The sequence below is a fragment of the Adiantum capillus-veneris genome, chromosome 5 (genome assembly GCF_014529385.1).
Source record: "Adiantum capillus-veneris isolate H3 chromosome 5, ASM1452938v2, whole genome shotgun sequence".
Taxonomy (NCBI): Eukaryota; Viridiplantae; Streptophyta; class Polypodiopsida; order Polypodiales; family Pteridaceae; genus Adiantum; species Adiantum capillus-veneris.
The window spans coordinates 99,600,803-99,672,891 of NC_140935.1; the positions used below are offsets into that span (position 1 = coordinate 99,600,803).

Below are 72,089 nucleotides of genomic sequence, written 5' to 3' on the forward strand. Positions count from 1 at the left end.
TCATGCCCATGCATTCGTTTCATCTCTGACAACCTGTCTGCGACTGCCCAATCCGGATGTGGAAACACTTCTAGCTTCAAATATCAACATCTTGCACCCTCTAGCTTTGTTTGATGAGCCGTCTAAACCTGCTCGTTCAACACCTCTAGCTCTTCGTCTCCAAGCAAAAAACCAGCACCTCAAACATCCTTCACCTATCGTCCCATCTCGATCACTCTGAAGTCCTTTTGGTATAAAAATCCACATTGTGCATACATCTCCGCTGCCACTTGCCTGCCAATGCTCTCCACATCTGCTCTAGCCCTATGCCATGCATATGTAGGCATACACATCATTGCATGTACCCTCTTCTAGGGTCGACACACTTTGGCTGCACCATCATTGCCCAATCTCCTTGTTGAACATTCATGTTTAACCAAAAAGCAACTCTATTCTTCTACCAAGGGCAAAAACTTGCAAACAATATTAGCAATCTAAAAAAAACTACCACATTTACAAGGCGCTACTCCTGCCTGCTGCTTCCAAACCTCAAGTGGATTGCCCCACCCACTGCATCACATAGTTTCCACCTGGATCAAGAACCTTGCAACGATTCCCTCCATCCATCTGTAGCACCTCTTAACAATGTTTCCCTCGAGTCCGTAGCCATCCATGCACACAATATGCCCAAATCACTTTAGCATCTCTTTGTATATTTACTTGCCTCATCAACACAGCTGGCCCTGTATGTAATGGGAATGGCCTATGAACTTTGAGAATAGCGGAATTAAGAGAATTAGAGTGAGCATTTTTGTGAGATTACTTTGAGAACATAGAGGGTGAACTTAATTGATGGTAGCAACATGAACATAGTACTTAATTAACTTGGCATGAACAATATTTTTGCAAGAAAGAGAGAGTATTAGACAACATGACAATAGTTGAGGATCGGATTTACTTGGAGCCGGTCCCCCCTCCAAAAGGCGTTTGTATTAAAGATTCTCCCATCAAGAGAGACTTTGTTACAATACAATCTTTGTGTTCCTTGTGACCTTGGTGATGCTATGAAGATGGAAAGCTTCATGCATCACGAGCTTAACATAACCTTTGCAAAAAGCATTAACTATCCCAAGCCTCAGGCCCAAGGCCTCAAACACCTTCGAAGGTGGAGAGAGCTAGTGGGGAATGAGGGTAGGGAAGAGAAAGAAGAAACATTCCATATGAGAAAGAAATAGTTTCTCACTTATCATCACTCTTCTTGCCTAGCATAGCATAATAGCATAGTAATGAAGATGAAAAAGATGACAAGCTTAAGCATTGAAGCATGGCTCTTGGTTGGATTTGCATTTTATAGCCAAGAGTGTTGGTGTAGGCTCTTCACTTCTCAACAAGCTTGGAGAAGGAGGTCCCCGCACTTTGCACTCCACACAATGAGAGAATGTGTGTGTGTGTATGTGTGGGAGAGTATACCTTCCCCCTCTCATTCTTGGTCCACACCTCTCTCTCTCTCATATTATTTTATTATTTCATTTGAACATGTGTCCCTTTTTCCCTCTTTAAGAGAAATAACTTAATTATTTATTTTTTTGTATTTAAATTCTCAATGGACCCCTTTAAAACCTAACTAATAGCATTCAAGCACATCATGAGAGACACATGTGGAGGATCATTTAAACATGTGTCTTTTATGCTTATTAAGTCCTTTGGTTGAATTGAATACTTCAAGGACTTAGTCAATCAAGCAAGCATATGTGTTTTATGCTTCTTAAGTCATTTGTTTTGAATTGAATACTTCAAGCCTTAGTCAATCAAGCATGGATGTTCATGCCTCTTGAGAATTTATCTTTGAATTTAATATTTCAAAAACCTTAGTCATCTACGCATAAAAATCACCTCAAGCTTTGGGCAAGGTTCTCGCAACCATTTTAAGCGTCTTAGCACCTCATGCTTGGGTAAGATTCCCACCTCGAAGTTAGCCATAGCTTGCATAAGGTCAAATGACTTTTTAACACTAACTTTTGAAGGTCTTTAATGAAGCTTACCCTAAGGTATTTTAAGCTCCATTAGATGCACGTTGCTCTTTGATAGACTACCTCCATTTGAACCCCTTTTGAGATGTAACCATCTCTCCTCTTGGTCCCTTGTTGAGGTAAATCTAGAAACACTTATTGCACATTGCTCTTTGGTAGACCGTCTCCTTTTAGTGCCCTATTGAAATAGGTCTAGAAGCACATATATATATACTAACTCTTGTTCCCCTTTTATCTTTCCATATTAAGTGATCAATGTAATATGAGAAAATCATTTGGTAGAGTTAGATATCATATTTTATGACATTACCTCTCTTTTGAAATCATAGTCGTCCTCGACTATGCGGTAGAGAATATAAAGCCTAGTCATTAGTGTTACCATATACATGTGGTAGTGATGTGTGTGAACACACTAGGACCGCCGGGGCATTTTTTTCCCTCTTTAGAAGGTTTTTCCCCTCGTGCCTTGTATATACGCCCATCACTCTAGGGCTATCTATCTTTCCATTGCACACTAAGTAACACACTCTCTATTGTGTGCCTTGAACTTCCTTCATCTTCTCCAAGCTGTGTGCGTTTCTCTGCAACCCTAATTCCAACAATTGGTATAAGAGCAGGTTACGTCCTCCCGGGCTTAGTCGCCAGCTGCTCCAGCACACGCCTGATCACTTTCTCCGATTACAATGAGGTTTGGCGAGAGTTCGTAGGTCGACAAATATTTTGGATGTGCTTGTAGAGCTCAGTCTGCTTAGATTTTTGATTCGAGCTCATTTCGGCCTCCGTTTCCACTATATGCAGGTCTGCACAAGCAATTTCGTCATTTTGTGCAGAATTTATGTCAGTGCCGATTTCTGCATAACAAGTGGCTTACAGTCTTCTACGGTTTGTGCTATATAGCACGTGTTGTTCCCGCTTCGTTTCTCCTCTTTTCGGGCAGTTTTCACATCAGGTGCAGCATTTACCATGGCTGACAACAACACAAATGTGTTCGAGATGTTTGTTGCTGAGGACAAGTTGGATGGGGACAATTACCCTATGTGGGCTTATATGATGCAACACGTTCTTGTGTCAAAGGGCGTCTAGAATATTGTGCAAGGCATTGATGTACGTCTTGGTTCCGAGGATGTAGGCAATGTTGAGGATGTTGCAGGTCTTGTTGCAAGGATTGTTGTTGTTAGAGTTGTTTTGCCTACGGCAGAACAAGCTCGTTGGGATGTAAAGGATGCGCAGGCTCATGCATTGATTGCGTTGTCTGTGAAGCGCACCATTGTTCCTCACATTCGTTCAACAAAATCTGCAAAATAGGCTTGGGATATTCTAGCAGGTCTTTATGCATGCCGCAATGAGGCTAAAATTGCTTTACTGAGTATAGAGCTGGAGTCGAAGATTATGCATGAGGAAGATGATATGGACACTTTCCTTGCTGGTGTCAAGGATATCAATGAGCAACTTATTTCTACAGGTGAACTCATTTCAGATGGTTCCCTTGTGCAGACTGTTCTTGATGCCTTACGAGATTCTTACAAGACTTTTGCTAGTACTTGGAGACTTATGACCCAAGGAAATCTTGAAGTTGTCAAGTTTGATGCATTATGCACATTGCTATTGCAAGAGTCACTTTCTAGAAAAATAGGACTAGGCAACGTGCAGTTGAATAAGTTTTTATTGCTTCTCAGAGGAAGGGTGGTAACAGCAATACAACCACTTCGTATGGTTGTGCTGCGAGTGGAAAAATTCTATTCCTAATGCTTCTGCTGGCAGCAATTCGTCTAAAAATTCTCGTGATAAGGGCAAAGAGAAAATGCGTTGCCATAGTTGTAAAGTTAATGATCACTTGATCAAGTCATGTCCTAAGTTGAAGGCCAAAGAGTCTAAGAAGAAAGAGGGTGGTTCCACTGCAAATGCTGGTTCCACTACAAATGCAGCCATTGTTGAGTCTTCTGTGAAAGGAGACTGTGTTGCTGATGTTGATGCAGAATGGGCTTCTAGCGTAGAGTGCACTTACAATCCTGTTGTCCATGATGCATGCTTGTTGCTGCAGATTCATATGTGTGGTATTTCGATAGTGGTGCTACAAAGCACATTACCTCACATCGTGAATTGTTCACCTCTCTCGAGTCTGTCCCTCATTGGAATTCAGTCACTTGTGCCAACAATGCCTCTTATCCGGTTCAGGGAGTTGTAGAGATTGTGCTTACTGCTGCAAATGGTAGTTCTTTCACACTTGCTGATGCACTTGATGTACCTAGGATCAAGAAGAATCTTTTGTCTGTATCTACGCTTGCTAGGCTTGGACTTGTAGTCAAATTTGTGGATGACAGATGTACAGTTCATGATCTCAATTTTGGTGATGAAATTGTTGCATCTGGGCTTTTGTGCCGTGGGTTGTATAAGCTCACTTTGTATGACAAGTGTGGAAAAATTTTTGCAAATGTAGTTGCAGATTCAAGGGCTATTTCAGATGCAAAACTTTGTCATGCACGTTTTGATCATTTGAATTTTGCCAGTTTGCTGCGTTTGCAGAAATCTGATATGGTTGCTTCTTTGCCGCCTCTTGAAGCACCTGTCAAACATGTTTGTGAAGGCTGTATTTTCGGTAAGATGCAGCATTCTAAGTTTCCAAAGGATGGTTCAGTTCGGGCCACATGCAAGTTGCAGCTTGTGCATAGTGATGTTTGTGGGCCCATGCAAACTCCATCCTTGGGCAATTACCTTTACTTCGTGACTTTCATTGATGATTACTCCAGGCATGCATGGGTATTTTCTCTTAAAGAGAATGTTAAGTATGGAGCCTGATTTACCCTTGTAATTTTCTGTGGTAAAAGCGCACATTTGTAAGGCCCCCATTATGAGGAGAAGCCATCGTGCGCGAAGAAAAATCACTCACCGGAAACCAAAATTTTCACGGACAAGAATCAGGGGCAACTTTAGAGGCGACTTTTTTTTTTCCGGAATATTCCTTTTCGCCGGAATATTATGGCCGGACGGCGGCCGGAAAACAACCGGTCGGTTGGCCGGTGGCCGGTAGTCAATGGCCGATGGCCGGTGGCCGGTGGCCGAATTCAAAAGCGGACTTGTCTTCTCAAGGGCGGCCACACATGGGCGGATTGGAGGGTCCGATTTGGACTTATTCGCACAAGGGCGGCTACACATGGCTGTCTCTCATAAGAGAGGGCAGCCCTTTTGGCCTATAAAAGGAGGACATTTCTACACACATTTCATAGTGTGAAGTTGATGCAACAAGGTGAGTGTGAGGTGGTGAGAGTGAAGCAAGGCAGGAGCTCTATCAAGGGTTTAATCGCTTTGTAAACTACTTCTTATTTTGAAGTGCTAAAGCCATTGAGTGGCTGCTTTCCTGTGGACGTAGCCCACATTGGGTGAACCACGTATATCGTGTGTACTCTCCCTCTCTCTCTACTCTATAATCTCTTGTGTGTGAAATCTATCTCTTTCCATTAAGTAATCTACTAAAAAATCTATTTAGCTACGTCTTATTTTCTAACAACTGATATCAGAGCAAGATTTGCTCGTAGCTAAATTATCTCAAGGAAAGGATTCCTTGAATTGAGTGGGAGTTATGGTGGAGGAAGGGAAGCTCAAGAATGAGAAGTTCAACGGCAAAAACTACCAACATTGGAAGATGCAGATTGAAGACTATCTCTACCAGAAGGACCTCTATTTGCCACTAGGCGGTCTTGCAAAGAAGCCCGCAACAATGGCAGATGAAGCATGGATTGTCCTTGATCGAAAGGCACTGGGAACAATCCGGTTAAGCTTGGCGTCAACGGTGTCCTTCAATGTTTCGGAGATGAAGACCACGGAGGACTTGATGAAGACACTTGACGACTTCTACGAGAAACCATCGGCATCCAATAAGGTATTTCTTATGAAGCGCTTGTTCAATCTAAATATGGCAGAGAATGGTTCAGTTGCAGAACACCTAAATGACTTTAACACAAACATAAGTCAACTTCGATCAGTGAAAATCAATTTCGATGACGAAGTGCGAGCTCTCCTTATACTATCATCTCTACCGGATAGTTGGGACAGCCTTGTGATGGCTGTAAGTAATTCTATCTCTGGCACAAATACTCTTAAGTTTGATGATGTTGTGGGTGTTCTCCTAAGCGAGGAAATGCGAAGGAGAAGCACAGGAGAATCATCAAGTGTTGCACTATCAGTGGAAACAAGAGTAAGGCCTAAGGAGAGGTTCAAAAACCAAAAGGGTCATGATCGCTCAAGGCGGAGCAAGTCACGCACAAAGTCAGTTCTTGAATGTTGGAACTGCAGCAAGAAGGGCCACGTCAAGAAGGATTGCTGGTCCAAGAAGAAGAAGGAGACAGAGTCTCAAGACAACAAGCCAACATCGGAGGCCAATGTGGCAGGTAAAGTAGAGCAAGATGCTCTAATTCTCTCATTAGACAATGTGTCTAATTCCTGGATAGTAGATTCCGGGGCTTCATTCCATGCGACACCACACAAGCAACATTTCCAAGACTACACCAAAGGTAATTTTGGGTATGTATACTTGGGAGATGATGAAGCTTATGAGATTGTCGGCAAAGGTACAGTTTCTGTCAAAACTGCTAACGGAAATGAATGGAAGCTTAAAGATGTTAGGTATGTTCCTTCTCTTCGCAAAAATTTGATCTCTACAGGACAATTGGACGATGAAGGTCACAACATTGCATTCGGAAACAAACGGTGGAAGATCTCAAAGGGATCTTTGGTGGTTGCCAAGGGTGAAAAAGTCGGTACACTTTACTTGTGTACTGTTAGCACGCAACCTTCAGCTTGTGCAGCAACTACAGAAGTTGACAGTGCGGTGTGGCACTACCGACTTGGCATATGAGTGCCAAAGGAATGCAAATCCTTCAAACAAAGAATCTTCTACCAGGTTTGAAAGAAGTGGACTTAGACTTCTGTGAAGATTGTGTTTATGGTAAACAACAGAGGGTAAAATTTCAAAAATCAGGAAATGAAAGAAAAAATAAAAAAACTTGAGTTGGTTCATTCTCATGTTTGGGGTCACGCAAGTACACCATCACTTGGTGGCTCATTGTACTATGTAACATTCATAGACGATGCGACTAGAAAAACATGGGTTTATGTCATGAAGAATAAATCCGATGTATTTTCCATATTTCAAAGGTGGAAAGCCTTTGTGGAGAATGAAACAGGTACCAAGGTTAAATGCCTCAGATCCGACAATGGAGGCGAATATTGCAGCCAAGCTTTTGAAAGCTTTTGTGCTAGCAATGGCATTCGGAGGCAAATGACAACCCCAAGGACACCTCAACAAAATGGGATTTCGGAAAGGATGAACAGGACAATCATGGAACGAGCACGAAGCATGTGGCTACATGCAGGCCTACCGCTTGAGCTTTGGGTGGAAGCTGTAAGTACGTCTGTGTACTTAATCAATCGGTCACCCTCAACGGCATTGGATGGGGGAGTTCCAGAAGAGGCATGGACAGGTAAACCGGTGAATTATGCATTTCTCAAAGTGTTTGGGTGTGAGGCTTTCATGCACATAGATAGAAGCCTAAGATCAAAGCTAGATGCAAAGTCCAAAAAGTGTTTCGTCATTGGCTATGGAGAAGGAGACTTTGGGTATCGCCTATGGAATCCTGAAGATGGTAAAATCTTAACGAGTAGGGATGTAATTTTTAACGAACAAAATATGTACAAAGATTACTTGGAAAGAAAACGAACAAAAGAAACAGGTGATGAGTACATGGAGCTTGGGGACGGTGAAGACTCAAGGACTGCAAACGGTGACAATGTGCAACAACGTCAACCAAATGAGGAGCCTCAACCTATTCCCCGAAGATCTACAAGAGCAAGTAGACCTCCAGAAAGGTTTGTTCCTTCCTTCAACCATCTCTTGATCTCAGATTCTGGAGAGCCGGAATCATACGAAGAAGCTATGCTACATGAATCCAAAGAAGAATGGACGAAGAGCATGCAAGTGGAGATGGACTCACTACATCGCAACCAAACATGGGAGTTGGTTGAGTTGCCTAAAGGTAAGCGGGCACTTCAAAACAAATGGGTGTACAAGCTAAAGGAAGAAGAAGGTGGGAAGAAAAGGTACAAGTCTAGGCTTGTGGTAAAAGTTTTTTCTCAAAAGAAAGGTATTGACTTCAATGAAATATTTTCTCCTGTTGTAAAAATGAACTCAATTAGGCTTGTCTTAAGCCTTGTGGATGCTCATGATCTAAATCTCGAGCAAATGGATGTAAATACGGCATTCCCTCACGGTGACTTAGAGGAGGAAATCTACATGCTTCAACCAAAGGGGTATGAAGTAAAAGGTAAGGAGAAAATGGTTTGCAGATTAAAGAAGAGCTTGTATGGTTTAAAGCAAGCATCAAGACAATGGTACTTGAAGTTTGATCGATGGATGTTGGATCATGGATTCCCAAGATGCAACTCGGATCACTACGTCTACACGAAGAATTTGGGAGATGGAAAATTCATCATCCTAATGTTGTATGTTGATGACATGTTGATTGCAAGTGCTAACATGCAGGACATCAAAGAACTAAAAGAGGAGCTGTCCAAATCTTTTTCAATGAAAGATTTAGGTGCTGCAAAGAGGATACTTGGATGAAAATATCAAGGGACAGGACGAAGAAGACAATAAAGCTATCTCAAGAAGATTACATCAAGAAGGTACTAGAAAGGTTTGCAATGCAAAATGCAAAACCAGTTTCTACACCTTTGGCTGGTCATTTTAAACTAACGAAGGATATGTGTCCAAAGACACAAGAGGAGATAGCCTATATGTCTAAAGTTCCATATGCTGCAGCGGTAGGTTCTCTAATGTATGCTATGGTCTGGACAAGGCCAGACATTGCACATGCAGTGAGAGTTGTGAGTAGGTTCATGGACAACCCAGGTAAAGAGCATTGGCAAGCTATGAAGTGGATACTTATGTATCTAAAAGGGACAACAACAAATGCTTTGTATTTTGGAGGAACTGATATTTTTCTAGAAGGGTATGCTGATGCAGATATGGCAGGTGACAAAGATACTCGAAGGAGCACTACTGGCTATGTGTTCACGGTTGGAGGCACAGCAGTAAGCTGGGCTTCAAAGCTGCAGAAAGTAGTTTCACTTTCTACCACGGAAGCAGAGTATGTAGCAATGACGGAGGCAAGCAAAGAAATTCTGTGGCTTCACAGATTCTTAGAAGAGCTTGGATTCAAACAAGACAATTGTGTCTTGTACAGTGATAGCCAAAGCGCTATCCATCTTGCGAAGAACTCAGCCTTTCATTCAAGGACAAAGCACATTGAGGTGAGATATCACTTCATACGCACTCTTTTGGAAGAGAGACAGCTAAAGCTAGGAAAGGTGCATACAAGTGAAAATCCTGCAGACATGTTTACAAAGGTGGTCAACAAGGAGAAGTTGAGCTTTTGCTCATCTTCAATCGGCATTCAAGGATAAGAAGCCAGAATGGAAAGCAGTCACAGGTTTGGTTTGGAGATCAGTCTCCAAGTGGGAGATTGTTAAGTATGGAGCATGATTTACCCTTGTAATTTTCTATGGTAAAAGCGCACATTTGTAAGGCCCCCATTATGAGGAGAAGCCATCGTGCGTGAAGAAAAATCACTCACCGGGAACGAAAATTTTCACGGACAAGAATCAGGGGAATATTATGGCCGGACGGCGGCCGGAAAGTGGTCGGAAAACAACCGGTTGGTTGGTCGGTGGCCGGTGGTCGGAAGTCAATGGCCGGTGGCTGGTGGTCGGAAGTTAATGGCCGGTGGCCGGTGGCCGAATTCAAAAGCGGACTTGTCTTCTCAAGGGCAGCCACACATGGGCGGATTGGAGGGTCCGATTTGGACTTATTCACACAAGGGCGGCTATACATGGCTGTCTCTCATAAGAGAGGGCAGCCCTTTTGGGCTATAAAAGGAGGCCATTTCTACACACATTTCATAGTGTGAAGTTGATGCAACAAGGTGAGTGTGAGGTGGTGAGAGTGAAGCAAGGTGGGAGCTCTATCAAGGGTTTAATCCCTTTGTAAACTACTTCTTATTTTGAAGTGCTAAAGCCATTGAGTGGCTGCTTTCCCGTGGACGTAGCCCACATTGGGTGAACCACGTATATCGTGTGTACTCTCCCTCTCTCTCTACTCTATAATCTCTTGTGTGTGAAATCTATCTCTCTCCTTTAAGTAATCTACTCAAAAATCTATTTAGCTACGCCTTATTTTCTAACAGCGAATTCCAAAGTTTTTATGTGCTTCGAACAATTTTTGGCTATGGCTGAAAATGACTCGAAATGTACTATGGGCACCCTCCATTCCGATCAAGAGGGGGAGTATATGTCTCATTAATTCAATGCATTTTTGGCCAGTCGTGGGATAAAACACCAATGTACAGTGCCTTATGTTGAGAGGAAAATAGGTCACTTACGGAAATGGCACGATGTATGGTCAAAAGTCAAGCTTTGCCGCATTCTTTTTGGCTTAAGGCCATCATGGGGTGCCACTTATGTACTAAACAGGTGTCCTACGAAAGCTTTGCAGTCTATTACTCCATATGAAGCATGGCATGATAGAAAGCCTTCTATTGAGCACATGCGTGTTTTTGGTTGTTTGGCATATGCTTTGGTGCCACAAACACATCGCAAAAAATTGGATGATAAGGCTGTCAAATGTATTTTTGTTGGTTATAGTGCTGAAAGCAAAGGTTACAGGTTGTATCATCCGCAAACAAAACGTATTCTGGTTTCACGGGATGTAGTGTTTGTGGAAGACTCTGTTCAGCCCTTGCTGTCATGTACTAGAGACAGTAATGTAAGCTCACCGGACATTTATGACACTTTCAGTGGTGGAAATACAAACGTAAGTTCCAATGAGGAAAATGTATAGCCTATGGGGGTTTCTAAAAATGTTATAGATCAGCCTATTACTGATGGAGATGTACATGATGTACTTGATGAGGAAAGGGCTGAAAATGAGCAGGCTAGAGGTATGCCAAAATGGCTAGTGCACACTTTGCGTGACAGTAAATTGGATGCACCTTTGTCTAGTCGTACTCGTTCAGGCTCTCGCCATGCATCTTATGCATCAGATTGTTATGCTTTGGCTCTGTCTAGCTTACATGATGTTGAGGAGCCTCTGTCTTTTGATGAGGCACAAAATTCAAAAAATTGGATGGCTGGCATGCAATCAGAATATGATGCACTTATAGAAAATGACACATGGACTTTATGTGATTTGCCTCCTGGCAAAAAGGCCATTGGTACGAAGTGAATTTACAAGTTGAAACGCAAGCCGGATGGTGAGATCGATCGCCGTAAGGCTCAACTTGTTGCAAAGGGTTATGCACAGCAAAAAGGCATAGATTATGAAGATACTTTTGCTCCCACTTGTCGTATGACTACTGTGCGTTTTCTATGTGCATTGGCAGCTCATTTTGGTTGGGATGTACATCAATCAAACATTGTTATTGCTTTCTTGAATGGTGACATATTTGAGGAAGTTTATGTAACCAGCCTCGCGGTTTTGTCATAAAAGGTCAAGAGGACAAAGTGTGCAGATGTAAGAAGGCTTTGTATGGGTTGAAACAATCTCCTCGTGCTTGGTATGAGAAAGCTGACACTCATATGGTCAAACAAGGTTTTCATAACAGTCCAATAGAAAGCACATTGTATGTAAAGCGTGAGGGTGATGTACTTCTCATTGTGGTTCTTTATGTTGATAATTTGTTGATCACTGGACCAAATGAGAAACATATTGCTGAATTTAAGGCTGATTTGAATGCTACTTTCAGGATGAAAGATTAGGGGCTGTTGCATCATTGCTTGGGTATACAGTTTAAGCAATGTGACGGTGGTATTGCCTTGTGTTAGAAAATTTACATAGAGACATTGCTATGTAAGTTTGGACTTGAGGATTGCAAACCTATTGCACTACCATGAAAACAGGTTTGAAGTTGATTCTACATGATGCTAGCGATCCTGCTGATGTCACTCTTTATGAAACTGTTGTTGGCTGCCTCATTTATGTATGCAACACAAGGCCGGATATTCAGTTTGCAGTCTCGCAAGTCAACAAATTTATGCATAGCCCAGGGTCTAAGCATTGGCAGGCTGTCAAGAGGATTTTTCTACCTTAGTGGCACTTTACATCTTGGCTTGTTTTATCCCAAAGGGATATCATTGCCGCCAGATTTACATGCTTTTTCGAACTCAGATTGGGCTGGTTGTTTTGACACACGAGTGTCCACAAGTGGTTTTTGTTTCATGCTGGCAGTTCATGTATATCATGGTTGAGCAAGAAGCAACCTACTGTGGCTACTTCGAGTTGTGAGGCTGAGTACAGGGCAATCTTCACAGCTACGGTTGAGTGTGTATGGCTCAGACGCCTTATGTGACTGATTTGGGTGTTGGACAGGACACTGCCAACACTATTTACACTGACAGTCAGAGCGCATTGGCAGTTGCGAGGAACCCAGTTTTTCATGCTCGCACAAAGCACATTGAGGTGCATTACCACTATGTCAGGGAGAGGCTCTCAGTAGGAGAGATCAGTTTGGCTTATGTGCCAACACAGGACAACCTTGCAGATCTTTTCACAAAGGCATTGTCTCGTGAGAATCTTGAAGCTTTCCGCAAAGCTTTGGGCTTACTCCCCTTTGTGGACTGATCATGTCCTCAGGGCATGGCACTTCCCTATACTCCATGTGCCAGCTCTCGTTCACCGCATCACTCCAGGGGGGGGATTTGTCACCATATACATGTGGTAGTGATGTGTGTGAACGCACTAGGACCGCCGGGGCATTTTTTCCCTCTTTAGGAGGTTTTTTCCCCTGTGCATTGTATATACGCCCATCACTCTAGGGCTATCTATCTTTCCATTGCACACTAAGTAACACACTCTCTATTGTGTGCCTTGAGCTTCCTTTGTCTTCTCCAAGAAGTGTGTGTTTCTTTGCAACCCTAATTCCAACAATTAGTCCATGTTTCTTAGCAGGTAGAGGATCTCTTTTTACCCTACGACATCATTCCAGAATGGATGACTATTCCATTTGGTGCTCGAGAGACTTATCTGCCGCAACATGTCTGCTCTTTAGTCCATATCATACTTCCAAAGTAGAGTAACAAGTTCTACTTGGTGTTTGGGAGACGTCGTCACCACAAACATGATCCTAAGCATGAATACTAGTGCACAATAAAAGAAAGAGAATGAGTCTCATAAGACAAAAACATTGTTCATTTAAAATGCATTTTCATTTGCTTACTCTAGTTTAGCATTGTAAGCATTGACAAGGTTCATATTATCCGTAAGCTAGGTTCCTTGCATCCATCTAGCCTCTTTAAAAGGATAATTCTTAAACTTAACAAGATATCATTGGATAATCTTACTGTTTCTTAGTACCTTGTCTTCATGTGTCGAAGAATCGATCCAGGCTGCAACACCTCTTCTTGATCTTTGATCTCTAGTGGGTCATCCATTATTGGTTCTTTATGTGGCTCTTCATTGTAAGGCATGAGTAGGTTCACATGGTTAACATTGTGAATGAGCCAATGGTTGGGCAACTTTAATTGACAAGCCATCTTATTGATTGGCTTAAGAATTTAAAAAGGACCATAGTATCTTTTTGCTAGTTTAGCATAATGCTCTTGGTGGCCTATAAGAATCTTACCCGTAGTATGCCTTAGATGAGCCTTGAGAAACTTTAGCAAGACCCAATCATTTTTCTTAAAGGCTAAGGCTCTTCTATGCTTATTAGCAGCAACCCTTTTTGCCTTTGCTATAAGATGGATATAACCCTTTTTACTCTTTGAAAAAGATTCTTGTAAGTCTTGGCTATATTCATCAGCAGTGAAGATCTTCCCATATACCTTAAGTAGTAGGGGACTTTTGGATATTCCCTCTTTAACCTTGAAAGGTGCTTTCCCCATAGAAGTATGTACAATGTCATTGTACGCATACTCTATAAGAGGTAGATACTTCTCTCATTGAGAATGTTGATCTACTTCCATGACATAGGCTTTTAGTAAATTCGAGAATCATTAGATTAGTTATTTCACTTTGGTCATCCGTTTGTGAATGATATAGGCCAAAAGAAAAATTTAATATACTTCCTAGATTTTCAAAGAGACCCTTCTAGAAATTACTGGTCATTCTAGGATCTTTGTCCGACACTATGGATGTTGGCAAGCCAATATCCTTAAAAATTTGAGATCTAGAGAGGGTTACCGTTTGATGTGCCTTGATAGTCTTTTTGATAGGCATAGAGTGTGCTTTCTTGCTAAGCCTGTTGACTGAAACAATCCAATTTGCTTCCCTCGATCAAATTTCAATTTTTGATATTCCACGCATTTTGAAACATACTCTTGTATGTTTACTTTTCATGGTAGACCAACATAAATACATTTCTACTCGTTCAAGAGTAGATTACGGAATCCCTCTTTGCCCCATATAAGGAGAAGCATGGGATTCATACATGAATTTCTTATTGTATGGGTGAGTAACACATAGCCTATTGCCGTTTGGAAGATAACCATCCTTCAAGGTGAATGGTTCTTTTTTTCTTCGCTAATGTAAAGAATGTAATTACCTACTTAAAGTCTTGGTTAGTAGCATACTCATCTATCATAAAAGATAGATCATTGTGAGTTGCTATAGAAACCACATTTACCCTTGGCCATTGTGAAAATGCATTGATCACTTGATTGTGCTTGCCAATAATGTGAGCAATATGAAATTTAAATTGCAAAAGAAAATTTGTCCACCTCATTTGTTGTCGAAAAGCTTGGTTTTTGTCATGAAGTACTTGAGACTTTGTTTCCATTCGTAGGATGAATGGAGCCTCGAAGAGATAGTACTGCCATGTGTCTAGGGCATGTAGAACAGCTAAAAGCTCTTTTTCGTATATGCCCAAGACCCGTTCATCGACATTGCACCTTCGGCTCTCATATGCTATGGCATGCCCTTCTTGAAGCAAAACTGCTCCAAGGCAATCACTACAAGCATCACATTGGACCTCAAATGGCTTTGAGAGATCCAAAAACATAAGGACTAGTTGAGAGGTAAGCTTCTCTTTGAGCTTGTCAAAAGCATTTTGTCCTTTAGTAGTCCATGAGTACTTAACGTTCTACCTTGTTAAGTCATGCAATGGTCATGCTATTAGAAAGTATTTTGCAATGAAGCGTCTATAGTATGCACACATACCAATAAATCTTCTTAGCTCATGTAGATTCCTTGGATTAGGTCATGCTTTTATTACCTCCAACTTTGATGGATTCATAAATATACCATCTTGATAGATAATGTGACCTAAATATTGAATCTCTTGTAGGAAAAATTCACTTTTCTTTTGAAAAATGAAAAGTGTATTCTCTCTCACAACTTGAAAGATTACATGGAGGTGTCACTTGTACTCCTCAAGAGAATTTGAGTGGCCTGAAGATTTTTGTCCATCGTTAGTTTGAATGCGGCTGGAGCATTTGTCAGGCCAAAACTTGCAAATAGATCTTCTACCCGCGGCACGGGAAATCTTTTCTTTTATAGTGATCCTATTTAGTGCTCTATAGTCGACACACATGTGATATGTGCCATCTTTCTTTTGCAATAAAAGTACTGGTGAACAAAATGGAGAGGAGCTAGGCCTCACCATCCCTTTTTTTTCCACCAATACATGCACTTGCCTCATCATCTCCTCTTGTTGAGCTTGTGAAACTCAATAAGGAGGTTTATTAGGCGGTGAGCTGCCTAGTAGAAGCTCTATTGCATGATCATCATCCCCTCATTTTGGAGGTAGCTCCTAGGGATGTCATCAATGAAAACATCTTGGAATCCATTTAGGAAATTAGACAACTCTAATTCCTCTTGATTCCCTTTATTGCTACTTGTGATGAGAACATTAGAATCATTTACAGATTCTCTAACAAAAATCATATACGCAAAAATAGAGCTTTTTATTGACTTATCAAAAGCAAGTGTATTTACCAGGGATATGGTGTTCCAAGAATCATTAGCATCTATGTACATGCTCTTTTCCCTGTATAGGTGAAATAGATTCTCCTTTCAATGGACTTCATGTTGGTAGCCATGCAATTGAATGATGGTGCCCCTAGGATAACATCTTCATGTTGGAGAGGAGAGATAAAAAAAAAGTCTTCTTTGTCGACATAGATTTGGACATGAAGCCTCAACTTCCCAATCAAGGGAGTAACGGAGGCTTGCTATCCCTTGAAAGTTGTGTCATCAATTACAGTATCTCCCATCTTAAAAGCTTGAATGCCCAACTTGGTGGCCAACTCGATTGATATGAAGTTGTGAGTAGAGCCAGGGTCAAACAAGATGAAGGCATCATGCTCCCTTACTTTCCACCAAGCATAGGAGAGGAATGAGCCTTTGCAATGAGTATCCTCTTTTGGAGCTTCAACCATGGAAGCTCTAGGAGTGTCATTGCAAACATTTCTTTTGGGGCAAGAACGATAACCATGTCCTTGCTACCCACACTTAAAGCATTTATGGTCTTTACGAAAGGCCTCTAATTCTTTGGGAGAGAGCTTATTTTTTTACCTTTGTAAGATCCTTTTTCCTTGGCCTTGTTGTTGTTGGTGTTGGTGCTACCTTGGAAAGAGTTTTGAGCATTGCTCTTCCCTTTAGGTTCATTTCGATCCTTGTTTTCCATAGGCTTGAAATTTCTTCTCACCCCTTGTTGGAAATTGATCCTTGAAGCAACCATAGTGTGGTGGATGGCTTCGGTCATAGTGCTAGGCCGTTGTGAGTTGACATACTCGGCCATTTCCTCAAGTAATACCACACAAAATTGTTGCTTTTCTTTGACAAAGTCTATCCTTTGAAAGACTCTAGCTTTGAGATGTAAACCCCAAAACTTGTCTACATATTTGTGGATAGACTCGTTGAAGAGTAGCTTCAAACTCCGCCATTTGGTAAGCACCTTGTCCTTTGCATCTCTTGCAAGGAATTGCTTCATGATGGAAACTCGTAGAGTTTTCCTTGTCTTTGGGGCCTCGTCGTTTCCATGAAGGCTAGCGCACCATTGGCGAGTAGATTTCTGGAAGTGCATAGCTACATGGTGTGGCTTGGAGGACTCCGTGAAGCCCTTGTTTCCAAAGGTCTCATCAAATTGTTGGATGAAGGCCAATACTTTGTTGGTGGCACCAAAGGTGCCGTCATAGGTGAGAAAAGAGATACTCTTTCCTCCCTCTTTGGTTTCATGAGCTTTTGGGACCTTCGCCATGCACGTTAAGTTTTGTGATGTCCTCCCCTCTTGTATTCTCTAGGAGAATAGCCATAGCTTTCGTCGGAAGAGGAGGAAGGTGAACAAGAAGGAGAAGAGGGTGACCTCTCTTTTGCCTTTTTCTTCCTTTGTTTCCTCTCTTCCCTTTTGGAGTGACAAGGAGAAGGACTATGGGTTGACCGTTTCCTCTTGGGAGGAGTTGGTGATAGTGTACACCGCCGTCTTCATGGAGCCACATCTTTATGGAACTTAGGGATTCACTTCTTTCTCATTCTTTGGATTCCTCCTCTCATATGGGAGAGATTCTTCTTTTGGAAGTCTCATCAAGAGGCCTCCTAAACTCTCTCTCCTCTTGGAGAGGAAGGGAAATCCCATAAGCACGAAGTTGTTGGGTAACTTCGGCTTGCAAAGTAGGGTTGCCCATTGCTTGATGCAACCTAGTAACAAGATAATTGATAAACATGGGAGCATCATCATTAGGAACTTCATGTGCAAAATCAAGTTATCAATGTTCATTCTACTCTCTTGCTTATTGTCAGCCATACTAATTATACTTATGTGTTTACTTAGTGTATTCTTTAGCAATTCAAAACCTTAGTTGCTACTCCTCTTAGCCTTTGAAAATAAGCACTTAAGTATCTACATCCACGGCTCAAATTGGTTAATTATAGAGAGTAGTGGGGTGGGTCTAACATAGCAGAATTGACAAGGGATAGCTCCTTTCGGACTTCTTATGGCTCAATAATGGTAAAGCCGTAGGCAAGTCTAAAAAGACGCCATTATTAAGACCAAGGCCCCCGAGGTGTGCACCATATCCCACATAGTGGGCTATGTGGGATATATGTGGGCTCAACAAAACCGATAATAGATCCCATGCCACCAAATGCTCTGATACCAATGTAATGGGAATGGCCTATGAACTTTGAGAATAGCAGAATTAAGAGAATTACAGTGAACATTTTTATGAGATTACTTTGAGAACATAGAGGGTGAACTTAATTGATGGTAGCAACATGAACAACTTGGCATGAAAAATACTTTTGCAAGAGAGAGAGAGAGTATTAGAGAACATGACAATAGTTGAGGGCCAAATTTACTTGGAGCCGGTCCCCCCTCCAAAAGGCGTTTGTAGTATATATTCTCCCATCAAGAGAGACTTTGTTACAATACAATCTTTGTGTTCCTTGTGACCTTGGTGATGCTATAAAGATTCAAAGTTTCATGCATCACAATCTTAACATAAACTTTGCAAAAATCATTAACTATCCCAAGTATCAGTCCCAAGGCCTCAACATTCGAAGGTGGAGAGAGCTAGCGGGGAATGAGGGTAGGGAAGAGGAAGAAGAAACATTCCGAAAGAAATAGTTCCTCACTTATCATCACTCTTCTTGTTTAGCATAGAATAAAGCATAGTAATGAAGATGAAGAAGATGTCAAGCTTAAGCATTTGAGCATGGCTCTTGGTTGGATTTGCATTCCATAGCCAAGAGTGTTGGTGTAGGCTCTCCACTTCTCAACAAGCTTGGAGAAGGAGATGGAGCTCTTGCACTTTGCACTCCACACAATGAGAGAATGTGTGTGTGTGTGTGGGGGAGAGTATACCCCCCCTCTCTTCTTGGTCCACCTCTCTCTCTCTCTCTCTCTCTCTCTCTCGTATTATTTTATTATTTTGTTTGGACATATGTCCCATTTTTTCTCTTTGAGAGAAAGAACTTAATTATTTATTTTTATGTATCAAAATTCTCATTGGACCCCTTTAAAACCTAACCAATAGCATTCAAGCACATCATGAGGGCCACATGTGGAAGATCATTTGAACATGTGTCTTTTATGCTTATTAAGTCATTTGGTTGAATTGAATACTTCAAGAACTTAGTCAATCAAGCAAGCATGTGTCTTTTATACTTCTTAAGTCATTTGTTTTGAATTGAATACTTCAAGCCTTAGTCAATCAAGCATGGATGTTCATGCCTCTTGAGAATTTAGCTTTGAATTTAATATCTCAAAAACCTTAGTCATTTAAGCATAAAAATCACCTCAAGCTTTGGGCAAGGTTTCCACAACCACTTTAAGTTCCTCATTAGGAAAAGTTTGGACTCAAAAATGAGCCTTGTAAGAATTATTGATGTGGCATAGCTTTCAAAAAGTGGGGATCGGTAAATTTTTTGCAAATAATATCCAAACTTGTCGGAGGTTGGATATTTAGAATCTACTCTTCAAATGCTATCTATTGATATATAGCATGCATGTATCGGACATTGCCTTCATGTAGATATAGAAAAAGGTGATTTTAGATTACCATAACGGTAACAAAACTTGGCTGATTGAAAAAAAATGGCATAACTTTCATAGAAGTCATCCAAACTTTTCGGACCTTGGCTCTTTAGAATCCATTTTTCAAGAACTTTCCAATGATAGGTCATATCATGGGGTTCTAAGCAATATTTAGAGGGGTCTACCGGGTTGCTTTCTTTTGTACAATTTTGATGATGTGGCACTCTTAAAAGGCCCAAAAATGAGTTCAAAATTTTTCTAATGTAACACCTCATGCTTGGGTACGATTCCCACCTCAAGGTTAGCCCTATGTGTAAGGTCAAATGACTTTTTAACACTAACTTTTGGAGGTCTTTAATGAAGCTAACCCTAAGGTCTTTTAAGCTCCATTAGATGCACGTTGCTCTTTGATAGACTACCTCCATTTGGACCCCTTTTGAGATGTAACCATCTCTCCTCTTGGTCCCTTGCCGAGGTAAATCTAGAAGCACTTATTGCACATTGCTCTTTGGTAGACCGTCTCCTTTTGGACCCCTATTGAGATGCAACCAGTTCTCCTTTTGGTGCCGTGTTGAGATAGGTTTGAAGCACATATATACATACTAACTCTTGTTCCCCTTTTATCTTCCCATATTAAGTGACCAGTTTAATATGAGAAAATCATTTAGTAAAGTTAGATATTATATTTTATGACACTGTAAGCATATTATCTGAACCATCCAATGTAGCTGGTTCCACAACCGCATCATCTGTACCAACCAGCACTTTTGACTCTCCCTCCCAACCATGTAAGGTAGAGCTCCTCTCTAGGGAACTCCGTACCTGGCAAATAACAAACTGTTTTGCTTCACTTACAAGCATATATATCAACCATGAATTGCATACCTTTATAGACAGCTTAGAGAGAAGTTAGGAATCTCCTTCATCTGCCGTATGACATGCCTATTGCACTGGACTCACCGCCATCTTTGAATCTGCACTCTCCTCTTTGCCAGGAATGCCCTCTATACCAGCATAATCAAGCTCTTCTTCTTCAACCACTGGCCCCTTATGTCAATCTGCTATCATCTTCAACTACTTGTTCTTTGATAATCTCTTCTACCGTTGCATCATGCTCTGCCAAAGTAGAGAGAAAATCTCCCCACACTGCATACCTTGGTCCTCATCCATAGGCAAGGCCACCTTATCCCTTTTGGCAAAATCCTGCACCACTTCTACCTGCATATCCTCATAGGTGGACATAGACTCCTCCACTTGATCCTCACTAGGCATATCAGCATGCACTACTCCCTGCTCTTCATACATATCCACTGTATCTGCATGCATATGCAAAATATCAAATTCTTCGTACCTGGACTGGGTTGACTTTGTTTTCCAGCTTGTATCTACATCCGTGGAGCTGCACTCGCTCAGCTCAACCTCGTCTTCTATCTCAAGTTTGAGAATCTCCTGTACCTTTATTTCCTTGACTTCATCCGCAAATCGTACCCTCTCATCTTTACCACTCTTCAAAGAAGATTGAACTTCCATACCTTGATTTTGCACTACTTCTCTTGCCCGATCTGGAATTGCCTCCACCTCTTGCACAATTAAAGCCACCCTAATTGGCAACCTCGCCATGGGAACTACTCCATTTCTTTGCATCCACAAAACCCTGGGTTCTTCCCGCATTGGTACATTCATTTGCACCACCTTTTGGCTCGATCCTCACCGCTTCAATTGGCCTAGGCACCACAACATTTGACAACCTTTGCCTGGCCTATCGCTTCCTCAATATCTTTCTGGTCCGGCCTCTTGCCAATGCCACCACCTCAGCATACGTCACAGGCCCATCCGTCTCCACTTTATCCCTGACCTCCTCATGCAAGCAATCAAAAAACTTGCTCAATTTTTTAAAAATCAATACTTTGGGTATCAGTTACCTCCATTAGCTCTTGCTAAAGGGCTTTGAATTCCCATATGAACGCCCAAAAATCTCTGTTGAGACTCTGCTTTAGACCATCCAGCTTTCTCTTTACCTCATGCATCTGCACCGCTGGCATGCACTTGCATCGAAAATCCCCTTTCCAGAGCTTCACAATTCATCTTTTCCTCTGCAGGTAGCCCATCGAACCACCGTTTTGCACTCCCACGGACCAACAGTGGGAAAATTTATACCGCACCTTCTTCTTTTGTCAACCTATTTTCAAGCACAAATAGACCGTAGTCTTGTAGCGAGGTTTTCGCATCCTTCACCCCAGTGAAAGTAGGAAAATCAGTCCAAGCCATCTTGTACAGCTCCTGCTCTTCAAAATTTTCACTTCATCGGCTGTGAAACCACAACTTCGTCTTCAGATGGGAGCAATCAAATGCTCCTTAGTCGGGGCACCAGAAGATGGAAGGGGGGAAAGGGGAACACACCCGACACACAAACAATCTGCCTGTCTATAGCACAGGATAATCACGACACCCCAATCCACTAGAGTTCACCTTCAAGACTCATACAACTGACAACACGCATCTCAAACATCAGCACCATATGATTGAAATAGAGCAAAGAGAAGAAGGGGGGAAAGGGAGAAGAAACGACACAAAAATTGGCTTTGGTTTGCTTCAGTTATGACAAAAAACACTGCTACAAACAACCTCCAACGCGGCTACAACCAGCTCCGTCGATAGGACCTCGACGAGCCAAAAAAAGAAATCACACCTTGACAACCCTCGGCTTCTCCTCTACAAAACTCTCCTCATTGAGAGCCGCTTCACGACCAAGGATTCACTATCGTGTGTGTCAGCTTCAACCACCAAGCGCACAAAACTCTCCTTTTCTTCTTCCTTCACAATTGTCCTCTTTCAACCCCCAAAAAGAAAAGCCTACTTTGGATAACCCTGTCGTCACTGACCCTCCTTCTTCTTTCTTTTTCCTCCCCCTAAAAAAATGGCTTCTTCTTTTTTTGGCTTTCTAAAAGAAGCCTTAGAGGAAAGTTGAGTTAGGCGTTTTCAGTGATGATTGAAACTTACCTTAAATGTTATTTTGATTTTAAAATATTAAATGGATCTTTTGTTTTCACCTTTCATTTTGCATCCTCACATGGCTTGACTTCTCTTGCAATCTATTCTTTTAGAATGCTAAAGTGAAGCTCCACCTTGCATAATTCTAGTTTTTTTTTTTTCAAAACTCACAATGGTGAGTGGAATCTGTAATTTGTTGGTTAATTCTAGTAAATTCTATCTGTATGTATGTATACACACACGACACACACACACATATATATTTGGGTTTACTTTATTACAGATAGCACAAGCAACTTTTAAGAAAAAGTACAAGGACAAAAAAAGAACCAGTTAAAGCCAGTAGACAAATCATTATTCAAGTATCAGAACAATAATACATCCCAAGGGAGGAGGAGTTAGTAATACACTTCCTCCAAATAGATACAAAAGTTAGGAGAGCTCCAAAAGTCCAAGTCATCAGCAGCATATCCCCAATCACCACAAAGACAAGATAGACCTTCAGATACCTGCATCGACAACCACTCGGTTAGTGCCTGAACAACATTGCAGGTAAATGGGCCTACCAATTGTTATCCATGTACATCATGTACATCCCTCAATGAAAGAAGACATAACTGCTGAAAATAAACCACATAATTTTTGCTGATAGACACCAGCATACTATTTTCAGAATCCCAAAAGAGCACACTTGTATCCTCTTCCAATAGTAATAGTATGTATTAGGCCATTCATGCCCGACAATTACCTTCCGGATTCACCAAGACCCAGCATACTTACCTTCTGAGAACATTTCATGCTAACCATTGTAATGCCTTCTCGACAACCCATCTTCAGAAGATCATTGATAGCAGTAAAGGAAAGTTTCTCGAGCCAAATAGTATCTCTATGTAGGCTGCTCATGTTCAAATCTTTATATAAATTACATTAAGTACATTTACCACAAAGCCGAGTTATAAAAACTGTTCAGAACCCTATTGTCTATAGCCATTCAGCCCATGAAGTCCAAAAAAAACAGCATATTTTTGAATGAAATTAGTATCATTATTCTCACCAGTAGCATGATGTAACATGTTCCCAGCTTGTTTTCATACTTGATGCATATATTAGTGAAAATGTACCAATAGATAATGCAAAACTACACATGCATGTGCATGGTTTATTAGGAAAACCAGATTTTTTTTAGTACAGTCAGCAACATAACTACTACTGCCAGTAACATGGTCCAACACGTTCCACGCTTGTGTTCGATACTGATGCATATTATAGAAGAAATGCCCCAATTTATGCAATCCTACATATGTTAGTGCATGAGTATAGAGAACCATCCAATATATTAAAAAAAACGAGGTAAATTTTCATCTTAATTGTTGTCCAGCACCTATTGTTTATCACAATTATTAACACGAAGTCTCATAGTATTTACCAACCCAGATTTTCTGAGTATAAGCAGTATACCATATTTTTTGCCAATATTTAAACCATCTTGATGCTACACGTTTCCTAGTTCGTGTACAAACCAATGCATACAACAGAGGAAAAAAGCCCCAATATATTATGCCAACATACATATCCCTATAACCGAGAATAGCAAGACTCCATCACCGGATCTGGGTTCATCACCAATGTACACATTTCCGGAGTAAAATGACAGAAGCGAGGCTATGAGATACTGAATCTTAGTGTGGGATAATTTCCCTTTATTATTTTTGATGTTCATGCAGGTATTTTCACATCGGCCCAACCACACAAGTACAACCTCAATTCTTTTCAACGTTTTTCCAAGGTCAATAAGGCATAACAACATGCTATCAAACGCAGTGTAGTAGATGTTAACCCTTAAGAATCAAATTAAAATAAACACCAACCATAGCAGAGCCGAACTCGACAATGGCATTGCTTTTCTCCATGATGCACAGTGAATCGCTACCCTCACTCCATAGAAAATGCTCTCTCTCACAATACCCAAGGCACTAAGTGAGTACAACAATCGTACTCACCTCCTCCTTAAGTATTCGGCATCAGGAAGCAAGTGCGCACAGCTACACACTTTTATTTTCTGCAATTCGGGTCCCACGCGCCATGTGGCGCCATTCATTCTAGAAAAAATTGCCCGCAAAAAAATTCGTCTGTACATGCAGGTTTGGTGAATGCGCATCCTATCATGCTAAAAATGGTATTGCAATAAAGACGGCCACATTTTTATTGAAGATAGCCTTTCTCCCGAAGTAGGGTATCACACCCAAGCCGACCACTGAAAGAGGAGAAAAGGTTGTGCCGAGCAGAAACCCATTTTTGGAAAATCTTTCCCACAAGTAGTCTTCATAATGTATTGATTGAGTTGGCTCTAAGTATTCCTCAGGTTTATTTTTGTTCGGGGATTCTGAACCTAAGTTTAATTAGTTTAGAGAACCCCACCTGTTGAGGGAGGCAATAGGCAGTATGTCCAGCTAGAAACCTCCCCTAGGTGAGGAGAAATTAGAGGTGTAGTGAAAAGGAAATATATGTATACACACACACACACACATGTGTGTGTGTGTATGTATGCCCGCCCAAACCCAGGCTTCATCCTCTACGAGACAGTAGGCTCAAAGAGAATGAGCCTATTGCCTCATCAGTGTGATGAGAATATCAATATCTGCCTTTATTCTAGGCCAAAGTCTATTTTTCAAAAACTTACAAATGGTGTAAATGAGATCTTTCCTATCAAACCCATTGGACCTAAACTTGGAAATAAGTTTCAGTATGTCTCAAAAAGCTATAAAGGTATTGCTTGAAGAATACATTATGAGATATACCATCCTAAACATGTTTTAATAGAGTTATTATAAGGTCGATTACTTTTCCTTTTTACAAACTCTATAGACGTAAGCATCGGTTTGTCTCTCTTCCAAGAATATTTAGTAGTGAATTCGCCCGTATACGGCAGTATCAGTGTTATTTCTAAATTAAGAAATGATGTTTTTGTGACCTTTCTATATTCCGCTATGGAAATCTCTTCTAAGAGAGTTGAGTCAATCTTAAGTATATTTGGGTAGATATCTTTGACACAAGTCTCAAATCCTGGATTATTTATGCTAAAGATGTCATCCATGTATCAAAATGTACTGTCAAAGTTTTGGAACAGTTCTGAGGTTATAGGTTGTTCCATCATTTTGGAAATCCATTTAAATTCAAAAGGCGAGGTACAGATTACACATGATAGGTGAACAAGAAAAACCCATAGGGATTCCATGTACTTGTCGGTAACAGGAGTTTCCTAACCTGACATAACTATTTAAGAGTAGCCAGTCAATGATGTCAACCAACTCTACCAATCCATAGTGGGCTGGTATTCTCTTAGTTGATTGTTTTATCCAAGGAGGTAATCTAACCATAGAGATCCAAGAAAAGCCTTCCTTCTATCATCAAAAACCATTTTTATAATTTTGTTTAGTATATCAATAAGTCCAACCAAATCGGTAAGGAGAATGTTTTCATAGCATTTTGTGATGTTAGCAGTAAAGAGATGCGTAATCTTGTTAGGTAGATTGAGAAAGACCTCCGTTGAATTTTTGGCAAGCCAAAATGGAGAAACCTCTTTACCAAGGAAGTTTCTATATGTTTGTTTCTTAATTGCACAAATCCTTTCAAAGTCTTGCACAATTAAATTAAGACACCCTGTAATGGTATCTATGACCGGCGTAAATATACAGTTTGAAGCATCAAATATCCACCTAAATTTGTGTTTATGGCATTTGTATGTGGGGAAGAGAATGGGTATTTTATTTGTAGTTGCTAAATAGCCAAATGTATTCAGGCATTCCTTAATAAAGCTAAAGGTTTCAAAGATAGACATATTGTTAGGCTCGAATTCATTACCATCAAACCTACGTTCAGCTGCAATTTTAGCCAAACGCTTACAAATCAATGTGGCTATGTTGGGTGCTTTGTCTAACCCCACTACAGACCAGTGGTCTTTTATCTCATTAAATCGTGCCAGTATCTCTAGACTAATCCAGGTGGTATCCTCACTAAGCCATGAGGTTGGTAAAAGAGAGAGTTTATATTTAAATATTCCCAGTAATGTATCAAGAAGTTTAGATCGAACGTTACTATCGAGTTTAAGTAAATTGGCTATGTCAGCCAAACAGTGTAATAGCGCAGCAAAAGCCAAATGAGGGTTCATTGGATGAAGTGGAACATGATTCAATCCCTTACCAAGTAGTCCTCGAGTAGAGTTATCTGTTATAATTCCAAGATTAGTAGTACAAACATGTAACCCATATTCACCAAAATCTTTACAATATTGAGAATACTTATGGCATTCACATTCACTTCCAAAAGGTTTTGATAGAAACTTTGTTGAGTATAAAAAAGATTTTAAACAATTCTCATATTTCCAGCCGATCCTAACATCTTCAAGACGAGAGTGACTGCCAATCACTCTATCAAAGCATTCTAAAACAATATGGATAGGTGAGAAGTACTCAAAAATTCTACTTGTAAATAGACAATGAACAAATAGTTTTGCCTCTGAAGGCTCTTTCCGGACACATATTCTGCCCTCTAGAGTCCTGGTAAATTGTCATAGAAAAATTTAAGAATCAAGGAGTTGTCATACAGGATAACCCTTACCTCTCCCTCTGATAAAGCTTTTAGCTTTTCCTATCCCCAAGTTTGAATCCACAGAAGACGAAGGTGTGAGGAGGAAGTAATAGGGTGAGAAGGGGTGGATATGGCAAGAGGGCATTTGAGGGATGGTGTGCCCTCCTCATCTAATCTTGGTTTGAGGAGGCTAATAATATGCTTCACCCCTTTGAAGTTACCAAATGAGGTGATAGTGCTGCCATGGGTATCTTCCTTCAGATCCTTCAATACCTCATACATGAGTGAATAGAATTGCATGAAGGCAATCTAAGCTTTAACAACTTCTTTAGCTTGTCCACAAAGCCAAGAACAGATAAGAGGAAGATGGTAGACATGGGGGTAGTTAGGAAAGAGAAGGGCAAGATGGTTAAGCAAAAACCAAATTGCATGGTCAAACCAGAGAATGTTTCACTCGCAAGGAGCTTTAGGATCTTGAAATTTACACCCGCATTTGATGTACGGTCTGTAAACATTCCAGACAGATTAAGTGTAAAATTCACTATTGCTTCTAGAGAAACTCATCGTGCCTTTTGTTCTGACGTAAATGCCCACCATTGCAGTACATTTTTTGTCATCCAGAAAGTTCATGCTGAAGGGTGCCTTTATGAGTTCGCCTTTATCCAGGTACTGTACGCCTTTGAGGATCTGAATCCAACAATCTTCCAAAGTTGAAGCAGCCAAATTTGTAAGGTAGACCCAAGACTCCTTGGAAATCGGAGCCAAGATAGCTTTATTCTCTATAATGTCCAAAGTTGGAAATTTTCCCTTCCGCCTTCAACTTCAATCTGTCGATTAGGTAGTAGAGGAAAAAATTTAGAAACCATTGAAACAAGTTCTACAAGTGATGAGTCACTTATAGCGCATAAACCAGTCTGAAAACCCTTTATAGCTTCTAGAATAGCAACATCATTGCAAAAAATCCCACCCATGGGAGGAACAATGGGAATAGATTGAGAGGAAGCAAAGACTGGGTTGCTTCATTTGTAAGATGGCTAATTCAGATCCTTCTGAAGAGAAACTTACCAAGTCCTGATGATGGGACTTAGAAGTTAGACTAAGACCATTGATAAGGTCTGACAAAAATTTCATGCGTTCCTTACCATCTTTTGCTAACAAAACATGAATGATGACCCAATCATTGAAGGTCAAGAGATGCATGACTGATTCTTGATGCGCAGTTTGTTGTGTTGCAAGCCGGATAAGAGTGATAGTAGCCTCATTTTTTATGCAACTAAGTACAAGAAGAGAGGCAAGCGATAGTGGTGACATGTTAAATTTGAGCTCATTATCCAAGGTAGAGAGCTGAAAGTAAAAAAGAAAAACAGGTGAGAGTGAAAACTGGTAGTAATATCCATCCTTCAACCAGCAAGATTTCCATCATAATTGCTGTGTAGAATTACCCCATAGCCAGATTGGCAATGCATAAGATTAGAACCAGCTAATCTTAGCAAGACCAATCTATACTATACAAATATTGGCACTATGGTCCTGAGAATGGGATTTCTCTCGCCCTCCAAAGTGATTATTATATATATAGTTGGATTTACTTTATTACAGATAGCACAAGCGACTTTTATGAAAAAGTACAAGGACCAAAAAAGAACCAGTTAAAGCAAGTAGACATATCATTATTCAAGTATCAGAACAATAATACACTCCCAAGTGAGGAGGAGTTAGTAATACACTTCCTCCCAATAGATACAAAAGTTAGGAGAAATCCAAAAGTCCAAGTCATTAGCAGCATATCCCCAATCACCGAAAAGACAAGATAGACCTTTACATACCTGCATCCACAGTAAAGACAAACAACCGCTCGGTTAGTGCCTGAATAGCATTGCAGGTAAATGGGCCTACTAGTTTTTATCCATGTACATCCCTCAATAAAAGAAGACATAACTGTTGAAAGTAAACCACATAATTTTTGTTGATAGACACTAGCATACTATTTTCAGAAATCCCAAAAGAGCACACTCGTATCCTCTTCCAATAGTAACAATATGTATTAGGCCAGTCATGCCCGACAATTACCTTTCGGATTCACCAAGACCCAACATACTTACCTTTTGAGAACATTTCAAGCTAACCATTGTAATGCCTTCTCAACAATTCATTTTCAGAAGATCATCGATAGCAGTAAAGGACACTTTCTCGAGCCAATAAGTATCTCTATGTAGGCTGCTCATGTTTAAATCTTTATATAAATTACATTCAATACATTTACCAAAAACCCGAGTTATAAAAACTGTTTAGAACCCTATTGTCTATACCCATTCAGCCCATGAAGTCTAAAAAAAGCACCAGATTTTTGAGTGAAATTAGTATCATTATTCTCACTAGTAGCATGATGTAACATGTTCCCAGCTTGTTCTCATACCTGATGCATATATTAGTGAAAATGTACCAATAGATAATGCAAGACTACACATGCCTGTGCATGGTTTATTAGGAAAACCAGATTTTTTTTCAGTACAGTCAGCAACATAACTTCTACTGCTAGTAACATGCTGCAACACGTTCCACGCTTGTGTTCAATACTGATGCATATTATAGAAGAAACGCCCCAATTTATGCAATCCTACATATGTCAGTGCACGAGTATAGAGAACCATCCAATATAAAAAAAACGAGGTAAACTTTCATCTTAATTTTTGTCTAGCACCTACTGTTTATCGCAATTATTAACACGAAGTCCCATAGTATTTACCAACCCAAATTTTTTGAGTATAAGCAGTATACCATATTTTCTGCCAGTATTTAAACCATCCTGATGCTACAGGTTTCCTAGTTCGTGTACAAACCAATGCATACAACAGAGGAAAAAAGCCCCAATATATTATGCCAACATACATATGCCTATAACCGAGAATAGCAAGACTCCACCACTGAATCTGGGTTTCATCACCAATGTACACATTCCCGAGTAAAATGACAGAAGCGAGGCTATGAGATAGTGCATCTTAGTGTGGGATAATATCCCTTTATTATTTTTGATGTTCATGTAGGTATTTCCACATCGGCCCAACCACACCAATACAACATCAATTCTTTTCAACGTTTTTCCAAGGTCAATAAAGCATAACAACATGCTGTCAAACACAGCATAGTAGATGTTCACCCTTAAGAATCAAATTAAAATAAACACCAACCTCAGGAGAGCCAAACTCGACAATGGCATTGCTTTTCTCCATGATGCACAGTGAACCGCTACCCGCACTCAATAGAAAGTGCTCTCTCTCACAATACCCAAGGCACTAAGTGAGTACAACAACCGTACTCACCTCCTCCTTAAGAAGTCGGCGTCAAGCAGCAAGTGCGCATAGCTACACACTTGTATTTGTTGCATTCCGGGCCCCACACGCCATGTGTTGCCATTCATTCCAGAAAAAATTGTCCGCAAAAAAAAACGTCTCTTCATGCAAGTTTGGTGAATGCACATCCTACCACGCTAAAATTGGTATTGCAATAAAGATGGCCACATTTTTATTGAAGATAGCCTTTCTCCCACAAGTAGGGTATCACACCCAAGCCGACCATTGAAAGAGGAGAAAAGGTTGTGCCGAGCAGAAATCCATTTTTGCAAAATCTTTCCCACAAGTAGTCTTCATATTGTAATGATTGAGTCAGCTCTAAGTATTCCTCAAGTTTATTTTTGTTTGGGGGTTCTGAACCTAAGTTTAGTTAGTTTAGAGAACCCCACCTGTTGAGGGATATATATATATATATAAATATTAATGAGCAAACCATGGTAAAGGGAAGAAAAATTGGTGTAATATGTGAGAACTTAGTTCAAAAATCCAACAAATTGAAAAATTTATGCTACTGTTTCTGGTTTGCTTCTTTGCAAGGAGGAAACCTGATCACTTAATAAAAGAAACATTGCCAAACAATGCTTCACCTTATATAATTTTAGTTAAACTCAACCTAATGATTTTATCACTTTCTTATTGTTTTAGAAAGCCATCGTGACCCTTTCACTTGTTTTTTCTCGAGAACGACACTAATCCCTTCTTTTCTTTCCCATTGAATTTGTAAAAAAATCCCTTATGGCAACACCGCCGATGCTATTGGCTTCCCTTTTAACTTCACACACTTCTTTCTTTTTTCCCAATTCCCACTGAAGTGTTACTAGTGTGTGACCCGCGTGTTGCTGCGGCCAAGAAAGCATGGCCATTGGGTCACACACATACACATATCTCTAGATGTGTGTGCATGTGTGCACAAGCTAGCAAGGCGTACTTTAGTCCCTATAATCACTCCAAGAAGATAGCAATTCCCTCTCTCTTTCTTATTAGGTCTTGAGATCAAGACTCATTGAGCAGATCTTTGATATCTCTTTGTATTGTTCTTATGGTTATAAAAATTCTCTTATTCTTCCTCCCTCCCTCCCTCTCTCTCTCTCTCTCTCTCTCTCTCTCCCTCTCCCCTTCACACACACACACACACACACACACACACACACACACACACACACACACACAATTTTTGCTCATACATAGTAATAAACCTCCAATCCCTCTGTTGTATAGGAAATAAAACGTACACAAGATTCTTATTATGAGGAAGGTTAGTAGATAGGTATATGGAGCAAGCCTATTTGACTATCTTGAACACATGAATGCTCTCCCTCGGTTTCTCTATCCCCAACTCCAAGTATCCAGATGCATGTGTAATTTGGGAATATATACATATACACGTTGTATGGCCTTTCATGAGATAGAACTCACAATGGCCTCACCTACACGGGCCTATTTTCACATTGGGTTAAAAAAACCCGTCATACAACCTACATTCAATACTTAGCATATGGCATTACCTACACAAAAAATGCCAGCCTATTACACACATACACACATGGCGCACATGCGACAGAGTAACTGCTCGTCAGCACATACGAGTCCACACACACACACACACATATACACGGGCTTGCAAGATAGCGTGTTCACAATTCTTCGCACAGGAGTTTCTCGCTCTCGCCATCTTGCTTCATGTCACAAGCTCTCGTTTTCTCTCATTGCTTGCGTGCCACTGCTGAAGTGTTTGGGTCTGTGCTGGACAGTGGACAAAACCCTACCTAGCAATAATCTTTGTATCATGCTACTCATAATCCCTTGGGAAGATGGTTAGTTTGTACACAAGGTACCGTATTCAACACACACACACACACACACACACACACACACACACACACACACACACACACACACACACACACACACACACACACACACACACACACACACCCACACTCATGCATACATACATGTTTGTCGTAACCCTAGTGGATGTCACAAAAGCATGCATTACTTTTGTTGCTAAAGGTTAACTATAATGGCCCGCATCTGGAGTACCATGCCCTTGAGGTTCTATATTTGACCATGCTCGAAATGATTCCCAATGTGCTGACAAATTCTGTGCTTCCATCTGGCCCTTGATTACCTAAATCCGGTGTTCATTAATGCTTTCATGTGAAGACGATGCTGCTTTGTTGGTTGTATAACCGCTTGATTGTTGTTCTCTACACACACACACACACACACAAGCACCCGTATGTGATGCACACACGCACGCACACACACACACACACACACACACACACACACACACACACACACAAGCACCCGTATGTGATGCCACACCTTTGCTGCTGTGCCTCTTGGCATGGTATCGATTTGCTTGCAAGATAAACCTATCTTGGCATTGCACAGCTTTGTTGGTGTGCCTCTTGGCATGGTCTCGATGTGCCTACAAGCAAAACTTATCTAATAGCTTTTTGGCTTCATAGTGCATGTTCTACAATCCACAAGCTGGAGGGATCAATGACAAGAAAACCGAGCAACAAGACCACTTTGGAGCTGAGAAATATGGGGAGCAGGAAGCGACACACACATACACACACACACACACACACACACATCACGATATTGCCCACATTTAGCATGCATTTTGCTGGACAACTCTCAAACTTGCAAATTCATCCTCGGATGGCAACCACTTCAAACGATCAGGTAGTCTCTAATGCCTATTGGGATATTTGGCTAATTTTGATTCAATTGATTTGAAAAAACTAGTGTAAAATGGAATTATTAGGCATGCACTTTGTCTTTCAATAGAAATGTTGAATTCTTATGGCTATAAAAATTCTCTTATTCTTCCTCCCTCCCTCCCTCCCTCCCTCTCTCTCTCTCTCTCCCCCCCCCCCCCCCCCCCCCCCTTCACACACACACACACACACACACACACACACACACACACACACACACTCACACCACCCACCAAGTTTTGAGATCAATACTTGTCGGGTAGATCTTTTGGATCTCTCTCAGTGAATAAGAAAAGGAAGCTATAGTAACCTTTGAGTGTGGTGGATTGGTTATCATAGTTCCCTCTTAAATACCAAGTTTTTATGACATGAAAGCTCTTGATGTGTTTTTTCTCTCTCTCTCTCTCTCTCTCTCTCTCTCTCTCTCTCACACACACACACACACACACACACACACACACACACACACACACACACACACACACACACAGTGGTACTATGGTATTCTTTCTGTTTTCAAAAACAAACCCCCCCCCCCACTTTGATCTAGCCCGGAAACAGTTGGGTCACTTTAGGGTTACTACTCCAAAAATGCCATTACTTTTTTGAGACCATGGGGCTTAGCCCTTGATTATTAAAATAAGGATCTAAAGAAAAGATCTCTCTGGTGTGCCGAGCATGATTACGTTCTCCTTCTTCATTACACCGTGAAGGTGGCCTCTCCTGCTTTGCTGTGGATCTGCCCACTCATGGGTATCTGCGTGTCGATTAGAGCTACCACACACACACACACACACACTCTCCAGAAAGGCGGCCCGGCTCACTCATGGCTCCCGCTCAGAGGACTGGCAGTCCCTCCTCCTTCCACTATTTAATCAGGTGAGGGCGCATCTCTGCCCCTCACTTAGCCAGTGTTGTTCTGTCGTGTTTTTTCTGAGAAGACTGACTGCTTGCTTCACAAAGGGAGCTATGGAGCTCACTACTCAGGTGTCTCAATTTTTTTCTACCCTTGCTTGCCTCGCTATTGGTTGTGTTGGAAATTTTTATAGTTCTACATTGAGCATTCATCTGTTATTAGTTGGCACAATAAGGTAAGTATTAAATGTTTGTCGGACAATAGCATGGTGGCGGTTTATACCTTGCTCAAAATACCTTGCCGAGGCGTATACTGCTTGATCATATTGTGCTAGGATGGGTTTTTTTTCGACTGTCGTTAACTGTCTTGTCTGTCACACTATGCGCAGCAGGTGTATATACTACTCATATGAATGATAGGTGGTCTTGGTATTACTTTGGTACCTTGGAATTTTTGCAAGTTTTTTTCGTTTTCAAAATGTGTCGGTTCATGTTGTCACACTGTGCGCAGCAGGTGTAAATACTACTCCTATGATTGATAGGTGGTCTTGGTATTACTATGGTACCTTGGAAATTCTTAGCTTCTACAGGTTTTTTTCGTTTACAGACTCTGTTGGTTCATACCGTCTTACTGGTTTACAAAAAAAAAGATAAAATGAGCGTGATCTTGGCAGTTTTGACACCGGAAGCATCGGAGAATATGGGATACTGGGCATCTGAGTTGGTTCTATGGTTTTTTATGAATGCTATTGTTGCCGTGTGATTGAAAAATCCCACCGCTCTGTGTTACTAATGTTTAAGAAAAAGGCTTTTTTGGTGCACTAAATTGGAAGGTAAGTATACTGCCGCTTGGCTTGACATCTGTATGGTACACTCCCCAACGCTGTTCAAGTCGTTAATAGGTTTTGTTAAATTCAGTAGTCAGCTTTGCCACTCAATGGGTATTCACTAGCCCATGTCTTCCATACTCACTAATGCTTCACACACAGTTATAATTTTGCTCTGCTGCAAAATGAGGACGATGGTCTGGCGCTATTGTTTAGCGCCGGCGTGTACGAGAAGGGTCCTTCGTTGTGATCTTTTGAGGAACACTGCTATCTTTTCTACTCCGCAGCGAATCCGTCTCTCGCAGCACTCCCCCTCTTTCTCAACCTTTCCCTTGTCAACCCCCTCATCGCCTTCCTTTACTTGCTTTGAAGTAGAAGAGCAGCAAAAGACTGGCCTGAGTATTGCTCACGGTGAGGGCGCTAGTGGGTTTCTCAACACCCACAAAACGGAGGACATTCTGGTTAGAAGCATTGACCCAGAAAATTCTGGAGATGAAGACGAGCATGGACACGATTATGTTGACGTTGGCAGCAAACACGTTCCAGTGCTACTTTCTGAGGTCCTTGCGGCTTTTCAAAGCGTTCAGCTTCATACTTTTGTCGACTGCACCCTCGGGGCTGCTGGACATGCCTCCTCTGTAAGCAGTCTTGCTGATTTGTCTCTGTCAAATTTAATAGTCTCTTGGTAGTGTCGGCTTCTGTCCTGGTTTGAGAGAAAAAGAAGCACAAGAGTAAAAACCAGTCTCTATGCACACATGGAAGCATTTAACTTGTTGTTGTTAGGCTGTGGCATTCCATTTACAAAAATATCTTGTGAGTGTGCCGCAAGTGGGTTTACAAGGTCTAGTGTTGCGGTGACAATCAATTTCAGTATATGCACAACTTGCATAAACTGTCAAATTCAATATGCACAACTTGCATAAACTCAAATTCAATGAAAGGGTTGGACAAATCCATGCTAAGTTTCGATAGCATTGTAGGACAAATGAGCGAAAATTTGAGTTTCAAGTGGAATTTGACACATGTTGCAGTACCCTCTAGGAGGTGGATTAAGAGAATTGCTTGCTAGGGGCTTGTTATTCGACAAGCCAATCATGAAGGTTTTTTCTTCTTCGAGACTTTTAGGTTTCTCATTATCTGTAGAAAACAAGCAATGAGCATAATCATCTAAAAAACAACGTGAATTTTAGATCTTGTTACTTCAAATTAGGTATATGCAAATTTGTGTGGCTAGTTGATTATGGTCAATGTACACCATTTTCTGTGTTTTTTGGTTGATGTTGTTTCACGGAGATCCGATTCTTGAAGAGGATGAACCCGAGATTGTAGACGAGTTTAAGACAAGGAGATGAAGCAGTTTTTCCTGCCTTACTTTCGGTGCGGCCCAAAGAAGCAAGCACGGTAGTCCTTTTTGAAGTTCAAGTATTGCGGCATCCACAAGTAGAGTAGTTTTTTTACAGATGCACTAGAGTTGTTGGCGGACTACACGGAAGCCATGCAGCTCGGTACAAGTACCTCACCTTGCAAAGGGGGAGATGCCACATGTACATAGGGTCATGCACATTTTACCCTATGTACATGTGGACAAGCTAACTCCTATTTCTAGGGTTTAGGATAACCGAGGAAGTGTTCTGGCAGCTTTGTGAGCCTGTACTTAGGACGTGTGTCACCAGGAGGTGTATTTTTCCTGTTGCCTTCTCTAAATATGTACTACATATTTTTATTTATTTTTATTTTTACTTCTTTTCCTCGGAACCTTGAAAAGGTGCAAGTGGACATTGCATGGCCAGTGTGAAACGGCTACGGCCGAACAGGTTTCTCACATTGAGAGTCTAGGTCGGTCAGTCTGGGACTGGTCGGGCCAGTTAGCATTGAAGTTTGATGAGTATGGAAGCCTGTATGGTCACTTACAACTTTATAAGTGAGTGGGAACTAGGGAATTAACTCAAACAGGCAAACTGGACACTTGGTAGAAGGCGAGCAACCTGCAAGACACCTCAGCAAGAGGAGGCGCCCAAATGAGGCTGGGGACTGATTTGACCTTCACAAGTGCAATTACAATGTGTGTGTGAGTAGTGGGTGTAGGTCACTTTAATGCTTCTCCTCTGTCTTATGTAGCGTGATGATTTGCTCTCGTGCATCTCTCTCTCCCCTTTGGCACATATGGTAATGCCCCACTAGTTGGGCTACTCAGATGAATATGTACAATTCTGGGGGTTTATGTGCGTTTGCCAAGGCAAGAGCCTTTTGAACAAGAACCGGATTAACTAACTGCTAATCCCCCACGGGTATGCAGAGTTCCATCGCGGAAGATTGCGAGTTTGGAGAGTTTTCTTGTGTGAAAAGTCGTCCAATTCACAAGGGAACTGTCCCATTGCATGCGGGAGTCCTTGGGACACGTGTAGGCGTGTTCCCTTTGCTAAAAACTATCCGAAACAGAGAATTACAGCCTGTTGTGTTTTTCTGCAGGTTTAGGGTTTTGTTTTTTTGCAGGAAGGGAACACCAAGGGAGCTCCGTGAGAGCCTTGGGATGCGTGTACAGTGTTTTGGACACCAGACAACAGAAAAACAGAGAGCTGAAATTCTGTTACAGCTCACCAGAAAGCTTTTAAATTGCGAGATCTGTCCTAGAGAGGTGATTTTGATCTATAGGGGTTCTGGCGTCGTTATTCTGCTAAAATCAGGTCGGAAACCTGCATTTTCAGCCCTCACCAGGTTTGGACAGCTTTGTGACCTAAGTGTATAGATCATCAACTTCTAATTGAGTAAAGAAATATACCGAAAGGGGTGCTCTCACAAACGGGAGCGCACACGAATAATCAACAAGATGAAAATAAATAATCTTTCAACTAAACAGAGTTGAGGGAAAAGTTAGACACAGTATTTGGGACCAAAAGATGGGCTGGTCCCCCCCCTTAAAGAGAATCCTTTATTAGGGAGAATCTTTTTACAAGCACAAGAACCGGAGAAAACCCCTCCGTATTAATTCTCTGACTCGATGGTCGTTCCTTCCCGTAAGGGAAATTTGAGAGACGAGCTCTCAATCCTTTTTCCGTTTGTACTCGGAGTCGAGACTCTGCAGACAATCTCCGAATTCTGTTCCCAGAACTCCCTAGCGTAGGCCGAAGCCTTCCCGCTTCTCCTTCGTGATGAAGTACCTGCAAAAACACACAAACACGGGACAACAATTCATATGGCGAATCCACAATAGATACCTGCCGCTTTTGCGCGGGAAAAGTGACTTCTGTGCTTCGCAGTCTCGGATCTCTTGCGTCTTCTGGCGATAGAGTCTTTTCTTGCTGGCACTGACAACTCTTCCTTTGTGTGAGGGCATGTGGTGCTTTTATAGCTCCTTGGCCACTGCAGGAATAGTTGAGCAGAGGCTGGCCGCGTAGAGATCGCGGCGTTTTTTTTTGGTCTTTTGTTGCTGTTCTACCCGAAATAGGGAGAGAGAATTCGTTGGCTGGTTTTATTACTTTATTTTCTAAGTGGCTGGCCGACATATTATAATATTGGTCTGAACCTATCCAAAAACTCAATAAAACCTTATAAGTTAAAAACAATGCCTTTCACAACACTTCCTAGGTGTCCCTGGATGCAACCATATGCACAAATGCAATGCAGACATAAATTCCTCGCGGGAAAGCGTCTACTCTTCCCGGAAAACTAGTTAAAATATTTCGTTTTTTAAGAAAAGCTTCTTAGAACCAATCTTTATTCTTGTGCTTGCATCTTTACGCGTATTCCCCTTCCCAGTTTGGGTTTCCTTCCAGACCAACGAGATATTCCCTTTCTGATGCTCCCGTCACCCCATCATGTGACGCAGCAGGAATTTCGTTTCCCGGTCTTTCCTACCGTACTAACGGTAAAACCCCTTCGCGATGCTTAATGTCACCCATCATATGACGCATCAGAGTTTTCCGTCCCTGATGGCTTTTAATAATTCTAGTAGATCTACAGTTCCTAACCTTACTGTAAGGACATGCAGGGCGGTGGCCTTGCCCATAGGATCCATGCCCTTACATTAGTGAAAGGGCGGTGGTAATGCGTGTGCTAGTCTCCACCCAACCGTGCTATCTTATAGCCTCCCCCTAGCGTACACACTGTCCGGCAGTGCCGGTGGCCTTGCCCATAGGACCCATGTCCTTACATTACCCCCTCCTTGGAGAATCGTTTTCGTCCTCGAAAACGAACGTAGGAAAACGTTTCTTAAGTGCGGAGATATTCTCCCATGTAGAACCTTCTTCAGGTCTATCTAGCCATTTTACCAACACCTGTCGTCTGACATTATGTCTGGTGCGAAGCTCATGAGAATCCAAAATCTTTTCAGGCTCATGAGGAATGCTTGGCGGTGCGATAAGGTAAACCAACACACCTGTGTCAATGACATTATCATTCTGTCCTAGCTGTTTTTGTAAACGGCTAACATGAAAAACAGGATGAACTCGTGAGTGCTCTGGAAGAGCTAACTTTTAGGCCACTTGACCTATACGTGGTAAACGGTCCACAATAGCGTGGTGAAAGTTTAGCAACTTTTCCCCTCTTCAGACTTTCTGAATGCTCCGGAACTTTGAGGAAAACCTTGTCTCCTTCTTCGAAAGTAGCAAGACGTCGATGCTCATCTGCGTACTTCTTATATCGATCTTGAGCTTGCTTAACATTCTGTCGAGCAACTCGAAGCATGCCAAAATGGTCTTGGAGAAAATCCTTCGCTTGTTGTATCTTCTCCTTAGCCAACCCCACCGTAACGGGTGATTTAGGTTGAAATCCATACAAAAGCATAAATGGACTAAACCCTGTAGTCACATGCTTTGAACTATTATAAGCAAATTCCAATATAGGTAAGTAGTCTTCCCAATTGGTTTGCTTCTTGCTAACGTACTCTCGTAGCATATCCTCTAGCACTTGATTAATTCTTTCTGTTTGACCATCCGTTTCTGGATGATCAGCCGTACTTAGATTACGTTTAGTTTCCAACTTTTGGAACACAATTCTCCAGAAGTGATTATCGAACTTTCGATGTCTGTCACTAATGATACTAGCTGGAAGACCGTAGAGTTTATATATATGCTCTACAAATAGCCGTGCTAATTCCGGTGTCTTAACCGTTGTCTTAGTGGGAATGAATCGACCCATCTTTGTAAGACGGTCTACAATTACCCAAATGGCATCATGGCCACGAACTACCTACTACAAAATCCATAGAGATACTCTCCCACTTACCTTGTGGAATCTCTAAAGGATGTAAAAGGCCACCTACCTTGAGGCGCTTTGCCTTATTAACTTGGCACTGTTGGCAGTTTAGTACGTACTCTTGAACATCATGATGTAAGCCCGACCAATAAAATTGCCGTCGAACTAAGGCATACGTCTTACGGATACCTGGATGACCAGCACTTGGACTATCGTGACACTCAAATAAGATTTGGCGCCTAGTGTCTGAGTCCTTCGGCACACATACTCTACCTTCGTGGAGTAAGTAGCCATCATCAATGGAAAAATTCTTCCATCGCTTAAGCTCTTCCTGAGTAGGGGTGGAGCTCCGTGTGTTGGAGTTTCTATCTGCGCGTGCATAGACATGTTGATCTGGCTGTTCAGAGACATGTGAGTGTGAGGGATCCCTTTTTAAAACTGCACTCCACACATTAGCATATGATTGATCTTGTGCACACTTGCCACGTAATGACTCCAAAAATCCACTCTTTAGTTTCGTGAAAGCAAGTGAATTAATCTGAGGCATCCGACTTAGTGTATCCGCTACTACATTATATCGCCCCTTGCGATATCGTAGCTTACAATCATAATCTTGAAGGATTTCTGCCCATCTAGCTTTACGGCCCTTCAAGTCTGTTTGAGTAGTAAGCCATTTGATACTCTCATGGTCAAAAACTACTTCAAACTCGGCACCATATAAATTGTGTCGCCACTTTCGTAAAGCGTGAATTATAGCATAGAGCTCTCTCTCATAGACATAATAATTCTGTTGAGCTCTATCTAACTTTTTACTTTCAAAGGCTATAGGTCTTCCCTCCTGGAGAAGTGTCGCACCAATGGCTTTATCACTAGCATCAGTCTCTACCACAAACGGCTTAAGTGGGTCTACGATTGCTAGGATGGGAGCAGTGGCTATAGCTACCTTGAGCTGTTCGAGACTGCGTTTTTGGGCTTCTTCCCAAGAAAAGGTCTTACCTTTTGCTTTAAGTTGATCCGTCATAGGAACAATGATTTTGGCATAGTCACGGATATACTGTCGATAAAATCCAGCCATGCCTAAAAATATTTGAAGCTCCTCAACCTTGTTGGGATGTGTCCATCAAAGAATTATAGCGACATTGTCAGTGTCCATCTTGATGCCAGAATAAGAGATCACATGACCGAGGTAATGTATCTCTGTTTTAAAGAAATCGCACTTGCTTTGCTTAGCATACAGCGCGTGAGCTCGTAGCTGTTCAAACACTAATCGTAAGTGTTCTATATGTTCATCTTCAGTCTTACTGTAAATGAGAATGTCATCAGGAAAAACTACAACAAATTTTCCAAGATAGGGACGTAAGACACTATCCATGAGTGTCATAAATGTAGCTGGAGCATTGGTTAGACCAAAAGGCATAACCAAAAATTCAAAATGCCCGAACCGTGTTCTAAAGGTAGTTTTGGAGATATCTTGCAGTAGGATACGTACTTGGTGGTATCCTAAACGAAGATCTATCTTTGTATAGTATCTTGCCCCGTGGAGCTGATCAAACAACTCATCCACTCGAGGCAGAGGATACTTGTTCTTGATGGTTATCGCATTTAATCCGCGATAATCTACGCACATGCGCATAGTACCATCTTTCTTTTTTACCAATAGAATTGGTGATGCCCAAGGCGAAGTGCAAGGTCTAATGAAACCACGAGCGAGGTAGTCAGGCAACTGACTCTCAACCTCCTTGGCTTCTTTAGCACTCATACGATAAGGTGGTTTACTCACCGGTTTAGTGCCTGGCAAGACGTCTATGCCATGCTGCACATCACGTGTATGGGGTAAACCCGGTGGTAAATCACTTGAGAACACATCACTATACTCCGTGAGTAAGTGAGTCAGCTTTTGCCGTGCAAAAGGAGAAAGTAAACTAGAGTTATGTTGGGAATCGGGATGGAGAATCTTGTAATTCCTGTAATGTTTGTTTTACAACAGTTGCACGTTGCTCTATAGAATTGAGAGCACTTTGCTCGTTAGATTTGTTAACACTTTGTTTATCAGTAGAATTCATTGCACTTTGCATACCATTACTAGAATTCATCGCACTTTGCTCTTGAGAATTCACAGGACTTGGAGACAAGTAGTAACACAAAAAGACTTGCTTTCTGCAAAATAGAAAGCTCGGCTGTATATACAAGAGGTGCAGATGGTATATTTTTCTCACCAAGCAAAAACACATGTTTACCATTGGCCAAAAAGGATAAGGAGTTGTGTTCATAACTAGTGTGCAATGTGTTTCCTAAACCATGCAACCACTCCCGTCTTAAAACTACATCAGCACGGTCCATGTTTATAACTTGGAAGTCAAGGGTCATCGTATGATCTTGAACAATAAGCTCACCCCCTTGAACTACCGTGTCCCATACTTCTTTATCATTCCCAGACATCTTCTCCACCACATACTTGTGAGAGCAGGGAGTCCGTGTAAGCTTCAATTTCTTGATTAGCTTATAGTTCAAGAAGTTATGAGTTGCACCATCATCCACTAAAATACGAACACGTTGTCCGTTAATAGTGCCATGCATGCGAATCAAATCATGGGGACCAAAGGTGGGCTGCCACATTGAAGCAGGCACACAACACTTGTGCTTTTCTTCCATATGAAGAACCTCTACAACACAATATTTATGAGATGAATCTAATGTGAGGCGTTGCACCGTGTGCATGGCCTTTTCTTTGCCTTGCAAAAGAGGACAATCTTTCTTGTTATGTTGGTCCGAAAGACATCTAAAACACAAATTGTGTTTCTTTGCACGCTCAAAATCAGCAGTGCTGAGAGACCCACGCGGAGTATCTCGTGATTGCTTAGGCTTCTTAGCCTCTTGTGGGCGTGGAGAGGTAGATTGTCTCTTATTCCTCCTGGAACGTGTGGGAGATTTACCTCGCCATTGGCTCTTAGCCACATTGCTCTTAGCAAAAGTATTCTTAGAGTAGGGAACATTTCCTTTCCTCTCTTGGTCATCATCATATCTTTGCGCATGACTAATGGCTTCTTCCAAAGTTTTTGGATGTTGGGTCTTGATATGAAGACGGTAGTCTTTGTCAAGACCCCTATTAAAACCCCGTATCTTTTGGAATTCATCTAGACCTTCTAGTTTTAATATGATTTCCCAATACTTCGAAAGGTACTGTGTGAGAGAGAGGCCAGACATGCGGCATGCATCCCATGCTAACCAATTCTTATCTTCTTCATTGGAGTTCAAAAACTCTTTGGAGAAAGAAGCTTGAAACGCAACCCAAGATGGAGGACGAGCATCTATTGGAAATGTCATCCACCACTCATAGGCCTTGCCTTTAAGAGATAGACTTGTTTCCACAGCCGTCTTTATATCCGGGGTGTGTCTCAATCTATGAATATCACTCCATTTGTGTAAGAACGTATTGACCGCATCCTTGTTGCGATCACGCTCTTCCCCGTGAAACTCAAGAATGGTGATATTCTTAAGTAATGCATTGCTACCTTCTGCATCTTTTGCAACACTTGTCTCTTGGACTCCTTGAGTCGTGCGAGCTTGGTTTCCTTGAACCGTGCCACTTGTGGCTCCTTGAGTTGTCTGTGAATTTATAAATTTCACAAGTAACTCTGTAAGATTGGTAACATTTGCATTGAGTGCAGAGAGGTTTCTTTCAAGTACGCTTTGGCGATGTTCCAAAGTCTTGAAAGAAGCCATATCTACAAGCCCATGATCTCCTAGATCATCATCATCATGCATATTAGTGTCAGCAGCACCCGTGGTGCCTTGATTTTGATCTACGTGCTCAAAATCAAACGTGTGTGTAGGTGGGATATCCTCACTGGCCATGGTAAACACACACTAATGCAAAGAGAGGAAAAGAAAACGACAACTTGTACCTTGAGAAATTGAAGTCTTTGTGTTTTTTATGCTCCGCGATTTGCGTTGCATGCGAACCTCGCCTTGCGGGAATTTGAGGGCTTCACTTGTCGTTCGTTGTAAGAACACCTTTGATGATTCTTCACAAAAACTCGTATTTTTGTGAAGGCTTTTCTTTACTTTGAAGCTACCTCCTTGAGGAAAAAAGAATTTTTGGAGGAAAACTTGCCTTCCTCTAAGAAGTGAAAAGGAAGGGTGAAGCTACTTCCTTGAAGTTTGAAGCTTTCCCTTTCCTTTTAGTTTTCCTTTCAACACAAGTAGACTATCTTTCCTTGTTATACACAACAAGGGCCAATAGCTTGATGGTAAAGTGTTGGCCTCTTGCCCTCATGGGGTGGGTTCAACCCTCCTCCATGCAAGCGTTAAACAGGCCTTCCTACGCGCGCAACCAACGAAAGCCTTCGGAGCCTCGGTGCCGTCGAGTTGCCGGTCGAGTTTGCCTTGGTCGCCCGCCTCAGTCGTGCGCTGTGGAGGGCGTGGATGGTCGGCTGTCGTTGTCTGTCCAGCGTTGCTTACACAGAAAACTGTTCCTGCCTTCTTTTTGCTGCACAGCGGAGAGGTCGTTGTCTGCGAAATGTGGGAGAGAAGCAGGGCGTCGCACGCACATGCAAGCCGCTTTTAGCCTCCTCCCAAAAATAGATCTGATAACAGTGAAAGGGCGGTGGTAATGCGTGTACTAGTCTCTACCCAACCGTGCTATCTTATAGCCTCCCCCTAGCGTACACAGTGTCCGGCCGTGCCGGTGGCCTTGCCCATAGGACCCATGTCCTTACAGAGTGTCCCATACCACCCGGCCTCACCTCCTCGAGGTGACCTCACGCACTCCTAGCCTCGCGGGCTAACCACTGGCACTCTGCCAGTGGAGGTCGATAACTGCAAATGAGGCCTTGGTCTCCTTTTTATAATAATGGCCGGCCACACTGGCTGGGTTCACACTACGTCCACCCGGACACTGGACGCCCATCCCGACGGCGTCTGGGCTAGATCCCCTCTCCTATGAGCGGGACATAACACCTTGTAACCTTTAAATAAGTGGGCAGGCCTCCCACTTCTCAGAGCATCTGGACGCAGAGTCTGAGAGTGAGAGCCTCCCACTCACTTGTACTTTGAGTTGCAGATTAATACAAAAAGAAATACCGAAAGGGGGGTCAGTCTTTGGGGCCAATATCTCTAGGCACGGAACTCCGCCGGGCCAATGTCAAATCAATTGTGAACTGAGAAGTGTTTTGAAGTGAATTCTTGTGGTGTCGCGGTAGAATCTCGACTTGGAGTGTCCAAGTTTGTTACAGAAAGAGCTGATTCAACCCAGTTCATCCTTGTTCGTGTGTACTCCTAGTGCAAAAGAAGGATGGTTCATGGCACATGTGCATTGACTATTGCGCCTTGAATAAAAATACCATCAAGAACAGGTTCCCCATATCGAGGATAGATGACATTCTTGATCGGCTTGAGGGAGTGTCATTGTTTACAAGGATAGACCTAAAGAGTGGGTACCATTAGATACGCATTAGGCCAGAAGATGTCCATAAGACTGGGTTCATGACAACAAGTGGTCTCTATGAGTTTCTTGTCATGCCATTTGGTCTCACAAATGCTCCTGCCGCATTTAATAGAATGATGGACATAATTTTAAGACCACATAGAAACTTCGTGGGTACCTTCTTTGATGACATGATTGTCTACTCAAAGTCCGAAGAGGAGCATAGGGATCACTTGACCGCAATTTTCAATGAGCTACGTAAGAACAGGCTACTCATTAATGCGAAGAAGAGTGAACTTTTTTTGGAAGAGATTCACTTCCTTGGGCACATTGTTTCAAAGGATGGGGTACGCATGGATCCCGCTAAAGTGGAAGCAATTAGGTCATGGCCAGACTTGAAGTCTGTACATGACATTCGAAGCTTTCTAGGCTTATGTTCCTACTACAGGGGGTTCATCAGAAATTTTTCTGAGATTGCTTCTCCACTCCATGCACTACAAGGAAAAGAAGTTACTTTTGAGAGGACTACCAAGGAAATTTTAGCCTTCAAACACTTGAAAAAGAAGCTGACTTTAGATCCGGTAATCATTTTGCCAGATCTTTCAAAATCTTTTGTGGTTCAGTGTGATGCATGTGGCCACAGCTTTGGTGCAGTTCTAATGCAGAATGGTTGAGTAGTCGCATATGAGAGAAGAATACTTTTGAAGATTGGAAGGAACTTGCAAGTCTATGAGAAAGAATTGCTGGCAGTAATTCATGCTCTCACTAGGTTGAAACACTATCTGCTAGGGGCTGATTTTGTTGTCCAAACAGACCATCAAACCTTGCGATATTTTCTCACATAAACGAAGTTGTTTGAGAAACACATGCGATGGGCAAACATCTTGTCAATGTTCCATTTTCAGATTATGCATGTGCAAGGGAAAAAGAACGTGGTGGCTGACGTTGACTTACACCACTCTGCTGCTTCACACGTCTAGGCCCCCCACTTTGTTCGGGCGCCCACATATATTTCCATATATCATTTTTCTATTGGGTCGTGGGGATTTTTATCAGGCCTTGCCCTACCTCCCCTTGGGCACTGTAACAGACTTGGACACTCCAAGTCAAGAATCAATTGCGACAGCACCAAATAACCACTTCAAAACAATTCACAGATCACAATAGATTTGCATTGGCCCGGCGGAGTTCCGTGCCTAGAGATATTGGCCTCAAAGACTGGCACCCCTTTCTGTATTTCTTTTTGTATTAATCAGTTCAAAGTACAAGAGAGTGGCTCGGGTTTCACTCTCAGACTCTGCGTCCAGATGCTCTGAGAAGTGAGACCCTCACCACCAATTTAAAGGTTACAAGGGATGCCCCAAAGCAGAGCCCCAAAAGCTTAAAAGCAAAAGCAGATTCTCTCTCTCTCTCTCTCTATCTCAAGAGAGGGCAAACTAAAGCAATTCAACTCTCTATCTCCAAATCCTTGCGTAGCAAAAAGCCAGCAGATTTGCGTCGCTTAAAAAAAACACCAATTTCCTCCCTCCCCCCCCCCCCCCCCCCCCCACCTTCGCGATATTCGGAAATTAGGGTTTCTGGCAGAAAATGGGTTTCTGTCGGTAGCCACGTCATCACTTTGTGACATACCCCCCTCTTGAAAGCATTGTAATCGACCGCGATTATGCCTGCAAAACCGACAAAAGCCATAAACCGTCTTAGCAGACACTGACTGTTAGTACCTACGTACTAGGGACACACATCTAGCCCAAATCGACAGTCACATCACACGACATCACAGGACATCACTAGACATTACAGGACATCCAACATTCATTCGGATCTTAGACCATGATTTATCGGCAATGTAGCTAGCAATCACATCTAGGTCCAATCGGGACCTCATCGATGTCCGATTGACTAACCCCTATTGCAACCATGTCTATTCGAGATCAATCAGACCACAATGCTGCAGTCATTTCGTCTATCAGTTCCTGCACTCAAAAGAAGTCAAGAACAAATTAGTATAATTATCAGGAATTCCATTTCATAAAGTCATCCAACAGAATAGTGTCAGCTCTCAGTATCCATGAAGCTCAAAGAGACATCAGTGACTTTAGTATCAAAATCAAGGCATCTGTTGACAAAGGAGCAGAGTAACTCCCCTCTTGTGCATCCCACTGCACCAGATCTTCGGCCAAGCTGAATTTCGGGTTCCGTTTGGAGTAGACTATGCTAAACCAAAACATCGAGGTAAAGTTTCACAATCCGAGGAGTATCTGCTAGGTCCTCCTCCTCCATCCACTTCGCATCAAATGCAGGATAGTTCTTGAACTTAGCCAAGAACCGCCTTCGGACTTTACCTTTAGTCTTCGTATCCTTATGTGCCAAATCTGTTCAGGAACAAGGATCTCCTCGTTTTCTTCCACTTCGGGTTGCTCATCAGGCTCCCCATCATCAGGCACATCACCCTTAATAGGTTTCAAGAGACTCACATGCAATGCATTGTGAATCCTCCAAGTATATGGCAGTTTCAATCGGAAGGAAACATCATTTATCTTTTCAGTTATCTGGAAAGGTCCGTAGTATCGCATACTAAGCTTTGGAAAAAGCCTCTCCTTTCCCTTTTTCTTTCGTAGGCGTGCCTTCTCAAAACGTAAGAGCATCCAATCATCCTCCTTCAGTTTCAAGTCACGACGATGGCGATCCGCTACCTTTTTCTGTCGTTCTTGAGACTTCTGCAAAGTCTCGCGAACCTTGGCAAAAGTCGTATCCAAATCTTGCGAATATTCATCCGCTTCAAATATCTAATCTTTCGTGCTCAGGAAGGATGGAACCTTCGCAGCACTTTCAACAATCTCAAATGGCGTCTTCCCCGGCGAAGAGTGTATCTTGTTATTGTAGGCAAATTCCACCAAAGGTGTTCTTTTCCCATTGAGTCTTTTGATTCGAGATACAAGACTTCAATAAATCTAAACCACTGAATTGGCAATCTCAGATTGCCCGTCAGTCTGCAAGTGGAACGATGACGAGAACTGCAACCGCGTGCCAATGTTCTCCCAAATTGCCTTCCAAAACAAACTTATAAATCTGGGGTCTCTGTCTGAGACAATCGTCTCAGAGGTGCCATGTAATCGGAAAATCATCGTGATCATTCTGTGTTCTTGGGAGATAAAAAATGGAATCCATTTCAATATTTTCCCAGGGGCGGGTGGGTATGGGTAAAGGCTGTAACAATTCCTGTGCCTTACGCCTGTCAAACTTGACCTTCTGGCATACTGTGCACAAACTCTTCCACATCCTTTTTGAGTCTTGGCCAAAAGAAGTATCTCTCTACCCCCTTCATGATGGTAGCAATGCCGCGGTGACCCGTAAAAGGTGGACAGTGGCATTCAGTCATAACCTTTTCCCTCAACGGCTGTGTAACGCACAACATAGTCTTTCTCATCAAGTAGCCTTCCCGAAGGGAGTATCCAGCTACTGTCTCCCCATCCCGTATCCGTGTGAAAATATCTGCAAAATCTGTATCTGTGGCATATTGATCGACTATATCCTCGAAGCTCCTATGATGTATCGCGGAAATAGCTAGAACCAACGGCTTCCGAGACAAAGCATCTGCCACCACATTCTTCTGTCCCTGCACATGGACAATCTGGAAGTGAAACTGTGACAAGATGTTCGCCCACCGCATCTGCTTTTCCAAAAGCTGCTTCTATGGCAAGAAGTAGCGCAAACTCTGATGATCTGTAAAGACAGTAAAATCCTCTCCGAGTAGGTAATGCTGCCACTGACTAAGAGCATGGATAACCACCAAAAGCTCTTTCTCATAAATCTGTGCTGTCATCTCCGGCCTAGAGAACAATCGGCTCTCGTAAGCAATGACATGGCCTTCTTGCATCAAGACCGCACCCAGACTACGACCATAAGCATCACAAAATACTTCAAATGACTTCTGCAAGTCCGACAAAGTCAAATCTGGTCCTGGAGTCAATTTCTCTTTTAATGTCTGAAAGGGAGTCACCTCTGTGGATCCCCACGAGAAAGGGACTCCTTTCTGTATTAAGATATGCAAAGGGGAAGCAACCTCTGCAAACTTTTGAATGAACTGTCTGTAGTACAAACACAATCCCAAGAAGCTTTCAACTTCATGGACATTCTTCAAATCGGGCCAATCACGGATAGTGTCTATCTTGGCCGGATCCATTTGCACTCCTGTTGAGACAGTGTCCCAAAAAAAATGTATCTCTGAAGCATATGGTCTCTGTGTTCTGCTTCATTCTTGGAGAAAACAATGATATCATCAAAGAAAGTGCCAACAAATAGCCTGTACTCTTGAAAAATCCTATCCATCATCCGGTTAAATGTCGCAGGAGCATTGGTTAAGCCAAAAGGCATCACCAAAAACTCAAATAACCCAAAAGTCGTCCGAAAGGCTGTCTTGTAGACGTCTCCCGGCGCGATTCGGATATGATGATATCCACTCTTCAAGTCAATCTTGCTAAAGCATGAGGATCCCTATAACCTGTCGAGTATATCATCGATCCTAGGAATCGGAAATCTGTTCTTGATGGTAATTTTGTTGAGAGTGCTATAATCGATGCACATTCTTCAAGATCCGTCTTTCTTCAAAATCCAACAACAGTGGAGAGCAATACAGTGAAGTACTATGCTGGACAAGACCCTTTTCCAAGAGGTCTTTCACTGGGTTCATAATCTTTTCATTCTGTACTCGGCTCACACGGTAAGGTGGCCGGTTCGGTGGCGTGCTTCCAGGTATCAGATCAATGGTTTGATCTTCAGGCCCTTTGAAAAGCAATCGGCATGAGTGTGGAGAAAAATCTTGGCGTTCTTTTGATCAGGTCAAAACATATTCAACCTTTATCCATCGTTCAGTTCTCTCCCAAAAGAATGAGTAAGAAGTTGAAGTTCATCAAGTACAATCTCTAAGCCCTTCATTTATCAAAGTCGCTTTCTCGGCTCGGTAGTCAACCACGGCGTAGTTCTTGTGGTACCAAGGGACCCTGAGTAGAACGTCACTCGCGTGCCCTGAACATCCCTGTCATTGCAAACGAAGTTTGCCAATGCTCGGTGTAATGGCAACAGCCCATCCGGGTGCCAATCGAACTACCTCCGCCTGTGGCGTCAGTCTGTCGGGCGTAATGTCCAAATCGAGCCGCCAATTCCAAGTGAAAAGAAGTTGGCCTTGCTCCTTCAAAAGATCTTCCTGATCCTTCACTTTGCCCCAAAAACGGCAAAGTTTGTACTTTCATTCATTAGATTCGGTGCAGGTCCCACGCCATGTGGTACCAGTTCTGCTTTTCTATCTGCCTTTTCTGCCACGTTCCTCAGCTACTCTCGAACTCTCAGGCCTGTGGTCGTCTTTATCATTCAGTTCTTTCTGTGCCTTTTTAGGGTACTTCGCGGAGATATGTCCCTGTTCCCCGCATTTAAAGCACTTCCCCTCTCTGATGAAGCGAGCTCTCTCCTCAGGGTCATGGCCTCATCTGTGGGGTAGGTCAGACTGCCAGAGTGAATGGCAAAGCCCCGCTTCGCATGACTCATCAACTCCTGAATAAAAGCTGACTTCTGTTCCAAGCAGTGATCTCGGATCTCTGTAGGTAGACCCAAGGTGAACCGCTCAATCTGTTCTCTGAACGTGATCATCTTGAATGAAGAGGCGGGTAGAAAAGAGCTCCAGAATCTTTCACAATAAGCATTGATTGTATCTTTCTTGGTCATCCCAAGATGGTTCCAAGCAGCTCGTTGGTTCCAAGCAGCTCGTATATCTCGTTCATATTCTTGCGTCAACCAAGAAGAAATAAAAAGCTTTTTTAAATTTCAGCCATTTAACTAGCGTAGTCTTCTTTAAAAGAAGCGTGGACCACCAAGTACGAGCATTCCCCTTAAGGTAAGAGGTAGCTCTCTGAATCTTGGAGTGCTCTGAATAGCGTCCTTCCGCGAAAGCAATGTCAAACTGCTGTATAAAAGACAAAGCCTTCGAAGCATCTGAGTATCCTGAAAAAGTATCAAACTTGATGGAGTGGCGACCTTCCTTAAACTCTCGGACTTTCTCGCTTTTATCTTCGAGAAAGTCATACTGGTTGGCTTTGTAAAAATTCTTCTTGTTTGCATAAAAGTTTCTGTCATCGGAATCTGAGCTGTCTGTAGACGAGTCCTCAGCAGAACTGTCAGACTCTGGGCGAGATTTAGCTTTCTTTGCCTTTTTCTTGCCCTTTCCGAAGCTTTGTTTCTTGCTTCGCTTTTTACCTTTTCTGTCTTCTTCGCTCGAATCTGAAGAGCTAGAAGAACTGTCAGAAGAAGAAGAAGAAGAACAAGAACTGGGTACTCCTTCAAATTGAACACGCTTCTTCTGTTTCTTTGCCTTGTCGAATGTCGACTGACGACCCAAATATCCCGGGAAGTCAGTGCTTTTCTTCTGCTTTTTGCCGTGCTTTTTGGCTTTCTTTTGCGTGTCAAAAAGCTGAGCAATCTGTGCATCAACCACCTCTTGTAATTCCTTCTCTGAATACTGTTTGTGATCAGAAAGTTTCTTGAGAGCGGGTTTCAGTGGTGGTGTAGTGGTTTTCTGCCACTGTTCATGCACTTCCTGAAAAGAAGTCTCGCTCATATATTTTGCCAATTTCGGATCCTTCGCAAAACTGAGCATCATCTTTGTTGTATCGCCGATCAATTGACGACGCTTCATCTCTCTTTGCTCCGCCTGAGTAGGCCGAGGCGGGCCATACTCTCTGTTAGAATCTTTGTTGTGATCCTTGCCCGCATCTCCAGATGCAGAGGGAGTCGACTGATCCTTCCGTGAAGCCATAGGTGCCGCGGAAAAAAAATTGGGGATCGGATTTCCCGTAGAAGAGAAATCGGCCGTGCTCTGATACCACTGTAACAGACTTGGACACTCCAAGTCAAGAATCAATCGCGACAGCACCAAATAACCACTTCAAAACAATTCACAGATCATAATAGATTTGCACTAGCCTGGCGGAGTTACGTGCCTAGAGATATTGGCCCCAAAGACTAGCGCCCCTTTCGGTATTTCTTTTTGTATTAATCAGTTCAAAGTACAAGAGAGTGGCTTGGGTTTCACTCTCAGACTCTGCGTCCAGATGCTCTAAGAAGTGAGGCCCTCACCACCAATTTAAAGGTTACAAGGGATGCCCAAAAGCAGAGCCTCAAAAGCTTAAACGCAAAAGCAGATTCTATCTCTCTATCTCAAGAGAGGGCAAAATAAAGCAATTCAACTCTCTCTCTATCTCCAAATCCTTGCGTAGCAAAAAGCCAGCAGATTTGCGTCGCTAAAAAAAATCACCAATTTTTTTTTCCACCTCCGCGATTTTTGAAAATTAGGGTTTCTTGCAGAAATTAGGGTTTCTGTTGGTAGCCACGTCATCACTTTGTGACAGGCACCTATTTATGGGGGCAAGGGAGGATAGCCACTTCCACATCTCACATCTCATAGAGAACACACATCTGATTGTATTGGGTCTTCTGCTCATGGTAGTCATGGGGGGCTGATCGCCCCCTCTTCACAATCTTTGGCGTTTGTGTCTTATGTCTCTCTCTCTCTCTCCTCTCTCACGCTTCCGCACAGGCGCACTCTCACATGGAATCAGAGCTCATGCATCACATGGTATAAGTAGCTTAGGCTTTCCATGGCCTGGGACAATGCATCTCTGCATCAGGTTCTCCTCTTAAGATCAACAAAACTAGCGTTTTTATGCAAATTTTGCCAGCATTTTGCAAACAACTAGACGCACAATGAGATCTGCGTTTTTCATCGCGGAGGATTGTACCAGGAGGTGTATTTTTCCTGTTGCCTTCAATAAATAAGCACTAGATATCTTTATTTATTTTTATTTTTACTTGTTTCCCCGGGACCCTTGAAAAGGTGCAAGTGGACATTGCATGGCCAGTGTGAAACGGCTGCGGCGGCTGAATAGGTTTCTCACATCGGGAGTCTGGGTCGGTCAGTTTGGGACTGGTCGGGCCAGTTAGCACTGAATTCTGATGAGTATGGAAGCCTGTGCCCGCTAAACGAAGTCTGGGCCACTCGGAAAGTCACTTACAACTTTATAAGTCAGTGGGAACTAGAGAATTATCTCAAAGGGGCAAACTGGATACTTGGCAGGAGGAGAGCTGCCTGCAGGACACCTCAGCTAGAGGAGGCGCCCAAGAGAGAGAGGGGGCTGATTTTTTTACTCACAAGTGACCTACAGTGTGTGTGTGAGTAGTGGGTGTAGGTCTACAGCTTAAATGGAAAGCTTGCCTTCTCCTTTGTCTCATGTAGCGCGATGACTTGCTCTCGTGCATCTCTCTCCCCTTTGGCACATATGGTAATGCCCCACTAGTTGGGCTACTCAAATGAACATGTACAGTTCTGGGGGTTTATGCGCGTTTGCCAAGGCAAGTGCCTTCTGAACAGGAACCGGATTAGCTAATTGCTAATCCCCCACAGGTACGCACAGTTCCATCGTGAAAGATTGCGAGTTCGGAGAGTTTTCTCGCGTGAAGACTCGTCCAATCCACGGGGGAACTGTCCCATTGCGTGCGGGAGCCCTTGGGACATGCGTAGGCGTGTTCGCTCTAAAAACGATCCGAAAGAGCGAATTACAGCCTGCTGTGTTTTTCTGTAGGTTTAGGGTTTCGCACCTAAACTGCAAGGGAACCCTGGGGGAGCCTCGTGAGAGCCTTGGTATGCGTGTACAGGCTTTTGGGCACCCGGCAGTGAAAAACAGGGAATTACAGCCCGCTGAATTTCTGTGACAGCTCACCAAAAAGCTTTTAGATAGCGAGGGAATCCGTCCTAGATAGGCGTTTTTGACCTACAGGGGTTTTTGTGACATTATGTTGCCAAAATCAGGTCGAAAACCTGCGTTTTCAGCCCTCGCCAGGTTTGGACAGCTTTGTGAAAGCTTCTGCTAAGTGGTCGGATCGTCTACCTTAATTTGAATAAAGAAATACCAAAAGGGCCGCCAGTCTTTGGGGCCTACAGGGTGTCGCTCTCGTGTGCGTAGTGACATTCTAGTCGCTGGACGCAACTGTGTTCTCTTCCCTTCTCAGTGCTCTGTGTAAAGTTAACAGGTAATTGAAATAGTAACCGCCCTCTACGTTGTACAAGCCGGTTACACGGCACTTTTTGGTCAATTTACCAAGTTTGGGAGAACAGAACTCGTAACTGATTCTTTGGAGCAGTTTTGGAGGTTGATAACTCTGATTTTCAGCCATTTCTCTCCATTTTTGAGCTTCCCATGACTTTACCTAGGTCCGAGGGGCTCATTTTCAGCATTGGAAGCATCAGATGCGTGTTTACAGGGCTGTTTTGCTGCGTTTTCAGCGATATGCAGGTTTTGGCAGCCATGGAAATCTTCCCCTTTTTGCATCGATTTGTTCACAGATGCATTACAGGTCAAGGGCAGCAGAGGGGGCGATTTATGCTGGGGGATTCTTCATTGAGAATCTGCCACAAGTTAAGAGCTATGGAGTGCTCCCTTTCCCCCTTATGTACAGTACGGTGCCAGGAGTGATGCCCTGCACGCTACGCACTGCTCTTTCTCTCCCCTACGAGCAGTATGTTATGCCCCACTAGTGGGCTTTTCATTTGACCAATGTACAGTTATGTGGGTTCATGCACGATTGCCGAGGCAAGAGCCACTTGCACAGGTACTGGATTAGCTAGCGGCTAATCCCCCGTAGGTACAAGTGAATTCGGAGAGGTTTCACGTCAGAAATCTCATCCGATTCAAAGGGCAAGTAGCCCTACAGGTGCGGGAGCTCGAGGTCTTGCTACAGATGTGACCGGCACGCGAAACGGAGCCCAAAACAGGGAATTACAGCCTGCTGTGTATTTTTACAGGTTTAGGGTTTCGGCCCTGAACGGACCCTAATACCCCCAAGAGGTTCGGGGACGCGAGGGGACCGTTGTAAAGGTGAACTGACGCATTTTCGGGGCAGAAAACAGAGAATTCAGCGTGTTGCAGATTCTCGCCAAGTTTTGCAAAGTGTCCGGATGCGTCGGGAAAGTCACCTATTGTGTGGGGATAGTGACTGTGAAGCGTCTCAGTATAGTTATGCTGCCGAAATCGGGCCAGAATAGGTGTTTCTTAGCCTAGATTGTGCGGGGCAGCTTGTAGGAGATCACAGGTTTTATTCCCTCTGTTAAAGAATAAAGAAATACCGAAAGGGGCACCAATTTTGGGGCCTACAGGTTGTCGGCGTCTGCTCGGAGCATTCTAGCTTTCGAGCCGTGTGTATACTTAGGTGTTAATCCCCGTTACAGGTTACCTTTGCAAAGTACTCTGTGTGTGTCTAAAGTAAAGAATTTCGGGTGAAAGCCAACGCCTACCGCCCCACGGGCCGGTTTCAAGGATCCCCCTCCACCTGTGTTTTTGCAGATCAGGTCAGTGTTTTTGCATCAAGCTGCTAGCGCTTCACTTCTGGGATCATTTCATCGCCGGAAACCTCCTCTGCTCCATTTGCATTTTTTCAGCCAGATCTGAATTTTTGGGTTTTCAGCCCGAGGGGCAAACAGTGCTCCGAATAATGAATTTGGACCCTTTTGTTGGAGTTCAAGTTATCGGTGTTGGAACCTGTGGACCAGAGTTCAAGGCACATGCATATGGCAAATCAGACGTATCTAAAACGCTATGGATGAGTGCACCAATCCACTGTTGTTGGTTGGATTATGGACAGGATGTGTTCCAAAGCTCATTGTCTGGAAAGTATTTTGAACGTGATGTGTTCACAGTTCACGAATGGGGATTCTTGGACGTAGTGTGGTCTACAATTCAATTTTCTATAAGGCAATCGATGCTCAAGATGACATTCTTCTAAGGTACAAAGTTGAGGATTAGCAAATCCGAGGTGTATCTAGTAGTTTGCATGGTTTAGGGAGAATTTTTCATAAGAAAAGTGTGTGTACCACTTATAAAAGGCATAAGAAGGATCGGTCATAGATATCTACTCGCATCTTGGTAGGTTTGTAAGGTTTTGAGGTGCAATGCTTATAGATTGATACATCATGAACGGCAACATTGTTTGCAAATGCTTTATGCAATTAACAATGAAAGAAAACTCTCAAAATTCATCAGAGTCAATATGTGCTATCGTGTACGTGCTTCTGCCTAATGGATTGCTTCTTGTAACATGGATCTTAAGGGATGGTTTTGGGGAGATTTTTTAAAAAGATGTAAGAGTCATAGCGGTAATTTTATTGGAACAAGCAACAACCAATTGAGTATAGTGTTGTGTGAAGTGTCAGTGTAATGTGTAGCGGAAGTGATTGATGGTGAATGCTTAGGATGAGTGCTCAGTGCATACACAAGGTTCCTTTTACTTCATGAGAGATGTGCAAAGACTAGAGAGAGGAGAGAGAATGATACTATGAGTGAAGGTTCTGTGAGTGATAGAGAGTCCCAAACCCCTCTGCAAGGGCCCCCCTCTCTATTCGCTAGAGAGGTATTGCTTTAGATTTCACAAATGCTGATACAATGGTCCTAGATGTTGAGATGTTGATGGGATCTTGCTGTAGATGCTTGGATCTGCAAGGGTAAGGGCTGAAAACTGAAAACGCTAGGGTAACTGACGGGATCTGCAACTGCGACGAGTCAATGGGCTGATTTGCAGTCGCCGATGGGCTGAAAACTGAAAATGCTGGCTGATCTGAGGGCTGAATCGAAAACGCTGGCAGATCTGCTGTCTTGGGCTGAAAACTGAAAATACTGGTACTCATGGCTGGATCTGCAACGGAACGGCGAGGTTATGGCCGAAAACTGAAAACGCTGGTGTTGATGGGGTATTGTAGGCTGATCTGGTGCAAAAACGTTGAGGGTACTGACTTATGCTTGAGCAAGTGACCCATGAGGTCACTTATATATGGAATTAAACTACAAACCCACGATTTCTTAAAATGTCACTTATTAATATCTAGGCTTGGCACTAATGCAACTATATGGGAACACTCCCCAGTGCCTACACCTAGCAGACAATGGTTGTGACTTATTAATATCTAGGCTTGGTACTAATGCAACTATATGGGAACACTCCCCAGTGCCTACACCTAGCAGACAATGGTTGTGCTCATGTGCAATCAAGGGTATGCAACCACTCAGTGTTTGGGCATGTAGGTCCTACGTAAAAGCTCACAAGGGTGCGAGACACACCTAGGCTGTCCTAAACCCTAGAGATAGGAGTTAGCTTCTCATGCACATAGGGTTAGATGTGCCTGTGATAGTCAGCGTGCCGCTTATTACTTTTGTTCACATGGGTAGGACCATAGGCTCATGTCGGAACCATTTTTCACTTTTTTGTGATGTTTTCACATGTTAGTGAGAGGTGTTTGGAGTTTACACAACCTTTACAGGATTTCACAGCGTGCCAATTAGCTTTTATTTCATCGCCCATGTATTGTATGTCCGCTGTGATATCTTGCACTACATTTTGACTCACAATCACTGTATGCATAGATTTGAAGTTGTAGCCAAGTATATTTACTCTCATACGGTTATATGCAGATAATAGTGACTCATCCAGAGTTGAAAAGTTTCATTGGATTGGATGTTGATCCAGTTGCACAGGCTGAAGCCTCATCCAGACTTCAAGAGGCAATTGAACAGAGAACGAAAGCCTGCACAAATCTGTCTGACCTAAAAGTTAATGTGCTAAAGGCAAACTTCAAAAGTGTGAAGCATGCTTTGCGCCAACTGGGCCTAGAGCATGGAGAAGTGGATGGAGTTCTGATGGATCTTGGCATGTCCTCTATGCAGGTCTTCATCCATTTTTAGATTTGAGGCATGCAATGATCTACAAAGTTTTTGTAAAGGTTAGGTGCCTCCTTGATAAAATAAATAATGAGATGACCTCTTGTGAAAGACACATTGCTGGGTTTTCAGAGTTTGAAGTTTGGTACTAATGGGAATCTGATGTGCAGTTGAATGTCGCCGACAGAGGTTTCAGCTTGCAGCTTGATGGGCCGCTAGATATGCGCATGGACCCAGTGGTAATTTTGCATGATTGCAACTTCTAAATTTGCAAGGACATGGAAGCCAATTGATGACATTCTCTTTCAGGCAAGTACAACAGCAAGCGATATTGTAAATAGCTGGCCCGAGGCTGAGATAGGGAGAATTATAAGGGAATATGGAGAGGAAAGACAATGGAAACGACTAGCAAAGAAAATAAGCGAGGCTCAACATTCAGGAGGCATCCATTCCACCTCTGCCCTCTTGCAACTCATTCAAAAATCATTGCCTACAAGATTTTCTCCAGGTTTTTGATGAATACTAAGCATAAAAAATATTCCGGTGGAATATGTTCTATTCTTCTCTTTTGAACATGTGCAATTGCGACAGGACGGCCTGGCTGGAAGAAAACTGCTGTACGTGTATTCCAAGCTTTGAGGATTGCGGTTAATGATGAATTGTCGTCCCTGGAAGCTGCTTTACCAGATGCATTTGAATGCTTAAAACCAGGAGGGCGTTTAGCAGTCATATCTTTTCATAGCCTTGAAGACAGAATCGTGAAGCAATTTTTCTTGAAGGTTATGGGAGAAACTGTTGTGAGCAAGTCCAACAAGTATAAAGAGTCAAAGTACAACCCATCTATGAATTCAAGCATGGAAAGAGAGGGAGGTGAATTGAGAACGAGGGGGATGAAGGTGCTAGAGGGCACGCACGCTTCAATTTTGACGAAGCGGCCGTTGACAGCAGGTTTAGATGAGGTGAAATCAAACCCCAGGGCCAGAAGTGCCAAGCTAAGGATTCTGGTAAAGAATTGACCTCTGTACTCTGTTATTACCTGAAAGGGGCCTAAAGGCTTAAGTTTTGGGTTCCTGAGCAGATATTTTTATGTTAGTTCTCTTGGTGTGTGTTCCGTCTTTTGTTAACCAGCAGTGCCTTGAGACAGGTAATGAATAACATCACTTTTGATTGTCTGGAGACTGGCATTAAACATGCATTAAAAGTTGATGACTGAAGGCTGGCATTTGTCGTCTTCTGCGGGGATGTGTGCATGAGAGAGAGAGAGAGAGAGAGAGAGAGAGAGAGAGAGAGAATCTTTGGAAGTTTGTGAGAAATTTACCATTGAAAGCATCCATGTCTTGATGTGCCATGACCAAAAGAACTAGTCTGGGTAGTGGCCTTGTAAACAAGAAGAGGTGGCTTGTTGTTTGAGACAAGAAGTGTGTAGTTGTGAGAGAGTGCTTCCATGCCATCTCCCAAACTTCTAGAGAAAGACACGAACATACCATTGCAAGTTTCAAAGGTTACTCTATAGATCATAGTTTGGATGCTACCGTGCAGTGTGCATTTGATGGATGTTGTAGGCGATTGAAGCGTTGGAGCCATCGAGAGGTGATTGTAGCATCTTCACATGTGATTGTTTAAACATATCATCTACATCCAAAAGGACATAGCTCAACCCATGGAACATCTATACACATGGTGCGTTTTTTTCTTGTATGGGTATTTTGAACGTCAGTGCAGTGCCATCGTTATAATCGGATGTGTCATAATCACGAGGGTGGAGTATTGAGCATATCTATGAACTACTACCTTCTTGTAGCTTTTGACAATTGTGCAACTTTTATTGTTGTTTTTTTGCACTCCCTTAGAAAGGGATTTCCTCCTTGCACTCCTCAAACGTTTCTTCACTATATCATACATAATGTTTTGCAAATGTCTAGTCCATTTTCTGAAGTCATCATATATGTCAAGTGTTTTTTTAATTTTAAAATAAAAGGTCTGATTTTTTGGTAAAATTTGATACTTTTTTCAAAATACCTTTAGTCAATCCCTTTACTTTTATACATAGGTGCTTAGTACCGCCCATAATATTACCACAAACTCGATCTTACCAACGGGCCAACCCTTATAGTCTATCAAGCCATTTCCCTCTTGAATAACAGGTCTTGAGTTCAACTCCTTCTCAGCTAGATCTTTAAGGTCTCTTGGGATAGTTTCCTACACGTTAAAACTCTCTCCTTCTCTCTCTCTCTCTCTCTCTCTCTCTCTCTCTCTCTCTCTCTCTCTCTCTCTCTACAAAAAGGAGATCTAAAGATGAATATGTATAGAAGAGTTAATGTCTCTCTCAACTCTTGCAGCATGATCCTTACAGTGATGTTAATAGAAATTTGCAGCACGAATAAACTCATGTCACATTAATTGAGGCAAATACCATAGCCAAAACCTCAACGATGCCATGTTACTAAAATTGATTAAATCCACATCCCCATTCAAGAAAGAAGCCTCCTAGGAATAAGGAATATGACCACTATGATGAGGATGTCACTATTAACCAAAGGGCTAGACTTCTCCATCTATAATTAAGATCTGCCAGATACTACAAAGAATGGTCACTTGCATTACAAATGCCTCTTTGTAACCAAAGAGCCAAACATCATTTGTTTGCAAAAGATGCTTGCTAAGGATTGAGATAGCGCCATTAACCCAAAATAGTAAAAAATCCTGAAACATATGCAAGTCTTGTAAAGGACGTACACAAAACATAATATAAAGTGGTAAATGATCCACTTATGTGGAAATTTGGAGACAAAACTTGTCCATGGGGACTTCAATGGATTAAAGCACCTAGAACTATCTCTAACTACGTTGTCACTTCCTTTCCGCAAGCCATTGAATAGCTGGAGTTCTTGTGGTTGATGCCCTTTTGAAGAGCTAGGGTTTCTATCATATCGATCCCTCTTGCTCCGATCTCTGCATTCATCATTGTCATTACTACATGTCCATTGTATCAATTTGTGCAATCATCGTGCTCTTTGTCAGTCCTTCAAACACCATCTCTGTGGCTACGATCCCTTCATATTCATCCTCTCTTCTATGACTTCTACCATCTGTTGATTATCGCGTTCACTTTTGCTATCAAGTTTGCCATCACCACTACATTTGTGTTTTTTTTTAATGTTAGCCTCATGTTCAAGATCCTTTTGTAGATCTAGATAGGCTAACTTTGTTGTCTTGTCCACGGGCTTTATTTATAAAGCCTATCCATTGCATGAAAGAATTGAGAGGGGGAAAGAGCAGGATTGGCTGGAGAGAGAGAGAGAGAGAGAGAGAGAGAGAGAGAGAGAGAGAGAGAGAGACGATTGCTTAAACTGCCATGGCTAGGCCCCTGCTATGAGGCAACAACAACATATGTCACATCTACAACCACATGCTAATGCTTAAACTAGAGAACTACCAGCCGCTGTTTAGCTCCTCTTGTCGTCGGCTATTCAACCTCCCGTTCACCAACTCCTCGTTGTCGTCTGTTTTGGTCCCCTGATTTGTGCTGGTTGATGCGAGATGATTGTGTCTCCCCTCCAAGCTCCCCCGCTCATTGGCTCGTGCATACAGGATGGCAGTTCTGCCATCTTCCTGGGCCACATGGATAGCTTGGAAAACCTTCACCTTGAGAGGATAATAAATAAGTTGCACCATCTGCAAAGGGTTGGTTACAACATGATGCGGCTTATAGCAACCGCAAACCATCATGCTATGCCCACATGTTGCCATTACATTGCTCAGGTATTGGCTTTTGAGTCATAGCAAAGACTCCACTTGTTGGGCTTCCAACACCATCAACATAGCCACCTTCTTGTGCTTGCCACAACTTGATGTAGACTTCCCTTCACAAATCTACTTGAGAGAGAGAGAGAGGATCTCAAACGCAAGAAGTTTTGGACAAATTCTCACAATAATTCCCACACTGTGACTTACCTCAACATCATGAGCTTCTGTGAGGGAGGCATCGCATACCTAGCTAGGTACGATTGAGGGCAGGGGACCGCCGGCCCTGGTGGGGGGACCGATGGTCCCTTGCTCCCAATTGTACCTAGCTAGGTATGCGGTGCCTCTTGAGCAGGAGCTCATGATGTTATGCATTGTATGAAAAACACTGAAAAAGATTTCCTACATGAGAAAATTTCTAAATCTTCTTGTGAAAACCAAGACAGGTGATAGTGTGCAATTTATTCCAATGCATGCGAGTTGTGAAAACGCCTCGGGAAGTAGTCTGACCATAACTATTTGCTTTGCCTCCACTCCTTGCCTACTCGTCATCTCCTTCGGACTCCCCATCATCCCTCTCAGAGTTCCCGACTCCCGACCATTCCTTGCACAACAAGGGGTTATAGAGCACGTCTCCGCACTTTGCTGTGAGTCTCCTTCCTGTGCCATGTGGTGGGCCTGAAAAGGGATCTCCCTTATAAAGTAGAATACATAGGAGGAGTCCGTCCTTCACATAACCTCCAATATGGCCTTTGTTCATAAGCTTGCTCTCATAACCTCGTTCTTTGAGCTAACCTCGTTCCCTTATTAAGCTACTGCAAGGCAGCTGCTCCCCGTCCCTCCTAGCACCTCTAGGGGTTACAGCGCCTCAGATCCTCCAAGAGTAGTTGTCACGCCAATCCACTTGCAGGGCTTACAGGACATCAGTTTGCGCTGCAAGTGCTATTAAAGCTCCCCGTCCCTTCTACCACCTCTAGGGGTTACAGCGCCTAAGATCTTCCAAGAGTAGTTGTCACGCCAATCCACTTGCAGAGCTTACGGGACATCAGTTTGCCTTGCAAGTGCTATTAAAATTCTGAAATTAGGCAGAACTTAGAGAGCATCCAGCGCTTGCTGAAAAGTAGGAGGTAGTTGAACCAAAATTGGGAGAAATCATGGCTTCTCACCAGAACTGTCGAGAAGGATGATAGAATTTACAGAGCATAGGCTGCTCGTGCTGCAAGTCCTGTAACCCCTTGGCGAGACGGGGATCTTAGCACACCAGCTCGGATTGTGGGCAACAAGGTGGTGTGCACTTTGAATGGCTGCTCGAAGTGCGTCTCCTTTCATTGGTCCAGCTCACAGAAAACCTTGCACGCATGGACAGTCTGAACGGGGCCTAGCTCCCAATTTGGCCTTTGTTCATAAGCTCACTCTCGGGCCTCAAAAGGGCTCGCCCTCCCTTCCTGTGCCATGTGGTGGGCCTATAAAGGGTTCTGACTTGTGCCACGTGGCGGGCTTGAAAAGGGCTCTTCCTAGTACGTTTAAGAGTGTCGTTAGCGCTTTTTGGGTAGGGAACTCTCTCTTTCTCGCTTGTGTGCATGCAAGCTCATGCTCCTAATTGTACAAGGAACGTCCGGGAGTCGAGAACTTGGAAAACAATGGCAAGGAGTCGGGAGAGGAAGGCGAACGAGTAGGCAGTGGAGGCAAGGCAAACACGTATGGTCAAAGTGCTAGCCAAAGAGGCAATTGAGAAAGAGAGGGAGAGGTGTCATCACTGTAGATAGAGAGAGACTCGTTATTGCTAGAGAGAGAGAGAGAGAGAGAGAGAGAGAGAGAGAGAGAGAGAGACTAGCTATGGCATACTATAGCTATACTTGAAGGAGAAGACCTCAGCTAATCCCCCTCGAGCCTCTCTATCTCTCTCTCTCACTCTCTCATGCCTGTTATCTGACGACTAGCTGGTATGGTGTAGTAATCCCCCCTCGGGCCTCTCTCTCTCTCTCTCTCTCTCTCTCTCTCTCTGTCTGTTGTGGTGGGTCCGGAGAGAATTGAGGAAACTGTAATCCAATCGGCACGCGCCAGGTAGGAAGCATGCACCTTTCTTCCATTTTGCCGCACCTTCCTTCCATTTTGCCGCCGGCCGTCTGAACCCAACCTGAGACTTCTTTCCATGCCACATGGGGGGCCTAAAAGGGGCCCTCCAAGTGAGGAAACTGTAATCCAATCGGCACGCGCCAGGTAGGAAGCATGCACCTTCCTTCCATTTTGCCGCCGGCCGTCTGAACCCAACCTGAGACTTCTTTCCATGCCACATGGGGGGCCTAAAAGGGGCCCTCCAGGCTCCCTTATATAGAATAGTATAGATAGATGAGCGTAAGGCCAAAAGGGAAACTATTTGAATGCAACATTAACATTTGAACGAATTTTTAAAACTGGTCTAAATTAAGTGGTATCACATGTGATTCCCTTTGACTTTAAAGAAAGTGAGGTTGAAGCGAAAATAATTGAGGCTGTGTTGAGATGAGGTGGCGATGAAGAGAGGGAAATAATGGGTGTGAGGGCAAATGTGACAAGTGGTGCGTGAGGACTACAGGGGATATCAATGATACTGCACAACGGTAGCAAATGCACAACTCCCAGCATAGCGAAGGCAACCGCTGCCAGGGCTTCGATCTTGCATTTTGGCTATTGCTTGCAGCCGATGGGGGACAGAGGATGAGCTACAGCTGCACTGTGTAATGGAGCTCACAAGGCACTGCATGGAGAAGGGCCACTTGACACGCACGTGTAGGGCATTCTCTATGTGTGTGTGTGTGTGTGTGTGAAGAAGGGGTGCATCAGTGGGTGGAATACATTTGGTATGCAGATTGACACAGTTATAGGCCCGCCCTCTCTGTCTATCTTGTACGCGACCCTATAGCTGCGGCCTTTTCTTCTTGCAGGGTGGGGCCGGGTAGTGGCTTCGCACGCTAGACAAGTCAGGGTGGTATAGGCAGGGCGAGATGCAGGAGGCCATGTTCAGCTCAGCAGAACAGCAAACGGCACATGGATTGCGAGATCTGGTGGGTTGACGGCAAATGTGCGAGTGCAACCCCCTTTGGCAGTACCCTGCGTTCACGAGCCCTAATGGGCATGTGAGGGAGGTGTGGGTTGCCCGTGTGGTAGCATTGCTGGGCAGCAATGAAAAGAGGGATATCCCGTTGACCCTGAAAAGCAACGGCAACCCCTAGCATTCTGCAGTTGTTGGCTGGGTCAGGAGGACGCATCTTGCTGATAGGTCCTACACCTATCCATGATCCACCTCTTCCTACCAACTTCTGAGTGATTTTCAACAAGCAGCTTGACGGCAAAGGTATGATCGCGACGAGGGCAAAAGGTGAGGAGCACACGTAGAATTAGAGGCAGGGCAGGAGGTGAGGGAGGCAAAGATAGCAATGTGTTTCCCTGGTTGGCAATGATAGGGTGAGGTGGAGATGGACAACAGAGCCGCTACGTGCAGGTTGGAATGAGCTAGGCAGTGACGCTTGCAATGTTGACGGAGGAGGGGTGTGTAGAGGTCGAGATGGTTGCCACAAGAGAATGCACTGCAACGACTTTTCCTTCAAATTCAAGATTCGTTTTGGAATCGGAATCGAATCATCAAAATTAATTAATGAATTGAATGTAGACCATTCAACCAATGCTAGTTAATCACAATTTTAATTCCATGAGGAATAAAGTGGCATTCCTAAGAGCAGATTTGCATAGGCAGGGTTGAATCCCCGCTCGCTTGCGTAAGCTAACGCTGCTGGGTGGTCTCAACTCAGCCGATTTCGGCAGAGTTGGAATCCAGGCTTCTACCCCCGCCCTTTGAAAGAGTGCTCGATTTCACTCATGCTGCAGTTACTGCATACAGACGAAACTGCTGACGCGAGGTGGAGTTCCATCCCCGCCCGTGCGGATGCGTCCTAAGCCCACCCCATAAGGTGTTTGTGCTGAGAGTGGGCCACTCCCAATAGTGCCAAAGTATACACCACAAATAACTTTTAGTTAGGCTATGGTCACACGATGCTTACTTATCACCTATTTGAAAAAATAATCAAGCCCCTTTTTGTTTTTTTAACCATCAGCGCGGGGAAGGTAGTAGGGAGAAACTATACACATATCATGTGTATAGTTTCTCCATACTCTCGAGGGGAAACCGTGGGAACCACCCCCTCAATAGTGGAGGAGAATACACCCAAGAGAACGCAACCCGTGAGCCTCGAACCCTCAACCTTGGGGTTACATCACAAAGGTCTCACCAAGTGAGCTACGCTTCTTGGGTAACTAAGCCCCTTTCTTGGTCACACACGAAAAGGAGCTTTAAATGAATAACTATGCCCACCCTTTGTAACTATGCGTATCATGTATTTACAATTGTACATTGCTGTACATTACACCCTCGAGGGGAAACCGTGGGAACCACCCCCCCAATAGTGGAGGAGAATACACCCAAGAGAACGCAACCTGTGAGCCTCGAACCCTCAACCTTGGGGTTACATCACAAAGGTCTCATCAAGTGAGCTACGCTTCTTGGGTAACTAAGCCCCTTTCTTGGTCACACACGAAAAGGAGCTTTAAATGAATAACTATGCCCACCCTTTGTAACTATGCCAATTTCTGCATAGTTGTGAGGTTCAAGGCTTAGTTGGGAGGATCAATGAATAATAACTCGCTTGACCATGCAAGAGGCTTAGTTATTCATTTGATGGTCTGTTTGGGCATAGTTGGCTTAGTTATCTATAACTGATAACTAAGCCTCGCGTGACCATGCCCTTAGCATGGGAATTGTGCAGAAATGCTTTAGTAGCACGCAATGACTACCCTCGTGACTATATGGCACGGCTCTGGCTCAGAGAGGATATAGGGCCCAAATTTGGGGGGGCGAGGCGGTTTTAATCTCAACCGTCGGATCATGCAGTGAACTGCGGGTGAACTAGGGGTGGGTGAACTGGGGTGAACTAAGGGTGAACTAGGGGCGGGTAAACTAGGGTGTGATCATGTGCCATGCCAACATGGGCAGCGACGCGCGGTAGCGTAGTGGTAGGACATTCGTGTGGCAACTGAAACGTCCTGGGTTCGACCCACACCCCGCGAGGCGGGTGAATTAGGGGTGAACTAGGAGTGAACTCGGGGTGCCATTTTTGCCCCGAGTTCACCCCTAGTCAACAAACGGCTGAGATTGCATTGCGATTTCCGCTTTTCTTTCCCATCATAGATCCCCCCTGGCTGGAGCACTGCCATATAGTGACGAGGAATGACTACACCATAATGTGGTCAAGCACAAAGCTAAGAGGATGTATCATAAAGACATGAAAAAGGTTGTGTACTACTCATGAACAAGAGGTGGCTAATGTTTTGTGCCAGGGATATAAAGCGCATAGAGATCAACTTTTTTGAATCTCAGACACCAACATCTGACCTTGAGCTTGGAATATTCTCTCTTTCTCTCTCTCGCTCTCTCAAACACCCACCCAGTGACCCACACAAACAAAACACCAGGCCCTAAACACATCCCTAAACACCAGGCCCTCCCTGGCAACTAGGAGGACCAAGAGGCTGGCTTTGGATATTTTGTGTCTGTAGGCTTTGAGTGACCCACTGTCTATAAATCCTTAATTGGTTGACAGATGTTAGGTGGTCTCTCCTTAACTATAGACTGGATTCCTACTCACGACTATTGTAGTCTTTTGGCTCAGTCGGTTTTAAGTAGCAGGTTAATCCAATTCTACTCACCCATGCTTAAGTAAATTATATTTTGACAATTACAGGAACATGCGACCTACTGCACATATGAAGACTGTCTGGAACAAGAAGAAAAGCTTGGCGTATATCATCTAAAGACTACTCAATGACAACCATACATTTTTCAAAACTGGCTGACAAAGCCTTAAAACTCCTACAGGAGTAATGTCTTCCTTGAAGATGATATTGGATACCATATTAGTACAAACAAATCCACCCTCTGGCACTTTAGAGAAATACGTGGGATTGTGTCTGCACACATGAACATGCGACCTACTGTAGATACAAAGTCTTTCTATAAAGGAAAGCTTGGCGTATATCAATGACGACCATACTTCTTTCAAAACTGGTTGAAAAAGCCTTGAAACTCCTACAGGAGTAATGTCTTCCTTGAAGACGATATCTGATACTATATTAGTACAATCAACCATCCTCAAGGACACTCCGAATTGGCACTTCTATGCTAAAATCCTTTTTAACTCATCTCTCTGATGAGGCAGTAGGCCCATACACAATGGGCCTGCTACCGAATCCCATTGTGTATGGCGGCTGGGATAGGGCGAGTACACACACACACACACACACACACACACACACACACACACACACACACACACACACACACACACACACACACACACACACACACACACTTGATCACAGCTTCTAACCTTGTTAGCATCTATGGGGCCCGGATTATGTCCTGAATCACTATTTATGGCTACAAAATATGACATCCAACCTGTTCTTGAGATGCTTGGGTTAGTATAAACCTTTTTTGAAGCATGGGCTCAGTGGGTACCATATGGGTATCACCCCCTACCCTAGATCCTACCAAGTTCACTTAAAACCCCCCCCTTTTTTGGCCCCTTACCTGGGCGAGTGTGGAGATTTCTTTTTTAATCGATGCATCTCTTAATCACTCTGTCGTGGACCGCATAGCACGTCACGATCCCGCTCTGTTAACTACGCTGGAGGTTAGGGTTACTTGGCACGGGTTCTCTTCCTACCTCACTTGGAGTGTTGTGTAGCTGTTATACCTCCTACACACTTATTAACAAAAATCGATGCTTGGCTACTGCAGCACCCTTACAAATGAGTACTTTGGGCGAACTTCCCCGCCTCCTCTACCATATAAGGTGAGGGGCTCTTCCCTTCACTTAGACTTGGTCTTGGTGTAAACTTTCTTGGTGTAGAGGATAGTCTGCAAGAAAAGTTGAAGCTTGGATCTGTAGTAACACTTTTTTCCGCTCCTATTGTGCTGATTGTTGGAGGGCTTCTACTTCAAAGGTTTTCTATGCACTATCTTTAGTGTATAATTTGCATTTTTACCACATTGGATTTTTACCACTATTCCATGGTAGGAGCTTTTACTGTTAATGTATAAAAGATGGTTGATTTTGAATGGTTGTTATTTTGATATAAGAAGACTAGGGTAACTCACTCAAATGGAAAAATTACATGTTTTGGTTAAAAATACATATATGGCACAGATGATACCATTATTATTTTTTGGCTTATACTTCTACTGAGATGGATTAGCTGCTGAATGCTGGTTTTTGTGAGGGCTTCTGTCCTGCTCATTTTTACTCTCTGAAGTAGTGGCTTACCATGGAAACTTATGAAAAACTGGGGCTTTTTGCATTTACCTGATACTTATGGTAAGTATGGTGTTGAAAGCCTGTTACATAGTGCCCCGAGCAAACAACTTGACATGGGCAACATTGGTTGTACTAATAATGGGAGAACAAGCTGTCATTGGATTTATACCCGTCTTTCCCTTGGCTCCTGGGAGATTATTGTGAGTGTACTTCTGCTCACAAGTTCCATATTTCCTTCAATATTTCAGGTGATCTAAAAAAATTTATTGCTCTGTTGAGGACGATGACATGTTTTTCTTACTTTGGCATAGTGAATGAGAATGATGATTTTTTTGCTGGCTTCCAGTCCTGCTCACTGAATTTAGAAATTTGTTAAAATTCTATGCAATCTACTGCCAACTATCTTGTAAAACATACTGCCTGTTTACTAGCCACCAACTGTTTTTTTTTTTTGGTCTAGGATTTCTGGCATAATCCTGGTCTTTCTCTAACTAGATCTTACTCTCTTGATCTTGGGTTTGGTTGGAATTAGCCGGATCTGGCTCTAGTGCTGACTTACAGAATATCTAACCTTGCTTGGATATCTAGCTTAAAACTGGTTTTTTACAATACATATCCCACTACATCTAGTGATGATACTACCATAAAATATATTCTGGTTTTACACTATTTTCCCTGACTTACAATAGATAAAAACCTTCTACTTATTGCCTGGATGCCTAGCTTAGTTCTGGTCTTTTTCATATATACACCATCTAGTTCTTGGTGATGATACTGCCATAAAAACCTCACTTGAGTTTTGGCATAAACTATGATTCTGACCAGTATGGGTATAGTGTTACTGTGGCTCTGTCTGATACTTCTCTGGCTTTGGCGGATGCTTCTCTAAGCTGATGGTTCATATTTTACTATAGTTTCAAAGGAAACTCATTTCAGGAATGTAGTGTCAGAAGTTCAAGCCTTAATACAAGCTAATGCTCACACTTTTATGACAGTTTGTACACTGATGCTTGATTTATGGTTAACCGGATATAATTTATTTATGCTTTGGAATATATTGTAATTTAATGAGTTCATTGCTACACTTTTTTCCAAATAACATAATATTTTATTGTGATACCACATTTAAAAAAATACTAGTGTCACTTTCTATTTTTCTCTCACAAAAAGAAGCCTCTTATTATGGAATACCCATCAATAGCCGTACTAGACCATAGCTAATTTTCACCTTGTTTTTTGTGGGGTGAAGTTTGGAGATGATCGCTTAATGAGCTTGAGCTAAGCTTGAGACCACCATCTCCATTTAAGAGGTCATTGCCATCATGTTACGCATTAGGTAGGTCTTTTTCAGAGAGAGTTCACACACAATTCACACTTAGTCTACAAACACCACATAGTTGACACATTATGTCTTAGAATACACACATGGTTAAGACAATTAAGAAAATCAGTTCTCCTATCATAGTTGACACATTATATCTTACAATACACACATGGTTAAGACAATTAAGACAATTAAGACAATACCCCTATCTTACATATATAATTCAGTTCTCACATGATTTAACTGAGTAAAACTAGTCAAAGAGTGTGTAGCACAATGACTCGCAACATACTAAGGAACCACTTCGGTTGATAACCAGATGTACCCTCAATGTGTCTTAGTTTGAATTTCAAACTATAAGCCCAATCAGCTTGCACTTTGTCTACTCGTCCAATTATGACCCATCCAAAGTTGGTGTAAATCAACCCTTGACCTGCTCCGAATCAGCCCTTATCTATGATCGGCTTGATGCAAAATCTGATGTGTGACCTGATAAATTTTTTTCCCAAAGTTCATCCGAGCTCTAGTACACACTGATGAACAATCGTTATAAGTAATCAGCCCGGGTTAGTCCCCCCCCCCGCCGCCAATGAATATGATACCCCCCTCCCTTATTTTTAAGCTTGGGAGGTAAATTATTGGGGGCCAGCCCCTAACTTATACGCTTATGTATTTTTTTAAAAAACCCCTTCCCTGCACTTACGTGGTGCGATAAATTTTCCATGGTGAATCCCCCAGGCCAACCACTTCTTATGGTTCTTCTGCGAGTGGAAAATCACATATTCCTAATGCTTGTGTTGGTAGCAATCCGCCGGGAAATTTTGGTGATAAGGAAAAAAAGAAGACGCGTTGCCATTATTGTAAAGCTAATGATCACTTGATCAAGCAGTGTCCTAAGTTGAAGGCCAAAGAGGCTAAGAAGAAAGAGGATGGTTCCATTGCAAATGTTGGATCCTCTATCAATGCAACTATTGTTGAGTCTTCTGTGAAAGGAGACAATGATGCTGATGTTCATACAGAATGGGCTTTTAGTGCAGACTGTACCTATAATCCTTGTTAGGAAATAAGACGTAGCTAAATAGATAATTGAGTAGATTACTTAATGGAGAGAGACAGATTTATATACACGAGATTATAGAGTAGAGAGAGAGAGAGAGAGAGAGAGAGAGAGAGAGAGAGAGAGAGAGAGAGAGAGTACACACGATATACGTGGTTTACCCAATGTGGGGTACGTCCACGGGAAAGCAGCCACTCAATGGCTTTAGTACTTCAAAACAAGAAGTAGTTTACAAAGGGATTATACCCTTAATGGAGCTCCCGCCTTGCTTCACTCTCACCATCTCACACTCACCTTGTTGCATCAACTTCACACTATGAAATGTGTGTAGAAATGGCCTCCTTTTATAGCCCAAAAGGGCTGCCCTCTCTTATGAGA

The 72,089-nt window shown here is 42.8% G+C and overlaps 1 protein-coding gene across 1 annotated transcript; it reads left to right on the forward strand.

Moving 5' to 3' along the window:
* The first annotated feature begins 34,976 nt into the window (after positions 1-34,976).
* LOC147457808 (mraW methylase family protein) lies at positions 34,977-59,413 on the forward strand. The gene is made up of 5 exons (XM_086511703.1): positions 34,977-35,508; positions 57,992-58,243; positions 58,408-58,476; positions 58,547-58,745; positions 58,829-59,413. Exons 1-5 carry the CDS (start codon positions 34,999-35,001, stop codon positions 59,251-59,253), a joined length of 1,455 nt encoding a protein of 484 aa, XP_086367829.1. The 5' UTR covers positions 34,977-34,998; the 3' UTR covers positions 59,254-59,413.
* Positions 59,414-72,089: the final 12,676 nt, after the last annotated feature.

Coding starts and splice junctions, on each gene's coding strand:
- LOC147457808 (XM_086511703.1), top strand. CDS start 34,999: ATGTCTTCCATACTCACTAATGCTTCACACACAGTTATAATTTTGCTC. Junction 58,477..58,546: donor ATATGCGCATGGACCCAGTG/GTAATTTTGCAT, acceptor ATTCTCTTTCAG/GCAAGTACAACAGCAAGCGA. Junction 58,746..58,828: donor GCCTACAAGATTTTCTCCAG/GTTTTTGATGAA, acceptor CAATTGCGACAG/GACGGCCTGGCTGGAAGAAA.